At 43.4% G+C, this 67,302-nt stretch overlaps 1 protein-coding gene and 1 pseudogene across 1 annotated transcript; both read left to right on the forward strand.

The window, feature by feature from the left end:
* The first annotated feature begins 4,586 nt into the window (after positions 1-4,586).
* Positions 4,587-25,011, forward strand: LOC126642143 (myosin-1B-like; annotated as a pseudogene).
* Positions 25,012-34,955: 9,944 nt separating this feature from the next.
* LOC126642140 (myosin-1B) lies at positions 34,956-54,120 on the forward strand. Its single transcript, XM_050319523.1, has 38 exons — positions 34,956-35,159; positions 35,252-35,395; positions 35,487-35,643; positions 35,964-35,991; positions 36,090-36,204; positions 36,287-36,379; positions 36,478-36,541; positions 36,625-36,723; positions 36,812-36,915; positions 37,000-37,138; positions 38,344-38,462; positions 38,557-38,706; positions 39,485-39,655; positions 40,594-40,903; positions 41,517-41,593; positions 41,889-41,976; positions 42,063-42,180; positions 42,981-43,104; positions 43,189-43,325; positions 43,767-44,022; positions 45,086-45,328; positions 45,434-45,610; positions 45,695-45,840; positions 45,928-46,018; positions 46,107-46,496; positions 47,246-47,372; positions 49,017-49,135; positions 49,456-49,652; positions 50,018-50,201; positions 50,287-50,452; positions 50,616-50,740; positions 50,929-51,237; positions 51,333-51,536; positions 52,432-52,557; positions 52,646-52,816; positions 52,904-53,008; positions 53,274-53,369; positions 53,830-54,120. Exons 1-38 carry the CDS (start codon positions 34,956-34,958, stop codon positions 53,980-53,982), a joined length of 5,826 nt encoding a protein of 1,941 aa, XP_050175480.1. The 3' UTR covers positions 53,983-54,120.
* The last annotated feature ends 13,182 nt before the right edge of the window (positions 54,121-67,302 follow it).

Raw genomic sequence — 67,302 nt, forward strand, 5'->3', positions numbered from 1 at the left:
GGTGGGTTATGCTAATTGCGGGACAGATTATGCTAAGTAGAGGATTACACAATTTTGGGCTAAGGTGAAGCAAGGTGGTTAATATGTTTCCTTAGTGAGGAACCCTACATGGAACCTACATGGGGGGAAGGAACAAAAGGATTCTTGCACCATCTTTCAACATCATTACAAAACCTTTCCATATCTTGTTAAGGGAGACAGGACAATCAAACATAGCTAATTGGTAACAGGTAGAGTCTTGTGATATCTTTCATGGTGTGGCTTTAGGCTCTCAAAGCAAAGAGCTTCCCCCAACTCCCACTGTCCATGGCTTTCTGCTTAATCCTGTCAGCTCTCCTTCTGCTGATAGCCAAGTTTTGGATTACAACAAGATGTAGTAAGGATTTTGACATTGTATCCTACAGCAATCTTATTCAGAAGAATGTATTAGATTAGATTTGTTAAAAATTGAGTTCAAGGGATAGTGACAAATGGCTTGATGTTCAGTTAAATGTCAATAAGTGATTCAACTGTGTGCTCCATATTGTTCAACACCTTTATCAGCACCTTGAACAACGATGATTCTTTGATTTGATGAGTGTATTCTTGGTGTTTTCAGATGACAAATGCAAACACAACCCAGAGGTGCACTCTTATCATGAAGGAAACAAAGAACATACTAGGCTATACTAGGAAGAGTGTCACCATCAGACTGAACGAAGTTATTATTTCCCCTTTATTCAAGAATGATGTGTGGAAACTGGAAAGTGCAGTGGTAGATTACCAAGGTGGTCAGCACATAAAGCCTACAAGGGGTTTAGTGTGGGAAAGAGCCTGACGAGTGGTACAGCAGCCTGTACCTGACAGACCATCAGAAAACAAGGAAGGCAAACTCTTGGTAGTGTTACATGATAAAACACAAAGAGCAGCTTGGAAGCTTCAACCTCACATTTTTCTCAGTAAGTGGACAGTGCACTGTGGCAACAAATTTTTGAGAGAGGTGGGATGATTTTGTGACTTGAAAACATGTGTAGGGACCCCTAGAGGTCCTTTATCACTGACATTTCTGTGGTCCTATGGGGTTATTATTCTTTTTTCTACAGCAGACTGGTGAATTTGGGGAGTAAAAACCCACAAAGCATCAGGTAGAAGCTGGCAAAGGAGAAAGGTGAGTTGAAGATTGAGGCCAATGACTTGTCCAGCAGCATGAAGTCCACCTCCATAACCAATCACAGGACAAGCAGAACCATCACGTCTTTGTATTTATGAATCTTTTTTCCATCCAAAAATGAAAAAATTTTATGCAATCTTTCCAAAATTTGAAAACTGAAGAAAGTGGTTTAAATACAAGTTAACACTATCCCATCCCCATTTACAAATTCTGTAAAAAGTCTGGAGATTAATGGGCTCATGAGTTGCCATGAAGATGAAAAAATATTCAGAAAATTCACAGAACATGAAGAGGCAAGGCAAAACAAGAACTCAGAGCCCTAGAATGGCTTTGGGACCTGATAGTGTACTCACTGTGGGAAGAATATGCATGAGGTGCTATTTCCTGAACTAGGCAGACAAAACCCAAGCTTTGTCAAGCTTCTAGCACAGGAAGAAACAGAAAGACACATTATCAGTTATTACTTCTTGAATCTATTGCCTTCCCAGTTGATTCCCATTACTCTAGGAGGTGAAATAAAATACAAGATGCCAAACTGACAGAGAGAATGATGAACTGTAAGTGTGATCTTTGAACTAGTGTACTGGCATCCATGTCATGCTCTTTAATTAACAAGTGCTGAGGTCCCAGGAGGGAAACTGAAATGTAAAGAATTATTTTGCAGCTGCAATTAGACCCATAAACACAGCAATAACAGTGAAAGTGGATATTGGATGGGAAATTTCTTTCAGCTATGTTGATTTCAGCTGCTTAGCTTTCAGTTCCCACACAACTTAAAAGATGTTATGTCAACAGTCATGTTTATCAAAAAATTGCAGATCCATCTTGGAGTTAATTTCATGTGACATATAAATAACAACCAAGTCTATTCTTTGTTAAGCCTTTATATAATGCAGTAGAAGAGGAAAGAGGAAAGGAAAATCTCTCCTTTCTTTCTCTCCCTTTATCCTGTTTGGCATGCTAAAGGATGACGTTTTCTTCAACAAAAAATCTACAAACATACAATATTACCTTTCAAACAGAAATTATAAAATCTCTACATTTATTTTTCAGAAGGACATTGGCAACCTCAAAAGAATTCTTGATCTCAGATATCTCAGTGTTGGAAGCACACAAAAGTATTATAGAGCAACGAGTTGAGAGGACCGGTCACTCTCTCTGACTCTTCTTACAGTGCTTCAACTCCCTGATGTTTGAGGGAAAACAGGAGACTTCAGAATATGGTGCAGAATCACAGCACCTCATCCAAGCTCCATGGAAGAACTCAGAATAGCAAATCCTATGTACCTCTTTGCAAAGGAAATTAAAATCCTCCCAGGAGTTCTCTACATTTCTGTGGAGTTTGTGTTTGTGCTTGGGAAGGCTGGAGAAGGTGTGTTTGTGATCTAAATCCCATTCTTCCTTTTGGTAACTACAGCCACAGTCCAAGGTGTCTACAATAGCAGCAGATTGGTAAGAGTTAAAGCTGCCAATAAACCTAAAAGATAAGGATGTAAAATGCATCCTTAGGAATTCCTGCTAATGTGACACTACTGAAATTTCTGCTGGACATACATTTAAGCAAACCAGCACAGCCAAGTATGGAGAACAGTAAAATAATACCTTTAAAATTGAATTTCAAATCAGAATCAACAGGCAATACTTCAGAAGAATGTAAACAGTGTAATTAAATGTATGAAGCAAGGGGGATAATCTGATCTTTTGAAAGTACCCAGCAAAAAGTAAGGAGTTGTAAATAGATGCAGTAACAAACAAGCATGATATGGTTGTCCAGTCTTAGAATTAGACTATACTGGATTGTTCCTATTCCTTCTTTCCAGAGTGTTTCTGAAGAGAATCTCTCCAAAGCTCTTGCAATAATAATCCTTCTCACTGCTGCTGAGTCCTGAGACACACAAATCTTATATGTCAAACAGCAATTCACAGTCAGGAGAAGAGAAGCCAACAATTCCAAGACCCAGTCCTGCTGTCCTATTTGCTGGACAGCATTTCCTCCTTCCAGATTCCTAGTCAAAATATTTATAGGAGTTTTATTCACATAGCTAGGAACACTTCAGATATTTCTAAATATATCCTCGAGCCCGAATGGGAATCATGCACTCAGTCTACTTTGCCAAACAATGCTTTGCCAAAAATTTTTTGACCTACGAAAGAGGAGGAGGGAGTTGAATGATCAAACCAGAACCTATAAAAGTGCTCGCAGGACAAGTCTGTTCTGTCTCTGTGGAAAGATTAAAGGTAAGAGTATGGAGGACTGGGTGCTGGCAGAATCTCACTGCATTCCTACTGCTTGTAGAACTGCTTTCCTTAAAGAACTGTCTGTATCAATAGATATTAGGATTCTGCATTCAAGTCACCAGCATATTTTCCCCCTATAACTTATCCTTGGGAGTCTGTGCAAAGATAAGAAGGAAGTTGCATTTCTCTTTTTCAGTATTGACCATTTTCCTGCCTGAGAGTCAGCTGGTGTCACAAGAGGTAAGACTGATTTGCCTACCCCCTAGGAATAGACTCCAAGTTGGTTTTTTTAATGCACCTCTAAGGCCACTTTCCACACCCCTTTACATCTATGAACACTAATGCAGTACAATTCTATCTGAGCTGGGCTGTCAAAAAGAGCAAATTTCCTTTCATAACTGCATTGGACACATTTGTTTGGTACCTGCTGGGAAATAATTGACCTCTTACACACAGAACTCTTAAAAACAGATTTCCTGTAAACAGAAATCCAGGAAAGAGAAGGTGAATCACCACCACATGTATAGTTAAGATTTTGTCAAATCCCTCTGAATGTTTCTTATTAATTTTTTTTTATTTTATTTTCCTCTTTTGCTACAAGTTAATCTTAAAGGTATAGCTTGAACTGAAAAAGACAGAACAACTGGAGGAGACAAAATCTGATTTACAACTAGGGAAAAATGTTTGCATGGACAACTCATACCTCTGCTTCTGCTTACTCCACATCTTTTTCCTTATGTTGCTCCATCTCTATAGTCAATATAAATTACATGGTCTAAAATGGGCAAGAGAGAAAGAATGCAAGTAGACTTTCATAATTTTGATAAGATGACTTCTCTTGGTACTTCTGCTTCTGCTTAGTATCTTTGCTGCATCTTTGATTAGTTTTGACTGTGCCAATCAATCCAACTTTTCCATACAGCTTAATGAAACACTATGAGATCTGAACTGAACATGTAAACTGCAATAAGGGAGAAAAAATTAACCTTAATCAAAGAAACATATCTTCTTTAAAACTAAGTAAATTAAAAGACATCTAGGGTGAAAAGCAGGTAAGACAGAGAGGCAGACCATAAGAATACGCAGAGCAGAACACTAGCAAGACTTGGGTCTCAGGTACAAAGGACTTTCTTCCCTCCCCTCAGCACTCTGCCACCACTCCAGCGCCGTGCCTTGCTGCATGTTATAAACCACAGCCATGTCGACAGACGCCGAGATGGCCATTTTTGGGGAGGCGGCTCCTTACCTCCGAAAATCGGAGAAGGAGAGAATTGCAGCCCAGAACAAGCCTTTCGATGCCAAGACATCCGTCTTTGTGGTACACGCAAAGGAATCCTATGTGAAAAGCACAATCCAGAGCAGGGAATCAGGGAAGGTCACTGTCAAGACTGAAGGGGGAGAGGTGAGTAAAATACAAGATTTACAAACAGCATTTCCTTCCCACTGTGGATTCTTAACTGACACCCATTCATGTCCCTTCCTTCCCTCTGACAGACCCTGACCGTGAAGGAAGATCAAATCTTCTCCATGAACCCTCCCAAGTACGACAAAATCGAGGACATGGCCATGATGACCCACCTCCACGAACCCGCTGTGCTGTACAACCTCAAAGAGCGTTACGCAGCCTGGATGATCTACGTAAGTGGCAGCAGCAGCTTCCTTTGGGCAGCTGCAGGAACTGCTCTGCCAGGCCCAGGGGAAGCCAACGTGCTGTGTCCCTTCCTGGCAGACCTACTCGGGTCTCTTCTGCGTCACTGTCAACCCCTACAAGTGGCTGCCCGTGTACAACCCGGAGGTGGTGTTGGCCTACCGAGGCAAGAAGCGCCAGGAGGCCCCTCCACACATCTTCTCCATCTCTGACAACGCCTATCAGTTCATGCTGACTGGTGAGTGGCTCTGCCTCAGGGTGATTTCATCAAAAAGACATTTTAAAAATGTTCACAGAGTTTCCCTGATAAATCTGATGATAATATCTAAACATGTCATTAAGGTTTATTTCAACCATACCATTATTAACTTCTAATTTAAACAGGATTTTTTTTCACAGCAGTATTTCTAAAAGAGATGTATAGGACCCCTGATACTGTGTCAGGAAAAACAGTAAGTCAAATGGACTAGGTGGAGCAAGGAATATAATTGGGTCTGTCTACTTCATTATTCTGTCTTATGATATGAAGTTAATTCATCAAAGGGCCATAGGAAACATCAATAGTAGAACTGTTCAGATTTGTCTTGACAAAACCATGTAATGAAAAATGAAATAAGGTTTTTTATTTCTGCTAGTTTTGTTTCCACCTTTTCATGTCTTTCCCTGTGCTATTGAGTTCAGAAATACTACCCATCATCAGGATTCCTTTGACATAGGTCCTTACTCTCCCCTTCTCTACTGCTCTAAAACCAGTCTGTGCAGCATAAAATTAAAACAATTTACTCTGTGCAGAGGGGAAAAAGACCATAGAGAGGTACAGAGAAGCAACACGTGGCTCTTCAAGGGTCTTCAGTGTCCATGGAAAAAGCATTATAAAATTACAGAATGGTCTGTGCTGGAAGGGATCTTTAAAAATCACATAGTCCTTCCTTATGACATTTGTAGGGACATCTTCCACTAGATTACATTGCTCAAAGCTCTGTCCACCATGTCCCAGAGCACTTCCAATGACAGGATATCCACAACATCTTTGGGCAACCTGTTACTGTGGCTCACATTCATCATCATAAAATCTACTCTCTTTGAGTCTAAAACTGTTGCCCCTTGTTCTGTCACTACAACTTTGGTAAAAAGTTGTTATCTTTCTTATAAGCCCTCTTTATGGACTGAAAGGCTGCAATAAGATGTCCCTGGAGCCTTCTCTACCCAGGCTGAACAATCCCAACTCTCTCAACCTGTCTCCGTAAGACAGATGTTCCAGATCACAGATCATTTTCATGGAGTCCTCTGGACCCACTCTAACAGGTCTGTGTCTGTATTGTACTGGAGACCCCAGACCTGGACAGATTATTCCACGTGAGGTCTCACAAGAGTGGAGGAGAGAGGCAGAATCACCTACCTTGCCCTGCTGGCCACTGTTCTTTTCATGCAGCCCAGGATCGGATTGGCTTTCTGACTTTAAGTGCCCATTACCAGTTCGTGCCTGATTTTTCATCCTTCAGTATCCCCAAACCTTCTTTGTCGAGCTTCTCTCAAGGTAGTCACCCCTCAGACTGGGCTGATAATGGAGACTGCTCCAACCCCGGTGCATCACCTTACACTTGGCTTTGTTGAACTTCATGATCTTCACGTGGGCCCACTCCACAATCCTATCAAGGTCCATCTGGATGGTATCCTTTACCACTGGTCTGTCAATTAAACCACTCAGCTTGGTGTTGTCAGCAAACTTGCTGAGGGTGTACTCAGTCCCACTGTGTAGGCACACTGGTCCCAGGGCAAATCCTTGGGGGACACCACTCATTAAACTTTTGGATGTGAAACCCTTGACTGTAACCCTCTGGAAACAGCCTTTGAGCCAGTTCCTTATGGATCTCAAAGCTCACCCATCAAATCCATACCTCTCTAATTTCAGATCATGAATGCTGAGAATATGTTCAGAGGTAAGAAAGCAATGCAAATAACTTTGCAAGGAATTGAAATTGGAAAAAAATCGTTAAGAGTAAATAAAGAAAAAAAAAAAGGCAGCTTCTTTTTTCTTATCATTGTAATTTTCAGTATTTTTGTGTTCTTTGTTTATAAAGTCTATTTTTTCCTGCCTCTTCCACAGATCGGGAGAACCAGTCAATCCTGATCACGTACGTACACCCCCTGCTCGGGTCCCTGTGGGGCTGCCCAGGGCCAGGGCCCCTCCTGCCTGACCACACGCTCTCTGCTTCTTCCCTTGCTCTGCCAGCGGAGAATCCGGGGCCGGGAAGACTGTGAACACAAAGCGTGTCATCCAGTACTTTGCAACAATTGCAGCCAGCGGGGAGAAGAAAAAGGAGGAGCAGACGTCAGGCAAAATGCAGGTGAGTCAGGAAGAACAGACTGGACACTTGGCCTGTCATTGCCCTGTCAACTCAACACAGCCAGTGAATAATTTCCCCCCTGCAGGGAACGCTTGAGGATCAAATCATCAGCGCCAACCCACTGCTGGAGGCCTTTGGAAACGCCAAGACCGTGAGGAACGACAACTCCTCACGCTTTGTGAGTTACTAACTGGGACAACAGTTGACACCAACTCAAATATTCTTACAGCGGGAGTTGGTAAAATACATCTCAATTGACTTTGCTGCTGCTTTCAGGGCAAATTCATCAGAATCCATTTTGGGGCCACAGGCAAACTGGCTTCTGCTGACATTGAAACTTGTAAGAGACTCTCCTGGCCTGATCCCTTTCCTTCCAGCCTTCCTCAGTTCTTGTGCTTAACTCTGTCCTGCCATCCTTGTCAGATCTGCTGGAGAAGTCCAGAGTCACTTTCCAGCTCAAGGCGGAAAGAAGCTACCACATCTTCTATCAGATCATGTCCAACAAGAAGCCAGAGCTAATTGGTAGGAACAATCACTAGCTCCTCCAGGCAAAGGTCACTACATTTAACTCTTTTATGTTGCATTTGACCTGTGTCTGTTCTATTTTCAGAGATGTTACTGATCACCACCAACCCATATGACTACCAGTATGTGAGTCAAGGTGAGATCACTGTTCCCAGCATTAACGACCAGGAAGAGCTGATGGCCACGGACGTAAGTTCAGAAGTTTTCTAGGTGAAGCTTTATTTCTCTGACCTTTAACACCTGGGTTACTTACTCTAGTGACTCTTTTTTTAGAGTGCCATTGACATCCTGGGCTTTACTCCTGATGAGAAAACAGCCATCTACAAGCTGACAGGGGCAGTCATGCACTATGGGAACCTGAAGTTCAAGCAGAAACAACGAGAGGAGCAGGCAGAGCCTGATGGCACTGAAGGTACCAGCAAACATATACCAAAGCACTGTAGATACCAAACACTGACAATAATATAGGCAGCAATTCAGGGTCAGAATCACTGACTCAGCTTGTGCATTTCCCCAGTGACAGTATTGTAGAATAGAAGTATGTCCTAACTAGACACACTGTCCTCTGGAGGAAGACAGCTCAGTGGAAGCTGCAGATTAGTTTGAACAATGCAAAATATTAAGTCCAGTGACTCCTAAAGAATATTTCCATGAATATGTTTTTTGTCTTTACTAACATTTTGATCTTTACTACAATTTCTTTTGATAATTTTTTTTAAAGGAACTAATGTCTACTTTTACGTTAACAACTGACTTTTTGGGCTTTAGTTGCTGACAAGGCTGCTTACCTGATGGGTCTGAACTCAGCAGACCTGCTCAAGGCCCTCTGCTACCCCCGAGTCAAGGTGGGGAATGAATATGTGACCAAGGGCCAAACAGTGCAGCAGGTAACAAAAGTCCCTGTTTTTTGTCAAATCCTCTAGACTTTCTTTTCTGCCCTGTATGATGTCTACAAGCCTTCTGTTTTACATTTGAGGTGTACAATTCAGTGGGTGCCCTGGCAAAGGCTGTGTTTGAGAAGATGTTCCTGTGGATGGTTGTTCGCATCAACCAACAGCTGGACACAAAGCAGCCCAGGCAGTACTTCATTGGTGTGCTGGACATTGCTGGCTTTGAGATCTTTGATGTAAGGAACAGAGGTTTATCACTGTGATTTTTGAAGTGCCCTATTATGTGCCCAAGGACTTACTTTTTATTTTTTCATAAATGGTTTGATCCTTTCATAATTTATCTAAGGCATCATGATTCCAACAGGTTTTTAATTGGGAATAGATTTTTGTATTGTACATATGCCAGTGGAAATCTCTAAGTGCAGTTTTTCAACTGATTACAAGCAGTAGACTAAGATGGCATTTGGTTCCTAATAAGGAGAAATCAGTTTCACAGAAAAAATTTGTGCTTAAAAAGGCTTAGGGCATACTTTGAAATAATTTGAAAATGTTGGATACACTTCTTTGCTGTGGATGATCCTGTAACTGAATTAACCCAGTCTAGTAGAAATCACGACTCACAAATTTTAATCATTGAAATGACCTAAGCTTCTAGGGTCATAAATATACAGAGAAAGTTTAGCTTGAGCAAAGAGGCACACTGGCAGAAGTTCCAAACTCCTGGATCAGTAAAGAAGGAACACTTGCAGATCCTCCAGTGTTTGGTACAAAAAGCTAGGACTGTTCTTTATTATTCCATTTACAATATTAGTAATCTTTATTTGCAATTGTACAGTTCAACAGCCTGGAGCAGTTGTGCATTAACTTCACCAATGAGAAACTGCAACAGTTCTTCAACCACCACATGTTCGTGCTGGAGCAGGAGGAGTACAAGAAGGAGGGAATTGAGTGGGAGTTCATTGACTTTGGGATGGACCTGGCTGCCTGCATTGAGCTCATTGAGAAGGTATTTCTGTAATTCACAATGTCAAGTATTTTCAGAAATGCATTAATTTTATATATATTTATAGATGTTGATGGAAAGGGTAAACGTGATATTGTGAACACATAAGTTTAGATTATTTTACAATTTGCTGAGTGGAAGAACAATCCTTGAGAGCAGTAATATTGGCCCAGTCAGGAATTTATTTCATCTATCAGTCGTTCTGTCTTTTCACTTCTTCCTCCTTACTTGTGCTTCCCCCAGCCCATGGGTATCTTCTCCATCCTGGAAGAGGAGTGCATGTTCCCCAAGGCAACTGACACCTCTTTCAAGAACAAGCTCTATGACCAGCACCTGGGCAAGTCCAACAACTTCCAGAAGCCCAAGCCTGGCAAAGGCAAGGCTGAGGCCCACTTCTCCCTGGTGCACTACGCTGGCACAGTGGACTACAACATCACTGGGTGGCTTGACAAGAACAAAGACCCTCTGAATGAAACGGTGGTGGGGCTGTACCAGAAATCATCCCTGAAGACCCTGGCCTTACTCTTCGCTTCTGCTGGAGGAGAGGCAGGTCAGTTCTCTGAAGTTCGTATTTTCGTATATATTTAATGACTCTACCAGAGCCATGAAGATCAGCTGGTGTTCTAAAGAAACTGCATGTTGTGCAGAGCCTGCCATGGCTTGAATTTATTAGTAAAAGAGAAGATCAAATGTATTTCAGGCCTTCCACTCAGCCATAATAGTCCCTTGGATTATCACATACCTTTGGTCCTGTGTTCCTTTAGATTGAGTGTTAACTCTATTGCTTTCTAGGTTCCACTTTTATCATGACTGGTACATATGAACAAACTTGGTCTATAAAAGCTGTAAAACCATCTTTTTTTTTTTTTTTTTGTGTTCTTCAGAGGCTAGTGGTGGTGGTGGTGGTGGCGGCAAGAAGGGAGGCAAGAAGAAGGGCTCTTCTTTCCAGACAGTGTCAGCTCTATTCAGGGTGAGTACAGAAGTCATTCTCTCTACTTTTTCTTGAGTTTTTTTGTTTGGTTGGGTTTGTTTTTTCAGCAACAAAGCCATTTCAGTGCACCTGTTAAAATTTTTCTTCATCAAGAATATCTCTGGTTATTCATAAAAGAGCTGACAGGAAGTCAGCTGAGGCCAGCTGAGAAAGATGCATCTTGATCTTGCCTTTCTTCAAATGCTGGGAAAAGTACTTAATTCAGGTTACAGTTTTATTTATTTACAAGTACACTGGTTGACAGGATCAGGCTCTTCACCCTCTCCCTTTGCCATGTGAGGACAATGGTGGATCTGGGTACCTGCCTCAGGGAATCTTAAGTCTGGATCGGCACATAGAAACGTATGTGCATTTGCACATGATAACATGTAAGACATAATACTTAACACATTGCTTTCACATGGTTCTACATATGAAGACAAGGCAGTAGAGAAATGCCAAAGCCAGTTACCTTTCCACCAGTGAACAGAGCTTAAGGCAGACTGAAACCATCTTGTTTCTGCACTTGTGATATGTACCTAATACCTGGCACCCTGAATAGGTTCTAACACTGTGAAAGAGGTGTTTGAACAGCTTTGCCCCTCACTCCAAACCAGAGCTAAACTGAGATGTGTTAGGATCTAGCTAGTAAAAGTGACAGCTGAAGTCAGATACAGTTCCAGGATTTGCTTTTAAAAGCACTTCTACAAAGAGGTGCTGCAGGGCCTGCCAGTCATACTTTTGTTCTGTGATTTCTGACCCCCATTCTCACTGAACGGGGAGTCTTTCCTGTCTTGTCCTGCTCAATCTTTGTCAAATGTATCTTATCAAGTAGCACCTAAGGCCATTAAAATTCCCTTTCCCAGCCTTCTCTGCAAACGTGGTCCTTATGCCTCTACTTTTTTTGGTTTTGTTTCTGATCACATCAATAGTGTCTTCCACAGAGTCAGGATCTGGAGATTACAAAAAATCATCTTTTACTCAAAATTATGCTTTTTGCTATGAACAACAAGTCACCATTCTCCATAGATGTCTTGGTTCAGTGGATGTATCCCTCCGTCTCATAAAAACACACGACTGTCTCTCATGCTCAAGAGTGAAAGGCAGAAGAAAAATTCAGATGGCTTTAGTTGGGAATTACAAATCCATTAACACTTTCCAAGACTTTCCTCACATCTGAAAGTACAAGTAAGGAAGTAAGTACCATTTCTAAATGAAAAATCTTTGCTCATAAACCCACAGGAGAACCTGAACAAGCTGATGACCAATCTGCGGAGCACTCACCCCCATTTTGTGCGCTGCATCATCCCCAATGAATCTAAAACACCTGGTAAGAACCCCAAGTTCAGGGTAAAAATAGTCTAATAAAGCCATTATTCTCTATGCTTTATCATGAAGTATCAAATGATTGTCTTATTTGCTCAGGTGCCATGGAGCACGAGCTGGTGCTACACCAGCTGCGCTGTAACGGCGTGCTGGAAGGGATCAGGATTTGCAGGAAAGGGTTCCCCAGCAGAATCCTCTACGCCGACTTCAAACAGAGGTCAGTCTCCTTTCTGCTTTCCATTCTGTCTTCATTGAAGAAGGTTTACATCTTAACCACTTCTGGATATTTTTTAATGCAAACTCCAATTATGACTGAAAGAAAGGGAGATGTTGGAATGCATAACCAAAGGCAACATGCATGGTTAGCAAAAGAGAAATTGTTGAGAAATGAAGAGTGTCGTGTGTCCTCACCGACCGCTGTCCGTCACACAGCTGAGCTTTGCAGAGTCTCAGAGTACAGAGGCACAGTAGAGCCACACAAGGTCACTGATTACAAGATTAATAACAGCGGTTATGTGGTTGTAACATGTTCTCATGTAAGAATTACAAACTCTCAGAGTTCTCTGGTCATTGTATCAGCCGTAAGTTTCAGGGGACAAGGCTTTCCTCCTATACACGTAGTGGCAATGTTCCTCTGCAGCAATTTTCTACAGAATAGTTTAAGTAAAAAAAGATATGGATTGAAGTGACTGGAGATCAGTGTCCTCTTTTCATCTGTGACTGGAAAAGTTTCCTTGATTTTGTTACCAGGTAAGAACTTCATGATAAGGGTGTCTCTAAACAAAGGGATGAAATTCCAACTTCCTGATTCTGCTGATGTTGGTTTTAATAAACAGTATAACCTTGTGAATTGGCATTGCCTTCTTTCATATTTCCTCTAATTCCACAGATATAAGGTGCTTAATGCCAGTGCCATCCCAGAGGGACAGTTCATCGACAGCAAGAAGGCTTCTGAGAAGCTCCTTGGGTCAATCGATGTGGACCACACCCAGTACAAATTTGGACACACCAAGGTACAAACCCCCCATTCCCTCACTCACTCTGGGCCAGTGCTTTGCCCTGCCTGACAGTGGCGTGCTGCAACATTCCCTCTCCAAGGTGTTCTTCAAAGCTGGGCTGCTGGGGCTCCTGGAGGAGATGAGGGATGAGAAGCTGGCACAGCTCATCACCCGCACACAGGCCGTGTGCAGGGGTTACCTGATGAGGGTGGAGTACCGGAGAATGGTGGAGAGAAGGTACACATTCCTCATCCTCCGTTAAAGCCACTGTGCTTGGGGGAGACTGAAAATATTCATTGTACATTTGAATTGTGCTCCAGAGAGTCCATCTTCTGCATCCAGTACAACATTCGTTCCTTCATGAATGTCAAACACTGGCCCTGGATGAAGCTGTTCTTCAAGATCAAGCCCTTGCTGAAGAGTGCAGAGTCTGAGAAGGAGATGGCCAACATGAAGGAGGAGTTTGAGAAAACCAAGGAAGAGCTTGCGAAGTCTGAGGCAAAGCGGAAGGAACTAGAGGAGAAAATGGCTTCTCTAATGCAAGAAAAAAATGATCTGCAGCTACAAGTGCAATCTGTAAGTATTACTTGTGTTTCTTCCAGGTGTTCTCACAGTATGTAACTCTCATGCTACACGATAAATTTTCTTAGAAAATATTTTAATATGAATCACTAAAGGTAAAATTCAGATCGCTCAGTGTCAACATTATAATATGATGTTCCAGCCTGGGAAGGACTTTTGAAGCATGGTATGCCTGTAAGTCTGTTTCTCCATGCAAGCTCGCAATATAAGGCCCAACTGTAATCAGTGCAGAGTTAGTATATGCAGTTAACAGAGTCTGTAGAGCAATTCTTTGACAAATTTGGTTTCAATTAGTTGCCCAAATAAAAGAGCTTTATGTCATTTCTTATGGTACATGTAATGTCGCCTGTCTGAAACCACTGTTCAAGGAAGACACAACCCCCCCGGCATTCTGGCATGCCTATGTGTTCCTCCAGTTTCCACTGGAAGATCAAATGGTGTGACTCTTGGGGATAGTCCTGTGCAGGGCTAGAGGTTTGACTTGATGGTCCTCGTGGGTCCCTTCCAACTCGGCTCTTTCTGTGATTCCGTCAAAAGATCGGGCAATATTTAAACATTACTCTTGTGTCTTGACAGATTCTAAAAAAAAAGTCAGGTTCAAACTGAAACTATGAATTGCATCTAGAAAATACATCAATTTATTTGGCACAAAAAAAATTATTCAAAGTCAGTATTGCCAAAAAAGGATTTTAAGGAAATAAACCAAAAAAAAAAAGAAAAAGAAAAAAACCCAAACCAAATCTGGAGACAATTATATTCAGTTCCTAACTTTCAGAGAAAGTAAGCAAATCTCTTAGATACAAAGTAACACTGGATATTATCTTAACTTTCAGAACAGCAAGAAGGAATAATTAATGAGAGCAAAAAAAAAATAAATAGAATAAAAACATACTCTGATGCTGTGCAAAAAAAAAGATAAATTCAAAGTTTCTTTTCCTATGTTGGAAATAGCATTTTTCTATTCAGCTTTTGCAAATCCTTGAGATTAGTAAATGAAACTATGTTTCCCTAATAGGAAGCTGATGCTCTGGCTGATGCTGAGGAAAGGTGTGACCAGCTCATCAAAACAAAAATCCAGCTGGAAGCCAAAATTAAGGAAGTGACTGAAAGGGCTGAGGATGAAGAGGAAATCAATGCTGAGCTGACAGCCAAGAAAAGAAAACTGGAGGATGAATGTTCAGAGCTGAAGAAAGATATTGATGACCTTGAGCTGACACTGGCCAAGGTGGAGAAGGAAAAACACGCCACGGAAAACAAGGTATGAGGCAGAAAATCTCACTCACACTCCGGAAAAGAGCCCTCTGCTGTTCCAGGACTTCTGTATCTACCTCCTTTATTTACACTTGCTCCCTTCTTCCCCAAGGTGAAAAACCTCACCGAGGAGATGGCAGCCCTGGACGAGACCATCGCCAAGCTGACAAAAGAGAAGAAAGCCCTCCAAGAGGCCCATCAGCAGACCCTGGATGACCTGCAGGCAGAAGAGGACAAAGTCAATACACTGACCAAAGCCAAGACCAAGCTGGAGCAGCAAGTGGACGATGTAAGCACAGGCAGACACAGCAGGAAGAGACAGGTATGGAGCTGGACGTGGCTGGTGGAGCACTGATGGCCTTGTTGTGTGCAGCTGGAAGGGTCCCTGGAGCAAGAGAAGAAACTGCGCATGGACCTGGAGAGAGCCAAGAGGAAACTGGAAGGAGACCTGAAGCTGGCCCAGGACAGCATCATGGATCTGGAGAATGATAAGCAGCAGCTGGATGAGAAACTGAAGAAGTAAGTGTGGCCCTGGGGCACCTCAGTGCTGGGCTGGAGCTCTTGGCTTTTTGCTTTCAGCTGTAACACCCTTTGCTTTGCCCAAAGGAAAGACTTTGAAATCAGCCAGATCCAGAGCAAAACTGAAGATGAACAAGCCCTGGGCATGCAACTGCAGAAGAAAATCAAGGAGCTGCAGGCAAGTGTCTGCTCCTTGCCCTGCCTGCCCCAGGCTCAGCTCAGGCAGGAGGAGGGCACGGGTGAGAAGGGTCCCTGGTGTTCTGCAGGCCCGCATTGAGGAGCTGGAGGAGGAAATTGAGGCCGAGCGAACCTCTCGCGCTAAAGCAGAGAAGCATCGGGCTGACCTGTCGAGGGAGCTGGAGGAGATCAGCGAGCGCCTGGAAGAAGCAGGAGGGCGACGGCAGCTCAGGTGGAGATGAACAAGAAGCGGGAGGCAGAATTCCAGAAGATGCGCCGCGACCTCGAAGAGGCCACGCTGCAGCACGAAGCCACGGCTGCCGCCCTGCGCAAGAAGCACGCGGACAGCACAGCTGAGCTCGGGGAGCAGATCGACAACCTGCAACGCGTCAAGCAGAAGCTGGAGAAGGAGAAGAGTGAGCTCAAGATGGAGATTGATGACCTGGCCAGTAACATGGAGTCTGTCTCCAAAGCCAAGGTATTGAAAACTCTACTGAAAACCACATGAAAATCAATTACACTCAAATTGGTCGTTTCCATTTGTGGCCTGCTTACCATCTAACTCCCTGCCTCTGTATGGAACTGTGTTTCTTACCTTTTAACTCCAAGGAACCGTCCACAGTTTTCAAGTCTAGTCGTGTTTTTCTGTTTAGAGTCCTGGTCTTCAGAAGAAGCAGGTGACTAGATCCTAATCTTCTCTCACTCTCTGTGACCTCCCCAGGCAAATCTGGAGAAGATGTGCCGCACCCTGGAAGACCAGCTGAGTGAGATTAAGACAAAGGAAGAAGAGCATCAGCGCATGATCAATGACCTCAATGCTCAAAGAGCTCGTCTGCAGACAGAGTCAGGTGAGAAATACACATCTAGATTTGCAGACTAATAATCTCAAAGTTATTGCAAAAATGACTCTTCTGAGCACGTGGTCTACCCAACATTCTTTGTCTCCCCTCTCATGAGAAACGATTGAAATGGGCTTATAAGTTTCAGCAAGGACTTAATTAACTGTTTGGTTTTACAGCCCCAAACGTCCACAGTATCATCATCAATGGCAATAAACTTTTTGTGTATCTGCAACCATTCCCAGGTGAATATTCACGCCAGGTGGAGGAGAAGGATGCTTTGGTTTCTCAGCTGTCAAGAGGCAAGCAGGCTTTCACCCAACAGATTGAGGAACTCAAGAGACACTTAGAGGAAGAGATAAAGGTGAGAACGCTTTCCATATCTGTTTTACGTATTAGATCCCTCCTGTCTAACAGGTGCTTCAGATACTTATGTGACTACTGAGCTCTCGTGTTGAGACAGGGAAAAAAACCATTTAGGTAATTTAGTGCTTGTCTTCTCATGTTAGCTTCTCCCTAGAATTTATCCATTATTTTCTTTGTCAGTTCCAGCTTCTTTCCCCATTGTCATTTCGCATAGAAGAATGATACAGTGTCCAATTAATATTCAGTCAGATTTCCCAGGATATTTCTGTTCCATGACTCAATACTCTTGTTGCTGCAGGCCAAAAACGCCCTGGCCCATGCCCTGCAGTCCGCTCGCCACGACTGTGACTTGCTGCGGGAACAATATGAGGAGGAGCAGGAAGCCAAGGGGGAGCTGCAGCGCGCCCTGTCCAAGGCCAACAGCGAAGTGGCCCAGTGGAGAACCAAATACGAGACGGACGCGATTCAGCGCACGGAGGAGCTCGAGGAGGCCAAGTACGTGGGGAGGGTGGGGAAGGCTGGCAGGGAAAAAGAATGGAAATTTGAAGAAACTACTGAGATATTCAGGAAGAAGTCAGTGTTCTGCTTTTTTTTGGGGTGCCTCAAAGAGACAAAGTATAACCGAGAGCAACTGGGAAAAGCAGAAGCAGCAAAACTCTTCATATGCAAAACCACAGACAGGTTCCAATGTGAACAGCAGAGTAAATAGCAGAGAGGGAAATGCTGCAGCCCAGGATTCAGACATGGAAATAGAGTGGCTGTGTGGGAGAAGTCTTACACCTCCCTGTGAATGGTGCTCACAAACTACCAAATCGCTAAGTTTGCTCTCATGACAGACATACTGGTTCCACAGACAGCCGGGCATTTGCTTACCTATGCTTCCCTCCTGCCAGGAAGAAGCTGGCCCAGCGCCTGCAGGATGCAGAGGAACATGTGGAAGCTGTCAATTCCAAATGTGCCTCCCTGGAAAAGACAAAGCAGAGGCTGCAGAATGAAGTGGAGGACCTGATGATTGACGTGGAGCGATCCAATGCCGCCTGCGCTGCTCTGGACAAGAAGCAGAAGAACTTTGACAAGGTCTTTTGGGCTCCAGCCCTGGCACTCCTGGGCAGAACATCCCCCGGCATGGCCACATCCCTCCTCACGCCCCCTTTCTCTTCAGATCCTGGCAGAATGGAAGCAGAAGTATGAGGAAACGCAGGCTGAGCTGGAGGCCTCCCAGAAGGAGTCTCGCTCGCTCAGCACGGAGCTGTTCAAGATGAAGAATGCCTATGAGGAGTCCTTGGACCACCTGGAAACAATGAAGCGGGAGAACAAGAACTTGCAGCGTAAGTCCCTGGCCCTCTGCTCCGGGAGGGGCTTTCTCCCAAGCTGAGCATTGCTCAGGGGCTGTGCCTGCAGGGCTGCAAAGGTGCCTGTCCCCTGGTGGGACAGGGCCCTTCCCATTCTGCTCTGGGGCTGAGCAAGCCATTGGTCTTTGTTCCCACAGAGGAGATTTCCGACCTCACCGAGCAGATTGCGGAGGGAGGAAAGGCAATTCATGAGCTGGAGAAGGTCAAGAAGCAAGTTGAGCAGGAGAAATCTGAACTGCAAGCCTCCTGGAGGAAGCTGAGGTACACAGCATTATTTATTGCTCTCTTACGTGTCTTGGATTTCTATGTCATTTCTCTCATTCCAGACAAAAGAGGAAAAGAGGTTGTATAAAAGCAGAGATATTATCTAATCACAGCACTATTTTTTACTCAAAACCTCAGGTTCAACATTTGTCACAAGAAAAGTATTCAGATTTATTTTTGTCCAGGCCTCCCTGGAACATGAAGAGGGGAAGATCCTGCGCCTGCAGCTTGAGGCTCAACCAGGTGAAGTCTGAGATTGACAGGAAGATAGCAGAGAAAGATGAGGAGATCGACCAGATGAAGAGAAACCACCTCCGAGTCGTGGAGTCCATGCAAAGCACTCTGGATGCTGAGATCAGGAGTAGGAATGAAGCCCTGAGGCTGAAGAAGAAGATGGAGGGAGACCTGAATGAAATGGAGATCCAGCTCAGCCATGCCAACCGCCAGGCTGCCGAGGCACAAAAGAACCTGAGAAACACCCAGGCTGTGCTCAAGGTCTGTTCAGCAAAGTTACTGAGAGAGAAATCCCTGATATTTTTGGCCCTTAAACACACACTGATGCCTTGTAACTCCTCTTGTCTCTCTTACAGGACACCCAGCTGCACTTGGATGATGCTATCAGGACCCAGGATGACCTGAAGGAGCAGGTGGCCATGGTGGAGGCGCAGAGCAAACCTGCTGCAGGCTGAAGTGGAGGAGCTACGGGCAGCCCTGGAGCAGACAGAACGGTCGAGGAAAGTGGCTGAGCAGGAGCTCCTGGATGCAAGTGAGAGAGTTCAGCTCCTCCACAGCCAGGCCAGTATATAAATACATTTAGTATTTATACTTTTGTTCCATACATAATAATTACATATTCAGCCACTGAAGACTGGCTGAACTGTAACAGTATTTCATAAAATGCAGTAATTTTACAGTATTTCAGAAATAATTGGTAACAGACAATACTGTCTTTTCAGACATAGGTATAATATGAATTTCAGTAGACTACAGTGTAGATACATTAAAAGTAATAATTTCAGAGATATATGTGACGTTCTTACTCTATTACATACTTGAGTTCAACACCTTTCACATTTTCATTTGAGAGTTTAAAAGCAAACATTGGCCGACCATTAACAAACCAGAGATACACCACCACTTGTCATTAAGTTTAACAATATCATTCTAAGTATTCTATAAAACCATTTAAAAGTTTTATGGTCACTAGATTGAAAATGGTAAGGAAAGATCATGTTCTTTTTTAACTTTTCAGTCTCTGTTGCCTAAGAAACTGTTAGGAAAGACTTTATGAAGGATGTTCATGAATTACTGAAGCACATCATACCTAAAAAACTGATAGCTACCACTGCAGCTCCATTAGAATAGAATGTGACCTTATGGCAAAATCTGTCTTAAAAAACAAAAAGTTATGCAAATTGCTTGATATGATACTGCAAGGTAAAACAACCAAAATTGTGACGTTCCATGCCCTTCAACAGAACACCAGCTGGAGAAGATGTGCCGCACCCTGGAAGACCAGCTGAGTGAGATTAAGACAAAGGAAGAAGAGCATCAGCGCCATGATCAATGACCTCAATGCTCAAAGAGCTCGTCTGCAGACAGAGTCAGGTGAGAAATACACATCTAGATTTGCAGACTAATAATCTCAAAGTTATTGCAAAAATGACTCTTCTGAGCACGTGGTCTACCCAACATTCTTTGTCTCCCCTCTCATGAGAAAGCGATTGAAATGGGCTTATAAGTTTCAGCAAGGACTTAATTAACTGTTTGGTTTTACAGCCCCAAACGTCCACAGTATCATCATCAATGGCAATAAACTTTTTGTGTATCTGCAACCATTCCCAGGTGAATATTCACGCCAGGTGGAGGAGAAGGATGCTTTGGTTTCTCAGCTGTCAAGAGGCAAGCAGGCTTTCACCCAACAGATTGAGGAACTCAAGAGACACTTAGAGGAAGAGATAAAGGTGAGAACGCTTTCCATATCTGTTTTACGTATTAGATCCCTCCTGTCTAACAGGTGCTTCAGATACTTATGTGACTACTGAGCTCTCGTGTTGAGACAGGGAAAAAAACCATTTAGGTAATTTAGTGCTTGTCTTCTCATGTTAGCTTCTCCCTAGAATTTATCCATTATTTTCTTTGTCAGTTCCAGCTTCTTTCCCCATTGTCATTTCGCATAGAAGAATGATACAGTGTCCAATTAATATTCAGTCAGATTTCCCAGGATATTTCTGTTCCATGACTCAATACTCTTGTTGCTGCAGGCCAAAACGCCCTGGCCCATGCCCTGCAGTCCGCTCGCCACGACTGTGACTTGCTGCGGGAACAATATGAGGAGGAGCAGGAAGCCAAGGGGGAGCTGCAGCGCGCCCTGTCCAAGGCCAACAGCGAAGTGGCCCAGTGGAGAACCAAATACGAGACGGACCGCGATTCAGCGCACGGAGGAGCTCGAGGAGGCCAAGTACGTGGGGAGGGTGGGGAAGGCTGGCAGGGAAAAAGAATGGAAATTTGAAGAAACTACTGAGATATTCAGGAAGAAGTCAGTGTTCTGCTTTTTTTTGGGGTGCCTCAAAGAGACAAAGTATAACCGAGAGCAACTGGGAAAAGCAGAAGCAGCAAAACTCTTCATATGCAAAACCACAGACAGGTTCCAATGTGAACAGCAGAGTAAATAGCAGAGAGGGAAATGCTGCAGCCCAGGATTCAGACATGGAAATAGAGTGGCTGTGTGGGAGAAGTCTTACACCTCCCTGTGAATGGTGCTCACAAACTACCAAATCGCTAAGTTTGCTCTCATGACAGACATACTGGTTCCACAGACAGCCGGGCATTTGCTTACCTATGCTTCCCTCCTGCCAGGAAGAAGCTGGCCCAGCGCCTGCAGGATGCAGAGGAACATGTGGAAGCTGTCAATTCCAAATGTGCCTCCCTGGAAAAGACAAAGCAGAGGCTGCAGAATGAAGTGGAGGACCTGATGATTGACGTGGAGCGATCCAATGCCGCCTGCGCTGCTCTGGACAAGAAGCAGAAGAACTTTGACAAGGTCTTTTGGGCTCCAGCCCCGGCACTCCTGGGCAGAGCATCCCCCGGCATGGCCACATCCCTCCTCATGCCCCCTTTCTCTTCAGATCCTGGCAGAATGGAAGCAGAAGTATGAGGAAACGCAGGCTGAGCTGGAGGCCTCCCAGAAGGAGTCTCGCTCGCTCAGCACTGGAGCTGTTCAAGATGAAGAATGCCTATGAGGAGTCCTTGGACCACCTGGAAACAATGAAGCGGGAGAACAAGAACTTGCAGCGTAAGTCCCTGGCCCTCTGCTCCGGGAGGGCTTTCTCCCAAGCTGAGCATTGCTCAGGGGCTGTGCCTGCAGGGCTGCAAAGGTGCCTGTCCCCTGGTGGGACAGGGCCCTTCCCATTCTGCTCTGGGGCTGAGCAAGCCATTGGTCTTTGTTCCCACAGAGGAGATTTCCGACCTCACCGAGCAGATTGCGGAGGGAGGAAAGGCAATTCATGAGCTGGAGAAGGTCAAGAAGCAAGTTGAGCAGGAGAAATCTGAACTGCAAGCCTCCCTGGAGGAAGCTGAGGTACACAGCATTATTTATTGCTCTCTTACGTGTCTTGGATTTCTATGTCATTTCTCTCATTCCAGACAAAAGAGGAAAAGAGGTTGTATAAAAGCAGAGATATTATCTAATCACAGCACTATTTTTTACTCAAAACCTCAGGTTCAACATTTGTCACAAGAAAAGTATTCAGATTTATTTTTGTCCAGGCCTCCCTGGAACATGAAGAGGGGAAGATCCTGCGCCTGCAGCTTGAGCTCAACCAGGTGAAGTCTGAGATTGACAGGAAGATAGCAGAGAAAGATGAGGAGATCGACCAGATGAAGAGAAACCACCTCCGAGTCGTGGAGTCCATGCAAAGCACTCTGGATGCTGAGATCAGGAGTAGGAATGAAGCCCTGAGGCTGAAGAAGAAGATGGAGGGAGACCTGAATGAAATGGAGATCCAGCTCAGCCATGCCAACCGCCAGGCTGCCGAGGCACAAAAGAACCTGAGAAACACCCAGGCTGTGCTCAAGGTCTGTTCAGCAAAGTTACTGAGAGAGAAATCCCTGATATTTTTGGCCCTCAAACACACACTGATGCCTTGTAACTCCTCTTGTCTCTCTTACAGGACACCCAGCTGCACTTGGATGATGCTATCAGGACCCAGGATGACCTGAAGGAGCAGGTGGCCATGGTGGAGCGCAGAGCAAACCTGCTGCAGGCTGAAGTGGAGGAGCTACGGGCAGCCCTGGAGCAGACAGAACGGTCGAGGAAAGTGGCTGAGCAGGAGCTCCTGGATGCAAGTGAGAGAGTTCAGCTCCTCCACAGCCAGGCCAGTATATAAATACATTTAGTATTTATACTTTTGTTCCATACATAATAATTACATATTCAGCCACTGAAGACTGGCTGAACTGTAACAGTATTTCATAAAATGCAGTAATTTTACAGTATTTCAGAAATAATTGGTAACAGACAATACTGTCTTTTCAGACATAGGTATAATATGAATTTCAGTAGACTACAGTGTAGATACATTAAAAGTAATAATTTCAGAGATATATGTGACGTTCTTACTCTATTACATACTTGAGTTCAACACCTTTCACATTTTCATTTGAGAGTTTAAAAGCAAACATTGGCCGACCATTAACAAACCAGAGATACACCACCACTTGTCATTAAGTTTAACAATATCATTCTAAGTATTCTATAAAACCATTTAAAAGTTTTATGGTCACTAGATTGAAAATGGTAAGGAAAGATCATGTTCTTTTTTAACTTTTCAGTCTCTGTTGCCTAAGAAACTGTTAGGAAAGACTTTATGAAGGATGTTCATGAATTACTGAAGCACATCATACCTAAAAAACTGATAGCTACCACTGCAGCTCCATTAGAATAGAATGTGACCTTATGGCAAAATCTGTCTTAAAAAACAAAAGTTATGCAAATTGCTTGATATGATACTGCAAGGTAAAACAACCAAAATTGTGACGTTCATGCCCTTCAACAGAACACCAGCTTGATCAACACCAAGAAGAAGCTGGAGACGGACATTTCTCAGATTCAGAGCGAAATGGAGGATACGATCCAGGAAGCCCGCAATGCTGAAGAGAAGGCCAAGAAGGCCATCACAGATGTGAGTCGGGACTCCTTCCATTGCTGATGGTCAGTGTATTCTCCCCAAAATGTCTCCAGCCCCACAACTCACCTGTTGCTCTGCTCAGGCGGCCATGATGGCAGAAGAGCTGAAGAAGGAGCAGGACACCAGTGCCCACCTGGAGAGGATGAAGAAGAACCTGGACCAGACGGTGAAGGACCTGCAGCACCGTCTGGAAGAGGCCGAGCAGTTGGCCCTGAAGGGAGGCAAGAAGCAAATCCAGAAGCTGGAGGCCAGGGTGAGCAGGGCTGTGCTGGTGCATGAGTGACCCTGTCCCTTGGAGAGACACCCCAGGGAAGCTGCAGGGATGGGCTTCTCATTGCAGGTGCGGGAGCTGGAAGCAGAGGTTGATGCTGAGCAGAAGCGCAGCGCTGAAGCCGTGAAGGGTGTGCGCAAGTACGAGAGGAGGGTGAAGGAACTCACCTACCAGGTAAGGCTGGAGGCTTCTTTGCGTTGGCTTGCTGACAGAACAGTGTTTCAAAACATTGGAACATTGCCTTTCAGAGGGATTTCTTTCTATACCTCAGACAGTGACAGGAGTTAACTGGATTGACTTCTGTCGTTCTGCATTGCAGTGTTTCATAAACTATATTATTCCTTTTGTTTCACATTTATGAAATTTAGAGAATGATGTAAACAAGTTTTTCTGTTACTTGCCATTCCGTAGTCTGAGGAAGACAGGAAGAATGTTCTCAGGCTGCAGGATCTGGTGGACAAGCTGCAAATGAAAGTGAAGTCCTACAAGAGACAGGCTGAGGAGGCTGTAAGTACTAATTTGACCAAATCTGACTTCCTTGTCGAATTCTGTGTTGATATTTTCTTCTGTTCATCTTTTTGAAACCTTGACTGCTGTGATGCAACATGATGACGTTTTGATACAACAGGGAATATGAGAGTAAGACTTGCTTGGTTTGGGAGGAACTATCCTTCTCCAACTCTGTTTTGCTCTTCACCTCGTTTCCCACTCTATTTCTTCCTTCACTCCCTAACCTGGGTGTCAGAAGCAGCTGCCAGTCTGCCTGTTGAGGACTCTGACATGAGCTCTGCCTAGATGATGCTGTGTGTATTGTGGCCATGGCATTTTTGACATTCCAATATTCTTTTCTCTTCCAACATTTGTGGCATTTGAATTTTTCTTTGCCCAGTTTTCAGATATTATATGTCCACATGCTGTCTGTTGTTTCCATCAACTCCCTCTCCCCACACAGGAGGAGCTCTCCAATGTCAACCTCTCCAAGTTCCGCAAGATCCAGCACGAGCTGGAGGAAGCCGAGGAACGGGCTGACATTGCAGAGTCCCAGGTCAACAAGCTCCGAGTGAAGAGCCGGGAGTTTCATAAGAAGGTAGCAGAGGAGGAATGAGGTTCCCAAAGCTGAACAGTGACCTGAGGCATGCATAAAATGTAAAGCTCTCTGTTGCTTTCTTCTGTAATTATCATTTCTGTGTAGGTAATAAATACAGTAGAGACCTTTGCAAATGAACAGTGACTAGCATGTTTTTTTTATTCTAGCATTCATTACATTTAAAAGTATGTCAAACAGCATTACATTTTTACATTTGCATTTTAAAAATGCATGAAAAATAGTAACATAGATTTATTCCTCTTGCAGTGAGAAGTATACATTTCTTTGACGGACTAAGACTACATTCTTTCAAGTTATTTTGATCAATACTTTTGGAAAAAAAAGGAAAAAATATTCCTGAAGCATTTCACATACACACACACATATATATACATATATTAAAAATATGTCTATACATATATTTATAATTTTTATTAATTGAAAAACTTATTTGGTTAGGCTTAATGGTATGGGAAACTCAAGTTTCACTGTAAGCATTGACAAGGAGTCCAAACAATGTGGTGAGATAATGGCATGAACAGATATCTTCACTCACTTTCTCTGAAGTTATTTTGTGTCATGCATACCAGAAATCGTATCCATTCACATATGGGATAAGTAATGAGCATCTACACTTAAAAGACTATGGAAGAAAGACTTGGAAAAGCCGCAGATTCAGTTTATAATTTGAGTCAAGCCCTCCCTTGCCTTTCTAGGCTTACCCCTTCCACTCTGTCCACAACCTGACTCTTCTGCCTGTTTATGGCCATTTTCAACACACTTGGCCTGTTCATTTTCCTAAGAACAGCCTACAATACAATATTTTGTATTAAGCTGAAATATTCATTCAACAATTACACATTGATTGAAAATGTAACATAAGGTAAAGTACAACCCTGGTTAGGTAATGTGCCTAACTACTGATCATGCTTTACTGTAAATTAGATGGTTTGGGAATACATTCAATGTGTTGAAGTGCCTGGTAAATTAGAAGTGAAGCTGAATAGGGACTCCTGTTACTGATAAATTTGTTTTTGCCAAGACACAGTGTGAGACTAACTTGGTTGGTATTTTTGGCATATGGTCAAGCTTTAGCAGCTCCCTCAAACTTGCTGTTTATTTAAAGCATGTGCTAAACATCTTTGACCATCCCACCAGAATTGTCAATCCCTAGCTGACCTTTATGTGTCCCTTTTGGATATCTTTTCTAATCCTTCGAGTTCTGTAAAACCATTGCTTTAAAATGCTAAGGGTTCTTAATAAAACATGTAAATAATATTTGAGCAGCAGAAGACAGCTGAAGATAGGAAGGGACACTAGTCCACCCATTTTAGAAACCACAGTTCAGGATCCACCATAGCTGAGCATCTCTGAGGCTTCTGGTGCTCCCTTGAACCCTCTGGGTTATTTGTACGAGCAACACCCATCTTCCCTGTGACTGATAACACTAAACACAACCCCACTTCATGACCCACCGCAGGATGTGTCACTGTACTACCATGTGCCCTGCTATTCCAAGGGCTTATCAGAGACCTGCAGGAACACGTCACAGTTTTTGGTACCAGCCACATTTCAGAAAGGAGGCAGGGTGAACAAGGGAACTGAACTGAGCTGAGCAGGAAAAGCCTCTTTTCTGCTCTTATAGCACATTTCATCTCCCTGCCATCCATGGGTTTTGCACTGAGCCAGAACCTCTGTGGGGACAGATCTTAGCTGGAGATGGGGCACCACAACACTCCTGCCCACCACACAGGCCATAATCCAGGGGGAAATGCACCTGGAGCCAGCTTCAGGAGCTGCAGTAACCACAGGGATCCTCTGCCGACAAGGCAGAAGAGGGAGAACTTGGTTCTGCTAATGCACTTACCCGTTTGGCTCTGCATCATGAGACAGATCATTTTTATTTCCCCATGTAGCTGCTCACCTCCATCCAGCTCCTCCACCGCAAAAGCAAGGCGTGGGAGGGGAGCAGCGGGGGCCCGGAGGGAGCAGCGGGGGGGCCGGGAGGGAGCAGAGGGGGCCGGCAGTACAGCTGTCGAGCACAGCGGGAGGGACGGGAGGGTCCCGCAGTGCCCGTGCAGCGATGGGCACGCCTGGCCCGGGACAGGGGCCCAGGACAGGGGCCCTGGCGGGGACAGAGCTGGAAGGCACGCGAGTGAACGCCAGCCGTGAGCCGGTTTAAAAAGCTCCTTCGGTGGCCCGTCCCTGCCTCTGGGAATTTCAAAGTTCCCTTTTTATTTTCACTGTGTTTCAGTCTCGGTCACCCTTTGCTTCGCCCCGACACCTTCCTGAGCTCTGGCCGGGTCTCCTCGCCCACAGCACAGCTGTTGCGGGCCTGGGCTGAGGGCCCCGCCGGTGCCGGGGCTGTCCCTGTGCCGGGGCTGTCCCTGTGCCGGGGCTGTCCCTGTGCCGGGGCTGACCCTCTACCGGGGCTGTCCCTGTGCCGGGGCTGTCCCTGTGCCGGGGCTGACCCTGTGCCGGGGCTGATCCTGTGCCGGGGCTGACCCTCTACCGGGGCTGTCCCTGTGCCGGGGCTGACCCTCTGCCGTGGCTGTCCCTGTGCCGGGGCTGTCCCTGTGCCGGGGCTGACCCTCTACCGGGGCTGTACTTGTGGCTGTGCAGCACTGCCAGTCACACCGCTGGGACACGCAGATCCCCTGCCCCCCGAGGTTCTCCGCTGACGGGGTGCCCATCCAGACCGGCTGCACCCTCCGTGTCAGGGCAGCACAAGGAGGGAGGGGAACATGGGGTGAGCCTGGCAGAGGTGGTGGATGCAGAACGATACAGTGGCATGATGCTTGTTTAATCCTTCCTTCTGCCAGTGAGAAATGGCATTGCCTATGTAGCACTGGTGATGGTAGATAGGTGATCAGTGAATCAGTAGAGACCCAGACAACTTCTAGAATACACCTAAAATGTGAAATAATTTATTTTGTTTTCCATATACTTTTTTTCCTTTTTTTTTTTTTTTTTTTTTCTTTTCAGGAATTGTGTCATTAGTTAGTTTTTATGTCCTTTCAGTTTACAGTAGTTTATTTAGTGAACGTCCACAGCAATCAGTTGCAATTGCTTTCCAGCTGGTGTTTATCAACAATTTATCATTGTTGACTTCTTGGAAAGCTGCATTTTTAGCCCAAAGTGAACACACTATTTATAATACAAAGGAGAAAATTTTACTGGCACAGTTTTTGCCATTATGTTCAATCAGCAAAGTTTGTCTTTTCCAGGTGCCTTAAACATTGTCCTTTTGAAGAAGCCATCACCTTTCTAAGAGGTCTAAGGTCTAAGAGATGACTGAAGAGGCTGCTCAAGTTGCCACTTCACTACAGCAGCTCTAGAAGGATTTATAGGTTCCTCTGTGCTCAGACAACTGCTGCCTCCTCTTTCTCAAGCAGAAGTGCACCAATTTTAGCTTCAGTAACTGTTACCAGTGTGGACACCCTCAGAATGATGGAAGAGGCAAAATCAGCAGGAATTGGGCAGATGGAGAGAGGAATTTCTGTGATGGATAGAGGTTCAGTACTAGGTTTGGGCTTGTTACATGTGTGGGTGAGATTCTATTCCAAGCTCAAATATCTACTTTAGTCATTAGTCATCTTCATGGCCAAATCTGTAGGTAAGTGAGCTGAATGTTTAAGCTCCTGATAGACAATAATATTAGAATCAATCACGTGTGTCGCGTCACTCTAAGGTAGACAACCACATTAGGACAACTGGGTCATTCTCCAGTTGTTATTAACTTGAGCTCTGATGCCAGCAGAATCTCCAGCACCTGGATCGCAGGTAGGAACATCTGCACATGGTGCGTGTGAAGGGCTGTTGATGATGGAAGACTTGAGCAAATTGGGGATGCACATATAGAGCAGGAAGGCTACACTTGAGCAGGTCATAGGGAGGGAGTTGCACTGGATTTGGTAGAGAAGAGCAGACCCTGAGGGAATATTAAAGCTGTCAAAAAAGGTGTTAAAAATGCCTTTTGTGAAGGACTCTGGAAAGTTATGGCAGCTTTCATTCTTCTTGATTGAAACAAAATTGTTGTATTAAAGCAAAGGATTTCCTGACATTTTTGAGGAGAAAAATACTGCAGTTTTAAGAGCTATCCCAATTTACCTAGTTTATTTTCACTTTTTTCTTTTACTAGCAAAAGTAATAAAATTAATTATGCACAAAACTTAATCCCCCAGATTCACATGGGGACACACACACATTTTTTTTGACTTTCAGCTTTTACATATCTGCAGTTTGTCCAAGTTTGTCTAATCCAGAAAGTTACAGCTTCAATTTTTCTTTGTCAGCTACAAAGTTTTTTCCAAATTAAGAAAGCTTTCCTCTTAAAATGACAAAAAAGAAAAAGCAAAAGTAAGAATACATACAGATAGAAAAAAAATAGTCACTTTGTATTCTGTTATATTGACTGGGAATATAAAGGCAAATAAAGAAAGGGGAAAATATATGTGAACACAGATCAAGCAATGTTACAGATTGTGGAAGTTTTCAATTCCATGTAATTTTGAAAAATCCTTTGAAAAACTATTTTCTTTTGAGCCTTCAAACCCTTATGGATTATTCTTTTTCTATTTGGAAAAATCTTTCAAATCAAGGCTTTTAGGCAGTCATCAGCTTTATGTCAGTATTACATATGACTGTGGGAAAACCATGAGGTTTTCCTTTTTTTTTTTTTTTTTTCTTCTTTGTAGCCAATTTTAATCCAGGTCAAAAACTGCATGCACCAGCAAAATGCGACAACATACAGCATCATTGAAATACCTGAAATTCACACTGAATTCCAGTTCTCAGACAACATAACTGCATTAAACACATGAAAGAAATGCTGCTTTATACTCAGGGGAGGATTTAATTGTTAGGGTTAAACCATAGGACTCAGTCGTACTCTTCAGTGGGAATTCACTCCAAATGTGAAGCCAATGTCTCTTAATCTTCTCCCCACCCCCAGGATTACAGTGCCATCACAGAGGCACTGTCAGCTGAGAGAAGAGGAGGAAGGAATTTCCTCACTTTCTTATCCAGACCTCTGAGCAGCAGATGCTGAGAGAGGAGCACAACTGGTACTGTTAACTGGGGAGGCAGAACACTGTAGGACCAGGTGAAGCTGCTGAGATGTGATTCACTTCAGACTTCTTTGTTTGTGATAGGAACTGTAATTTGGAAGGTGAAGACCAATACATGGAAAAAAAAAAAAACCAAAAGAAAACAAAAGAAAAACAAAGAAAACCCCAAACAAACAAACAAACAAACCCAACAAATCAAGATCTGTTGCATGGAGATGTAATTGTTTTTCAATAAAGCAAAGGGTTTCACTGCTCTCTTCACCACTCTGATCTTGTGAATATAGCAGATGTGTAACACCCTCATTAATCTGCTTGGGCAACAACTAAGGATCAGCATAGTACATTGGCTTTTTACACAAAATAGAAGGGGGTTCCGTCCATCTGGTACACTTATCCAGAAAAAGCAGTGCTGAATGACTACCCTATGTTGAGACAGCACCTATCTCTCCTGATTCCAGTGGGATATATGTCTTAAGTTCAATAGAACGGTTCCATAGTCCTGTTCATATGATATTTTAAACTCTTCAGCTCCAAAAGTCAGAATTACATTTCTGTGTCTTTCCTCTTGCATCTAGTTCAGTGACTTCAGTCTTTGAATCTTTTATCTTTAATTCGAGGTAAACTTTTTCTGCTCTCTTATTTTTCCTTGTGTACATGGTAACTTGCTGTTATTCCACAGGAATCAAACCCCTATTTACTTTCTCTTCCTTATTCACATATCCTTATCACTACTTTCAGACTCATTTTCCCCCCTTCCCTTGTTTTGGCTTTGATCCATTTTACTCTTTGGTCATTCTTATCCACTGATTCTCATTCCTGTGACTTCTGTTCCTTTTCAGATGCTTCCTCCCACGTTGGGATTTTCTTCCTCCAGTAATGACTCTGCCTCTCAGTAGGACCCCTTATGCTTTTCCCCACTGAGAACTCTGAGCATTTGCAGCAGATGGGAGCCTGTGCCTTCATGTCTCCATCCCTACATATTTCCTACTAGAACACACTGTCTCTTACTCTTCACTTTCTTTGCTTGAGTCAGCATCTGATGGATTACAGAACCAATGTAGCCCCTTTCATCTCTTTTAGCACACCCTCCCACTTCCCCCCCTTCTCAGGCTCTCTTGTCGAATTATTTATAGGACATTGAGTCACAGACCTGTTATGTCTAATTATATCCATTCACTTCTAATATGAATGGCAATTTTGCTAGGAGTTAAGATTGCCAAAAATGTTTTGACCTAAGAAAGAAGAGGTGGTGGCTACATATGCAGATCAGATCCTATAAAAGTAGTCTGGGATCAGTGTGTCGTGTCCTTCCTCAGAAATCTCTAAGGTAAGAGTTTCAGGGGCTTGGGACTGGGGAAGTGGGGGATGAAGGAAAACTGGCCCTGCATTCCACAAGCACTAGTGCATTCCTATAGATACTCACATTTATTCAATGGGGGTCTGCCAGTGTCAGCTGGGATTTTCAGTCTGCTTTCAAGGCATCCATATGTTTTTAGTCTATAAATGCCTGGGCTGCAGCAGAAAGAAGGAAGTTACTAATTCTCTTTTTGAATACTGACCAGCTTCCAATCTACAACACCTTCAGCTTGTCTCACAAAAGGTAAGTTCTTGATTTATTCACTCTATAGGGACAGGCAGAGTTGCTCTAAGGCAAGGATTGTGTGCAGGTGTAATCCCTGTATTCAGTATGCTTATGTCCACTGTATAAATACAGTACGAGAACTGGGCTGGATTGTTGATATCTTTGTCACAAGATTCTTAAAGACAGTGATATTAAAAGTACTGATCCCTGCTGCACTGCCTACATTCTCCCCACCAATCTCCAATAGAGACCAGTTTCCTGGAGAAACTGCCCTAAGAAGAAAAACCCCATCAGAAAGTAGTTTCCAATTACTTGGTGGGTTTTTTTGCATTTACCTCAAACATCAAGGGTAACTGGCACTGGCTGTGAAGCAACAGGAAAAAAACATACATATTTAAATAAAGTTAATATTTTCTTTTTTCACATGGAAGCTTGAGGGACAGGGTTAGAGTTTTGCATATCAAAACACTAAAGTGATTAAAGCAAGCATTTCAGCCTGGGCTTCCTTATAGGCTTGTTTCTGCCTATGAATAAATTGCATAATTGTGACATAATTATATAAGCAAATATTTGTAATCACAGAGAACTGAAGAAAGGATGATACCTACTGGGTTAACTGCAAAAAGAGAGATGGGATAGCAACTAAATTCAGAGTTTTAAATATTTACACCCCGAAAATAAACTGCTCACATTTATTTTTTGTGTTAATTTATATTAATTTTGTCAAGTATTGTCACTAGAATGTATCCCTCAAAATTATAAAATGCCAGCAAGCAATTGTGTTAGGAATATAACCAGCATGCTTTGAATAAGTGGAGGAGAGTTACCATAGCACTGATTTCAGGAAAACTCACAACAGTCAAAAGAAAATAATTTAATTTTTTTAGAAGTCAATATACTCACGGGTTGCATACATATATTATATGCTAACATAATGTATACTGACCTAGTATATATTATAGTTTTAATAATACCATAAGGATATATTGTGATAAAAGCTTACAGTGTCTAGAAAAAACCACAATATACAATATATATGCAATGTGCTTAATATAAACTAATATACTACAATATATAACATAATATATATTGGCATAGTATATACTAATATCTGTAATATGTTAATGTTATTCATCTTAGGAATAGTTATATGATTCCTGTTAGGAATCTTGTAAGAAAATGGCAATGTTAAAATTGCTGTTAAAAAACTGGGACCATTTTTCATCCATATGTAATTATTTTGTGAAATGATTTCATTTGGGTCATAACACATTAATTAAGTGAAAAAACGTAGTTAGAAACAAAACCATCAGGGAATTGTACCCATTCATTTGAATTGATAGCACCTATTTGTGTCATGAAGTCTCTGCTGTCAGAGAAGGCAAAGTAATTTTTTTTACATGTAAGCAGGGGAAAATTCGGTAGAATGAATTTTATAGTGTACAAAAATACTGTGATCATTGTTAAGCTATTATTTCTGTTAGGCTAGCCATACTGCAATAATGAGGTCACTAAATAGTAAAGGGTTCAGAAAAAAGTTTAAAAAATACTCTAAGTCCATAATATCCTTTCTGCAATCAAAGTGAAAATGTTTCTCAAGGAAAAGGTAACCAATCACTTGATTTTCACCTAGACATCTGCAATAGGTGAAACTATTGATAAAAAAGTTAACTTCTTGATTTATTCAGAAAAGCTATTCAAAATCCAAACTGTAGGTGATGAACATACATAACATTAGGCTAAAAATACCCCAGATCATTTGGGCCAGAATCATAGAGTGTTTTGGGTTGAAGGGACCTTAAAGACCATCTAGTTCCAACCCTCTGCTGTGGGCAGGAACACCTTCCACTAGACCAGGTTACTCAGAGTCCCATCCAACCTGGCCTTGAACACTTCCAAAGGTGGGCAGGGACAGCTTTTTTGGGCAGGCTGTGCCAGGGCCTCACCATCCTTGTTGTAAAGAATACTCTTCCTTATATCTAATCTGAATGCATCCTATTTCAGTTGGAAGCCATTCTCCCTTGTCCTGTCACTCCAGGCCCTTGGCCAAAGTCCCTCTCCAGCTCTTCTGGAGGTTTAGACCCTGCAAGGGGCTCTCAGTTCTCCTTGGAGCCTTCTCATCTCCAGCTGAACACCCCCAGCTCTCCCAGCCTGGCTCCGGAGCAGAGGGGCTCCAGCCCTTGGAGCATCTCCCTCACTTCCTCTGGACTCACTCCAGTAGGTCCATGTCCTTCTGATGTTGTTGTGGACCCCAGAGCTGGAAGTGGCACTGCAGGTGTGGTGGGGTAGAGAGGCAGAGTCCCCCACTCCTCTGCTGCCCACGCTGTGGGATCAGCCCAGCACATGGTTGGTTTCTGGGTCCCCCCACACACAGCTGGGACATGTCCAGCCTCTCACCCATGAGCACCCCCAAGTCCTTCTCTCCAGGGCTGCTTCTATCTGGTCGTCTCCGAGCCTGGATTGGTACCAGGGGTTGCCCTGGCCCAGGTTCAGGACCTTGTACTTGGCCTTGTTGAACTTCATGATGTTTGTACAGGCCCACCTGTCCAGCATGTCAAACTCCCTCTGGATGGCCTCTCTTCCCTCCAGCACACTGACTGCTGCAAACCCAGATTCCAGCTTCACAATTGCATGAGAGTCAAGACAATTATTGTTCAATAACAAACAGATTATGATTTGCTGAGTTTTTTAAAGTAGTGAATGAACTGAAGCTTTTCTATTACAAAATAGAATAATCAGTTTTGTTTGCTGGATGTGTGAAATAATTGAAATATTTTACAGCTTGGGCTATTTTATCTGAAAGGAATGTCTTTAATAAGAAGTGCTAATAATACTCCCTCTGTACATATTCGCTGTACTGTGCCTCTTACAGTGTTTTATTGTAAACAAATCACATTCTCTGAAAGGTGCTAAACAAAAATTATATGAGAAGGCTTTCAAAATTCCAAAATTGGGAGTATCTATTGAGTGCAGGGTTTAGAACCTTGGGAATGATCTGTTTATCCTGTTAATACAACAAATGGAAAAAAAAATCACAAACCAAAATCAAATACAAAACACATAAAGCATTCCTCTGTAAATGCAATTGTCCAGTAGGCTTAAAGATCTGACTACACAAAAAAAGAAATAAAGTAAATAAAATTTCTTAGCAGAATCATGAAGCAGCAGAAAAAAAAAAGAGTGGCAATTCAGTCAATACCTAAAGCAGAGGAATCCATTGTGCTCTAGGAGTGTTTCTTCTGTGAGGCACTATTGTAATGTGTTCTCTACCCTCACGGGCAGTGCTGCATTGGCCATAATAAACCACAGCCATGTCGACAGACGCTGAGATGGCCATTTTTGGGGAGGCGGCTCCTTACCTCCGAAAGTCAGAGAAGGAGAGAATTGCGGCCCAGAACAAGCCTTTCGATGCCAAGTCATCCGTCTTTGTGGTACACGCAAAGGAATCCTATGTGAAAAGCACGATCCAGAGCAGGGAATCAGGGAAGGTCACTGTCAAGACTGAAGGGGGAGAGGTGAGTAAAATACAAGATTTACAAACAGCATTTCCTTCCCACTGTGGATTCTTAACTGACACCCATTCATGTCCCTTCCTTCCCTCTGACAGACCCTGACCGTGAAGGAAGATCAAATCTTCTCCATGAACCCTCCCAAGTACGACAAAATCGAGGACATGGCCATGATGACCCACCTCCACGAACCCGCTGTGCTGTACAACCTCAAAGAGCGTTACGCAGCCTGGATGATCTACGTAAGTGGCAGCAGCAGCTTCCTTTGGGCAGCTGCAGGAACTGCTCTGCCAGGCCCAGGGGAAGCCAACGTGCTGTGTCCCTTCCTGGCAGACCTACTCGGGTCTCTTCTGCGTCACTGTCAACCCCTACAAGTGGCTGCCCGTGTACAACCCGGAGGTGGTGTTGGCCTACCGAGGCAAGAAGCGCCAGGAGGCCCCTCCACACATCTTCTCCATCTCTGACAACGCCTATCAGTTCATGCTGACTGGTGAGTGGCTCTGTCTGTCTCAGAGGGATTGGACCATTAAATTCTCTGACGGGATACTCTGTCTCAGCAATATGAAGGGACTTTTTCAAGGCTTTCATGGTTCTAAACCACAGTTACTTTTGTGGAGTTTACAATCTATATAACATTGTTTCTACTCTTTTAATGGAAGGACATCTCTGCACACAGTGATGTGTTTTGGATGTTCATTTCTTTGTTTAAGTCAATCTGACTTGAGACAAAACATTTAACTTACCTGACTATGTTTCATTCTTTCTGTTGTTCATTGAGTTTTAAGTACTGTATTTCTGCCTCTTCCGCAGATCGGGAGAACCAGTCGATCCTGATCACGTACGTACACCCCCTGCTCGGGTCCCTGTGGGGCTGCCCAGGGCCAGGGCCCCTCCTGCCTGACCACACGCTCTCTGCTTCTTCCCTTGCTCTGCCAGCGGAGAATCTGGGGCCGGGAAGACTGTGAACACAAAGCGTGTCATCCAGTACTTTGCAACAATTGCAGCCAGTGGGGAGAAGAAAAAGGAGGAGCAGTCGTCAGGCAAAATGCAGGTGAGGTCCCTGCAGGGGTAGGAACCTGAAACTATCAAATTTATTCAGAAGCTGAATCATGACAAGAAGATTTCTGTTTTAGGGGACACTTGAGGATCAAATCATCAGTGCCAACCCACTGCTGGAGGCCTTTGGAAACGCCAAGACCGTGAGGAACGACAACTCCTCACGCTTTGTGAGTTACTAACTGGGACAACAGTTGACACCAACTCAAATATTCTTACAGCGGGAGTTGGTAAAATACATCTCAATTGACTTTGCTGCTGCTTTCAGGGCAAATTCATCAGAATCCATTTTGGGGCCACAGGCAAACTGGCTTCTGCTGACATTGAAACTTGTAAGAGACTCTCCTGGCCTGATCCCTTTCCTTCCAGCCTTCCTCAGTTCTTGTGCTTAACTCTGTCCTGCCATCCTTGTCAGATCTGCTGGAGAAGTCCAGAGTCACTTTCCAGCTCAAGGCGGAAAGAAGCTACCACATCTTCTATCAGATCATGTCCAACAAGAAGCCAGAGCTAATTGGTAGGAACAATCACTAGCTCCTCCAGGCAAAGGTCACTACATTTAACTCTTTTATGTTGCATTTGACCTGTGTCTGTTCTATTTTCAGAGATGTTACTGATCACCACCAACCCATATGACTACCAGTATGTGAGTCAAGGTGAGATCACTGTTCCCAGCATTAACGACCAGGAAGAGCTGATGGCCACGGACGTAAGTTCAGAAGTTTTCTAGGTGAAGCTTTATTTCTCTGACCTTTAACACCTGGGTTACTTACTCTAGTGACTCTTTTTTTAGAGTGCCATTGACATCTTGGGCTTCAGTGCTGATGAGAAAACAGCCATCTACAAGCTGACAGGGGCAGTCATGCACTACGGGAACCTGAAGTTCAAGCAGAAACAACGAGAGGAGCAGGCAGAGCCTGATGGCACTGAAGGTACCAGCAAACATATACCAAAGCACTGTAGATACCAAACACTGACAAAAATACAGGTAGCAATTCAGGGTCAGAATCACTGACTCAGCTTATGGTTTTCCCCAGTGACAGTATTGAAGAATAGAAGTGTGTCCTAACCAGACACATTGTCCTCTGGAGGAAGACAGCTCAGTGGAAGCTGCAGATTAGTTTGAACAATGCAAAATATTAAGTCCAGTGACTATTAAAGCATGGTTTGACTGAGTGACAGAGTAGGAACCAGGTAGAAATAAACAAGCTTTGCTGCTATCTTGAATGGCAGTTTCCCAGAGCAGCTCTGAACTACTAGTGAATAGTTACAGAAGAATAGGCTACAAATTATTACTTGAATATAATCACAGTAAAGAGTTATATATATATATATGCACACACATAAAAGAATTGGTCTACAAAAGTGAAGTAAAACATTTGTTCCAGTTTTGTTCTTATTTCATACCTTAGTCTTTCTATTGAAAAATGTACTTTAAATTGTTGCAAATAACACATAAAATTAAATAAAAGGAGCTACAAATTATCATCTGTGTCTCTATCTTACATAATGAGGTTTGGTTTTCTCACGTTGAAGAACCCTGTAAATAGTACTAGTGCTCACTGTCACCTTCACTGTGAGACGGGACAGTCAGCAAATAGGAAAGTGGTGACAGAGAATATGCAGTGCTGTGGTGCTTGTATTTAGTCCAACTGCAGATCTAGTCCAACTGCAGATAAAATGAGAACTGGCAAAGACTTACATGTGTGATATTTATCTGTAGGGACAATATGGTCCCACTGTGGAAGTAGTATAAGATTCATACTTTTGGCATAATAGCTAAGTAATCTATCTCTCTTCCTCCAATGACAGTGGAATTTCACTGACTACAGTTTTCAGTACAGTGCATTTCAATACCAACCACTTTCCTATTCTGTTTATTCATCAATTGTGACTTGATCTGCCATTTTCTTGGCCCTCGGCCCTTTTGTCTGTCTCGCCACTTGTTTCAAAATTTGCGTTTTCAGTGTAAAGGTATTGGAATAATCTTTGCTTTTATGAATAATATAGATTAAATGGGAAGAATAAGCAAACATGACAATGTATATGTAGCTTCTGCAGAAATGATTCTGAATTACTGAAAAATACATCCACTGGAGAACTAATATCTAATTCTGCTTTACGCTTGTTTCCTCAGTTGCTGACAAGGCTGCCTACCTGATGGGTCTGAACTCAGCAGACCTGCTCAAGGCCCTCTGCTACCCCCGAGTCAAGGTGGGGAATGAATATGTGACCAAGGGCCAAACGGTGCAGCAGGTAAGAGACAAGTGATGATAGAAAATAAATGAATTAAAAACTGTGAACTTTCTCTTTTGCCATGGATGGTAACTTTCCTTTAATAATTTCTTAGGTGTACAATTCAGTGGGTGCCCTGGCAAAGTCTGTGTTTGAGAAGATGTTCCTGTGGATGGTTGTTCGCATCAACCAACAGCTGGACACGAAGCAGCCCAGGCAGTACTTCATTGGTGTGCTGGACATTGCTGGCTTCGAGATCTTTGATGTAAGAGGAGGAAACTTTCCTGGAAGGGGCATTAAGAAATTGGAATATTTTGGAAATTAGAGTTGTGCTTTTTTTAAATTATGGGTTATTTTTATTTATTGGTTAATCCTGCTATTCCTGTAGGAATGGCATCCTTCTGGTTTTCCATAGTATTTAGTGTCCCACAGGGCTGCAGATTTTTGTAGATGGCTGTTGTTGCATGCAGAAGTGAAAATTACATTGAAAAATGATATGAAAATTTTGAACAACTGGTAATTAATAGCAGAGACAGATTTTGTGGAAGTTAAATCTTTCCTCTCTTCAATAGAGATATTTTTAATGCTAGATTCCCTCTAAATGCTTGGAAATATTCCCTCTAAATGCTTGGTGGTGTACAAAAATTCAAACAAAAGAAACAAAAGAAAAGTTGGACTTGGATTAAAATATGTTCTGATGGTGCAAGGGCCTGAAAGGTAGATATATTAGAGCAGCACTGGAAATTCAAGATCCCAGTCATGGAGACCTTAATGGGTGTCATGGTTTTGCTGGTTCTTGGAAACTAGGCAGGAATGTTTTTCTTCCCCCTGCCCACTGTATGCAGGAATGTTAAGTGGGTACTTAAGGGGCACAAAAGAAGCTACCTTCAAGTTAATTGCTCAGAATCTCCTCTCCTGGGAAATGGGGAGTGAGGAGCTCCTCAAGATCCCAATCATGAAGACCTTAATGGGTTAAAATTAAAACCTATTGGAATTTGGAAGGTGTTCCTGGAGATTCACAAGTAAATCTTTGCATTCTGCAGTTCAACAGCCTGGAGCAGCTGTGTATCAACTTCACCAATGAGAAACTGCAACAGTTCTTCAACCACCACATGTTCGTGCTGGAGCAGGAGGAGTACAAGAAGGAGGGAATTGAGTGGGAGTTCATTGACTTTGGGATGGACCTGGCTGCCTGCATTGAGCTCATTGAGAAGGTTACTGGCCCCCAGATACTTAATAGTTTTCCAGATACTTAATAGTTTTCCAGATATGAAAGGTAACAAGAATCTTCTGTGCTCCAATTAGACCACACTCACATTTAATGCAGCACAAAGCAGGATTTTTTCTGAACTCCAAGTGTTTCATATACATTTTCATTTGTCTCTTCACTGCCTGTGGGATTCTGTTGTGTTTATATTTTGAATTTTGTCGTGTGCATTTTTTGAATGCATGCTGCGTGAGTAAGTTCCCTGAGCAAGCTCTATTTTCTGTCTTGTTTCAAAGAAAAATCATTTAGGAAGTGTAAGGTTTTCCTTACATCTGAATGCTACTACTTTCATTCATTTTGTTTTCCATTTTCACCTAATATGTACATAATAAATCTCTACATGGTAATAATGGCCAGTCTTCGCAAGCGAAGATCCGGGGAAGGTCTTTACACCTTCCAGCCTGCGCATTGGATTTTTTAGGTGAGACACAGTGTGCGCGGAACTGAGCCCACCCTTTAATCCTAAGGTTCATCTGCCGGGGCCAAGCAAGCTTGGACGGTGGCAGCGAGGTCCTTAGGACGTAGGTGGGTTGCCTCTTTAAGGGCTAACGAGCCCCACCTGCCCGGGAGTGGCCCTGACCGGGAATCGAACCCGGGTCTCGGCGGTGATAGCGCCGTGCCTTTACCACTAGACCACCAGGGGCTTCAAATCTCTACATGGTAGATCTTTATCAAATCACAACCCCCATCCTTATGGGGGAGCTTAGGGTTTTTTGTATAACTGATGGCATATCTGCTAGCAAAATGCCCTTTCTGGAGAAACATAAGATTACACATTTTGAGTAAGGGGTTTTTGTATCATTTTTATCTTCCTTTCCTCTCTCTTACATACATTGCCTCTGTTTCTTCCTTCCATGCCTTCTTCACATGTTGCTGTTTCCCCAGCCCATGGGCATCTTCTCCATCCTGGAAGAGGAGTGCATGTTCCCCAAGGCAACTGACACCTCTTTCAAGAACAAGCTCTATGACCAGCACCTGGGCAAGTCCAACAACTTCCAGAAGCCCAAGCCTGGCAAAGGCAAGGCTGAGGCCCACTTCTCCCTGGTGCACTACGCTGGCACAGTGGACTACAACATCACTGGGTGGCTGGAGAAGAACAAGGACCCCCTGAATGAAACAGTGGTGGGGCTGTATCAGAAATCATCCCTGAAGACACTGGCCTTACTCTTTGCCTCTGTTGGTGGGGCAGAAGCAGGTGATTTCTTTAAAATCAGTTTTCCTATAATTTATAGGAAAAAAAGGAATCTTGTAATAATATTTTACAATAATACTTACATTTCTAAAATTGAAAACCCAAAACCTCACCTGCATTTTGGAAATCAGCAAAACAAAGGATATTACAGTTCCCAAGAGACTTTAATTGATCTGTACCACTACGACATTACCCAGACTAGCTAAGAAACCAGATTTGTGCAGTATGGGCCATTCCCAAATACTTCAGGGAATACAATCAAATATATCACCATGCAGATACATATATGCATACCCTTAGCTGTAAAGTTACATAAGTAATGCATTTGGTGTATTCACTAGCTATTAATTTAATTCCTTAAATATCTTTCTATGCAAAATATTAGATGTTATTTCCTGATTGCATTTTCTGAACTTCAGAATGAAGTCACTGGTTTTCATTCTTCTGCCATCTGAAAAAAATTTTCTCCTGTTGTAACTTTAACCATTGTATTCATTTGCAAATTTTGATCATATTGTTATATTTACTAGATTTTTTAAGATGAACACACAAGGATTTTTCAGATTCTTTGCACTTTTGTTGTTCATTTCTTTCTAAAAAATACATTATTTTTTAGAGAGTGGTGGTAGTGGCAGCAAGAAGGGTGGCAAGAAGAAGGGTTCTTCTTTCCAGACCGTCTCAGCTCTTTTCCGGGTACTGTAGAATAATCATTCTAAATTTACCACATTGTGAAAAAAATACAGAACATTTAGTTTAAAAAAGCTTTAGATTGATCTAACATACAAAATCTTTATGTTCAGAAATTATAAACACATGTGCTTCTAATAAAGGATTCTCACTGAATCCTTAAAACTATTCTTTCATAACTGCCTAAAAGCTCTATAAAAAATATGCTTATCATGGTTTTATTGCAGTGTTTTTACTCCGTCTAATATTGAGATTGTCTAAGTGACATTTTTAAACCCATGGCTTTGTTCTTGCTCCAAAGGAAAATTTAAACAAGCTGATGAGCAATTTGCGAAGCACACATCCCCATTTTGTGCGATGCCTTATTCCTAATGAAACAAAAACACCTGGTAAGTTGTTAAAGTTCAAAGTTGTGATATATCTGTTCTTCTATGTGCAGTAAAATGAAATACAAATTCATCCTGTGATTTATTAGGTGCCATGGAACATGAGCTGGTGCTGCACCAGCTGCGCTGTAACGGCGTGTTGGAAGGGATCAGGATTTGCAGGAAAGGATTCCCCAGCAGAATACTCTATGCTGACTTCAAACAGAGGTCAGACAAAGTGTCATCCACCTTCCACCATATCCCCAAATGCTGAGTAATGTGCATTTCCTAATTGTTCTAAGTGCTGTGAGGATTATGGGAGAGGTTCATTATACTACCTTTAGGTATACAAAAGTTAATTGTCCAAGTTAGTCATTCAGTTTCTTTCTATAGCTAATGAGAAAAGCAGATATTTTCAAAGGACAATTATTTGTTCTTGTCCTTTATTCATATTCTGGTATGAGATAAAGTATTTTTTAACTAACTATCCAGAAATGAAGTTGACTATCTTAGACTTAGGCACCTGAAGAGCAAAGTAAGATGACTTTCAGCCATCAGCACAGAAATGTGAATAAAGACACTATGAGTCATTCTAGACTAACTAGTTGGAAAACCAAAGAAAATGAAAGTATCTTGCTTCTTGTTCTATACCAGCTGGAAAATACTAAGATAGTATGTGTTAGGACTGAGATTTGCTTCACCTCTCCACGTATTTTGTTCTTGCGCATAAAGTTCTCATTTAGAGATGAGGCATTAGATAACATGAGAAATATGTCAGCAGTTACCCACAGAAATCAGTATCCATTCTGTGTCAAAAAATCTCTCAACTAAGGGAAGTGAAGAATTTTTTCTAAAAACAAATTTAGCCATGCAAGTGTGATTTCTAGAAAACTGAAATGTTCAGATTTATTCACCTCTATTCCACTCTTGAACCCCCTTCAGAGAATTTGAACAATGGCATTGGTTGGTAAAAGTTCGATTGAGCTTTCAGGAATCTGACCTTCTCCATATTCAATTTTCTGCGATAGGTACAAGGTGCTTAATGCCAGTGCCATCCCAGAGGGACAGTTCATCGACAGCAAGAAGGCTTCTGAGAAGCTCCTTGGGTCAATCGATGTGGACCACACCCAGTACAAATTTGGACACACCAAGGTACAAACCCCCATTCCCTCACTCACTCTGGGCCAGTGCTTTGCCCTGCCTGACAGTGGCGTGCTGCAACATTCCCTCTCCAAGGTGTTCTTCAAAGCTGGGCTGCTGGGGCTCCTGGAGGAGATGAGGGATGAGAAGCTGGCACAGCTCATCACCCGCACACAGGCCATGTGCAGGGGTTACCTGATGAGGGTGGAGTTCAAAAAAATGATGGAGAGGAGGTACATACTTACTTAGCCTTCTGGGACAATCCTTATCAGATACTAATAGCATGTACAAAATTGAAAATTAGCTTCTTCACAGTAAATCTTATTTATTTCTCTTTAATTCAGTTTACCAATACAGGTGTATATCCTGAAAACAGATGAAACAGTGTAAAATCCCAATTTAGGGAAAAAAATTTTTTTCAACACTTTGTACTAATTTTTGATGAATTTGGAGATATATATATATTATATATAAAATGTGCGCTAAATATTACTAAGAAATATATATTTAATATTACATGATAAATATTTTATGCATATAGAGGATATATACAGGCCTATAACTATAAAGTATTATATGTAGAACTTCATGTTATCCATATCAATATAGAAAATTAAATATGTTTTATAGATTTTAAAATATGTACCATAATATATTTTGTTATTGCCTTTCAGAGAGTCCATCTTCTGCATCCAGTACAACATTCGTTCCTTCATGAACGTCAAACACTGGCCCTGGATGAAGCTGTTCTTCAAGATCAAGCCCTTGCTGAAGAGTGCAGAGTCTGAGAAGGAGATGGCCAACATGAAGGAGGAGTTTGAGAAAACCAAGGAAGAGCTTGCGAAGTCTGAGGCAAAGCGGAAGGAGCTGGAGGAGAAAATGGCTTCTCTAATGCAGGAGAAAAATGACCTGCAGCTCCAAGTGCAGGCTGTGAGCATTGCCCTTGTTTTTCTCTTGTAGTGACTTATGCAAAATCATCCCAAATGTCTCAGTAACAGACACAGTATTTATGTGGAAACATACATGCATTTTATAAAATAGGAAGGAAAACCACACAGAAAATCTGCAAAATAATAATAAATTTGCAGCTGTTTCCTTACACTTTTAAATCAAGAGAGAAATAATCAATTTCCAATCAGAAAATAGCACAATTTACAGGATGTCACTTTAAATTGTAACTGGTAACTTACAAAAGCAATTATCACATCTTTATAGAACTTTATATATTACTCAATTTTATTATGTTATCACCTGACCAATAAAGGTAGTCTGGAGGTCCTGTTAACACCTTATATTTGGAGAATCACAAGTGGATTCAGGTGGAGTAGGAGGGGCTGAAAATGTCAGGGATTTCCTTGGCATTTATGGTCTTTGGCTCCTCAGGAAAAAAAATTATGAAAGTGGACTGCTTCCTTTTTTTCTCTAGAAATAAAAAGGTAGCAGCAATAATTCCCTTAAAACTTATTTACAAGCTAGGATTTGGATTCATCTGATGACATTTTCATGTCTACAGCCTAAAAGAACATCTTTACCAGTACTTTCAGGTGCTCTTCATCTTCAACAACAAGAAACTCATTCTTTTAGAGTATGGTACAATTAATAACATTCAGTTTTTATACACTGTAATCTAAAAAATGTGCCTATATGGTTCTCTTCAGTGGAGCTCTTGGGCAGTTTCCAGTTCACCAAAATGCAACAGGAGTATAATGATGCAAAGACACCATGGACATACTGCCATATCTGATTTTCAGGTCTATCTTCAAATTATTGGTAGCACTGAATGAGCAGTTAAAGGCTTTAAAAATGTGTGATAATATATCCCTTCATTTTAGGGGATGGAGGCAGTCTAAAACAAATACATACTCTCAGAGTCTTCAGTTTTACCAACAAAATAGATTGTAAAGCTGCTTTGAGAATATTGTGTCACTGTTTGAAAATCAGTAAAAAAAAAAAAAAATATTTGAAAACTGTTGCATTTCAATGAATCGTGTAGGAAGCTGACGGTTTGGCTGATGCTGAGGAAAGGTGTGACCAGCTCATCAAAACCAAAATCCAGTTGGAAGCCAAAATTAAGGAGCTGACAGAGAGAGCAGAAGATGAAGAAGAGATTAATGCTGAGCTGACAGCCAAGAAAAGAAAACTGGAGGATGAATGTTCAGAGCTGAAGAAAGATATTGATGACCTTGAGCTGACACTGGCCAAGGTGGAGAAGGAAAAACACGCCACAGAAAACAAGGTATGAGGCAGAAAATCTCACTCACACTCCGGAAAAGAGCCCTCTGCTGTTCCAGGACTTCTGTATCTACCTCCTTTATTTACACTTGCTCCCTTCTTCCCCAAGGTGAAAAACCTCACCGAGGAGATGGCAGCCCTGGACGAGACCATCGCCAAGCTGACAAAAGAGAAGAAAGCCCTCCAAGAGGCCCATCAGCAGACCCTGGATGACCTGCAGGCAGAAGAGGACAAAGTCAATACACTGACCAAAGCCAAGACCAAGCTGGAGCAGCAAGTGGACGATGTAAGCACAGGCAGACACAGCAGGAAGAGACAGGTATGGAGCTGGACGTGGCTGGTGGAGCACTGATGGCCTTGTTGTGTGCAGCTGGAAGGGTCCCTGGAGCAAGAGAAGAAACTGCGCATGGACCTGGAGAGAGCCAAGAGGAAACTGGAAGGAGACCTGAAGCTGGCCCAGGACAGCATCATGGATCTGGAGAATGATAAGCAGCAGCTGGATGAGAAACTGAAGAAGTAAGTGTGGCCCTGGGGCACCTCAGTGCTGGGCTGGAGCTCTTGGCTTTTTGCTTTCAGCTGTAACACCCTTTGCTTTGCCCAAAGGAAAGACTTTGAAATCAGCCAGATCCAGAGCAAAATCGAGGATGAACAAGCCCTGGGCATGCAACTGCAGAAGAAAATCAAGGAGCTGCAGGCAAGTGTCTGCTCCTTGCCCTGCCTGCCCCAGGCTCAGCTCAGGCAGGAGGAGGGCACGGGTGAGAAGGGTCCCTGGTGTTCTGCAGGCCCGCATTGAGGAGCTGGAGGAGGAAATCGAGGCCGAGCGAACCTCTCGCGCTAAGGCAGAGAAGCATCGGGCTGACCTGTCGAGGGAGCTGGAGGAGATCAGCGAGCGCCTGGAAGAAGCAGGAGGGGCGACGGCAGCTCAGGTGGAGATGAACAAGAAGCGGGAGGCAGAATTCCAGAAGATGCGCCGCGACCTCGAAGAGGCCACGCTGCAGCACGAAGCCACGGCTGCCGCCCTGCGCAAGAAGCACGCGGACAGCACAGCTGAGCTCGGGGAGCAGATCGACAACCTGCAACGTGTCAAGCAGAAGCTGGAGAAGGAGAAGAGTGAGCTCAAGATGGAGATTGATGACCTGGCCAGTAACATGGAGTCTGTCTCCAAAGCCAAGGTACACAACTATTTCTTCTAATCAATTCAAATGTAATCAAGTACTTATATTTTAGCATAGAAATTGAAGTAATACTTTAGAATAAATAACTGCACTTTGCAGCTTAATTTTTTTTTTATACTTTTCTGTATTTTTATAATAATTTTTTAATTCTTTGTGTGAGGTCTAAAAAACTGTAACACCTAACCTAAGGATCTGTGGAGTGTCATTTCTTGGTTCAGAATATTATGACAGAAATGAAAGACACTGACCTTACTGCTTTTTAATTTCTCCCAAAATAGAAGTTGCTCCTAGAGTAGTAAATTACCCTCTCCTTTTTAGTCCTATGTTTCTTTTCCTCCTTTAAATACTTCAGTGACATAATTTTTGAACAACATATAGAATTTTAAATTCGCTCCTCATTTTACAGTGTCCCATCATCCTTTTTATCTGTTGACAATAGATTAGTGTATAATACTAATACAGTAATAATTATTAATAAAAATTTGTGTCTGCATTAAGTATAGAATCATAGAATCACAGAATGGTTTGGGTTGGAAAGGACCTTACTTATGTCTTCCCCTCTGCAATAGGCAGGGCATACACAAAAGTTTGAATCAGAGACGCAAATTTCATAGAAATATCTGTAATTTACTTGAGATATTTTAACTTCTAAATAATTGACTTTTTTTTCCTTTGTAAGATTTGAGATTCTGACTAAGCTGAGTTGAACCACCAATCATCTTTCCTTCTGTTCTTCACGCAAATAGGCAAACCTGGAGAAGATGTGTCGCTCCCTAGAAGATCAACTCAGTGAGATTAAGACAAAGGAGGAGGAACAGCAGCGCACAATTAATGACATTAGTGCTCAGAGAGCTCGGTTACAAACTGAATCTGGTAATATATTTGTCTTTCTAAGAGAATATTTGTGTTATGTGACCTGGGTCCTTTAAAAAAAAGAGTCAAAATCTCAATGATTTGAACATGAGATAGAAAAGCATTTGAACATGAGATAGAAAAGCATTTTTGTTATGCAGATGGCCAACAGAACCCTGAGAGAATCCTGAGCTGCATTAGGAGAAGTGTTGCCAGCAGGTTAACAGAGGGTGATCTTTCCCTCTACTCAGCACAGATGAGGCCATGCCTGGATTGCTGTGCTGAGTATTAGGCTCCTCAGAACCAGAGAGATACAGTCAGCCTGGAGCAGGAGCAATAATATGTTTAAGGGACTGGAACAACTAGTCGCTGGAATAACTCCCCAGGGGCTTGGTAGAGTGATCACTAGGGGGTTTCAAGACATGACCAAGCGGGACGCTGGATAACCTCATCTAGACTCCCTTTCCCATGAAAGGTTGCACCAGATGACCTTTCAAGGTCCCTTTCAACCTGGACTATTTTATGATTATATGACTGGTGTTTCAAAGAATTCATCCATCTCATAACCTAGGTGTCATCCTTCTGCTTCCCAGGAGACATTCAGAAGAGGATAGTGATATACCTGAGCACATATACCATGTTGTACAATCATCAAATAGTTTAGGTAGAAAGGTCATGTAGTCCAACCCCCCTGCAGTGAGCAGGGACAACTTCAACTATATCAGGTTGCTCAGCGCCCCATCTAACCCGGCCTTGAATGTTTAAATGATGGGGCATCCACCACATCCCTGAACAACCTGTGCCACCCCTCTCATTTGAAAAATCTTATTTCTTATATCTAATCTAAATTGAACCTCCTTCAACTTAAAACGTATTCTCTTGTGTTATTGCAACAGGCCCTGATAAAAAGTTTGTCCCCATCATTCTTATAAACCCTGTCAAGTATTGAACAATTGCAATAAGGTCTCCTCAGAGCCTTCTTTTCTCCAGGTTGAACAATCGTAATTTTCTCAGCCTTTCCTCATAGCAGAGGCACTCCATCCCACTAATCATCTTCATGGCCACATCTGGACTCACTTCCAAGACGTCGATGTCTTTCCTGTGGTGGATACCCCAGAGCTGGATGCAGTAGTCCCGGTGGGGTTTCACAAGAGCGGAGTAGAGGGGTAGAATCACCCACCTCCCCTGCAAACCCTGTGGGATGAGGCCAGGACACGTTTGTTTCTGAGCTCCCAGCACATACAGCCAGGACAGCACTGCTCTCGATCTGTTCATCCCTCAGCCTGGACTGATACCAGGGGTTATCACAACCCAGGTGCAGAACTTTGCACTTGGCCCTGCTAAACCTCATGTGATTCCTGTGGGCCATAAGCCTTCTGGATGGCACTGTAGTACTCAATCTGTAAGCTTAACGCTTGAGGGGAGCAAAGGGCTTAGAGCAAACAAAGAGTAAGACTGTCTGGATTTTACACCGAAGGTCAGATCTTGCCTTTAAGTAAATACTGTGGATTGTAAGAGAAGTGGATAGGTATCAGTGATTATGAATACATGAAAGAAATAAAATTTTGATTTACTCAAAATATTTTATATGTGCATTTAATTATCAAGGTTAACATTTCTATGTAAGTTGTAACAAGGTTGTTTTACTCACCTGAACTCTCTCAGGTGAATATTCCCGACAGGTGGAGGAGAAAGATGCTCTGATTTCTCAGCTGTCAAGAGGCAAACAGGCTTTCACCCAACAGATTGAGGAACTCAAAAGGCATCTAGAGGAAGAGATAAAGGTGAGAAGGATTTCCAAATTCTGAGTTATCCATTGGATTCCTTCTGTCTAGGAGGAGCTTCAGATGCATATGAAATTATAGAATCAAAAGATGAGAGGAAGGAAAAAAACATTTGCATAATTCAGCCCAAGTCCTCCCATAGTAGTTTTGCTCCCCCTTCCCTGTAGCCTATCCATTAATTTTTTTACAGATTCCCAGATCTTCCATTTTCATTCAGTGGTTTGTCATAACTCACAACAGAACCAATGTCCATCAACATTTCACTCAGGAGATTTTCCAGGATATTGCCATTCCTGGACCCAATCCCACTCTCTCCCAAGGCCAAGAACGCCCTGGCCCATGCCCTGCAGTCCGCTCGCCACGACTGTGACTTGCTGCGGGAACAATATGAGGAGGAGCAGGAAGCCAAGGGGGAGCTGCAGCGCGCCCTGTCCAAGGCCAACAGCGAAGTGGCCCAGTGGAGAACCAAATACGAGACAGACGCGATTCAGCGCACGGAGGAGCTCGAGGAGGCCAAGTACGTGGGCAGTGGGAGGAGAAATGACTGCAGAACACTGAGACTGGGCAAGGGGAAGGGGAGCCTCTGAGTGGGGGGAGACAGGGCTGGGATGAAGGCAGGGATATACTGTCTGTGTGACAAAGGGGAGAGAAGGGAGGAGAAAGTAAGTGTCTATTGGAAGGGAAAGCATAGGCTTTAGGGCTAGAAGTGCTAAGACTGGCCTAATCCTTCCTAGGTGGTAGGACACAGAAAGGATGGATCCTTTAGGATGTGAGAAAAGTGCTCATCTCCAAAGCCCCAAAGTGGCCAACTGCCCTCTCCTGGCAGGGCAGAACTGAGTCCCTTCTAAGCTCTAAGCTGGCCCTGTGCTTCCCTTCTGCCAGGAAGAAGCTGGCCCAGCGCCTGCAAGATGCAGAGGAACACGTGGAAGCTGTCAATGCCAAATGTGCCTCCCTGGAAAAGACAAAGCAGAGGCTGCAGAATGAAGTGGAGGACCTGATGATTGACGTGGAGCGATCCAATGCCGCCTGCGCCGCTCTGGACAAGAAGCAGAAGAACTTTGACAAGGTCTTTTGGGCCCCAGCCCCGGCACTCCTGGGCAGAGCATCCCCCGGCATGGCCACATCCCTCCTCACGCCCCCTTTCTCTTCAGATCCTGGCAGAATGGAAGCAGAAGTATGAGGAAACACAGGCTGAGCTGGAGGCCTCCCAGAAGGAGTCTCGCTCGCTCAGCACGGAGCTGTTCAAGATGAAGAATGCCTATGAGGAGTCCTTGGACCACCTGGAAACAATGAAGCGGGAGAACAAGAACTTGCAGCGTAAGTCCCTGGCCCTCTGCTCCGGGAGGGGCTTTCTCCCAAGCTGAGCATTGCTCAGGGGGCTGTGCCTGCAGGGCTACAAAGGTGCCTGTCCCCCTGGTGGGACAGGGCCCTTCCCATTCTGCTCTGGGGCTGAGCAAGCCATTGGTCTTTGTTCCCACAGAGGAGATTTCCGACCTCACCGAGCAGATTGCGGAGGGAGGAAAGGCAATTCATGAGCTGGAGAAGGTCAAGAAGCAAGTTGAGCAGGAGAAATCTGAACTGCAAGCCTCCCTGGAGGAAGCTGAGGTACACAGCATTATTTATTGCTCTCTTACGTGTCTTGGATTTCTATGTCATTTCTCTCATTCCAGACAAAAGAGGAAAAGAGGTTGTATAAAAGCAGAGATATTATCTAATCACAGCACTATTTTTTACTCAAAACCTCAGGTTCAACATTTGTCACAAGAAAAGTATTCAGATTTATTTTTGTCCAGGCCTCCCTGGAACACGAAGAGGGGAAGATCCTGCGCCTGCAGCTTGAGCTCAACCAGGTGAAGTCTGAGATTGACAGGAAGATAGCAGAGAAAGATGAGGAGATCGACCAGATGAAGAGAAGCCACCTCCGAGTCGTGGAGTCCATGCAAAGCACCCTGGATGCCGAGATCAGGAGCAGGAATGAAGCCCTGAGGCTGAAGAAGAAGATGGAGGGAGACCTGAATGAAATGGAGATCCAGCTCAGCCATGCCAACCGCCAGGCTGCCGAGGCACAAAAGAACCTGAGAAACACCCAGGCTGTGCTCAAGGTCTGTTCAGCAAAGTTACTGAGAGAGAAATCCCTGATATTTTTGGCCCTCAAACACACACTGATGCCTTGTAACTCCTCTTGTCTCTCTTACAGGACACCCAGATCCATTTGGATGATGCTCTCAGGACCCAGGATGACCTGAAGGAGCAGGTGGCCATGGTGGAGCGCAGAGCAAACCTGCTGCAGGCTGAAGTGGAGGAGCTACGGGCAGCCCTGGAGCAGACAGAACGGTCGAGGAAAGTGGCTGAGCAGGAACTGATGGATGCCAGTGAACGTGTGCAGCTCCTCCATAGCCAGGTGAGGCCCTTTGGTGAGAAATGGCATTCTTGGTAAATGGGAGAACACTTCTGTGCTTTATTCCAGTTATCACTGGAGGCTCAACTTTGAGAAAGAGAGTCCTGTTTTCTGAAGTATTCATTAAGTTACTAAAAGAGATCTTGCTGGAAACGTGTGCACATTGGCTATTTTCCAAGCTGCATAAAATGCTACCCATGCTTCTACCTTACTTGCATGCTCAGATAATCTCCAGAGGAAAGACACTTTAGTCACAGGGACATGCCAAATGCTCCAGTCAGGAAACTCTGAGACCACAGCAACATTTATTCCTTGTCAGTTGAAATGTAGCACTGAGGAATCCTCATATTACATCCAAAATGTATTTTTTCGTTAGCAAGAAAGTGGGGATGAACTCCTGGCTCTAATGTAGCCCATATCAAGCAGGCTTTGACATGAGCTACATGTCATAACAGTCATCAAGTTGTCAAGTGCTGAAATCTATGGAAAGTGTCCGGTTTCAAGTGCTGAGATGATTCTGGAAGGGATCCAACCTATCTTCATTCCAAATTTTTCTCTTTTTAGTTGCTGAGGGTAGATTATGCTTCCCTAATGATAAGGAGAAGGCATTTCACTGACTTCTCTCAATCTGTTTTTGTTACTTTCCTGTGCTAGCCTCAGTAGCTGAGATGTGGCAAATATTATATTGCTAAGCACTTTTTTGAATTAATAAAATTAATTCTTGGAGGAAAAAAAAACCAAAACAACAAAACTCTTCTTCCCCAGTGATAAGAAATTTTAATAGAAAAATCTCTGATATCAATTTTTATCATAATTATATCTGGAATTATTCAAAATCCTGTAATACTCTTGATTTCAAATGAGCTAACAATAACAAATCTCTGATGCTGCTCAACAGAACACCAGCTTGATCAACACCAAGAAGAAGCTGGAGACGGACATTTCTCAGATTCAGAGCGAAATGGAGGATACGATCCAGGAAGCCCGCAATGCTGAAGAGAAGGCCAAGAAGGCCATCACAGATGTGAGTCAGGGCTCCTTTCATTGCTGATGGTCAGTGTATTGTCCCCAAAATGTCTCCAGCCCCACAACTCACCTGTTGCTCTGCTCAGGCGGCCATGATGGCAGAAGAGCTGAAGAAGGAGCAGGACACCAGTGCCCACCTGGAGAGGATGAAGAAGAACCTGGACCAGACGGTGAAGGACCTGCAGCACCGTCTGGATGAGGCCGAGCAGTTGGCCCTGAAGGGAGGCAAGAAGCAAATCCAGAAGCTGGAGGCCAGGGTGAGCAGGGCTGTGCTGGTGCATGAGTGACCCTGTCCCTTGGAGAGACACCCCAGGGAAGCTGCAGGGATGGGCTTCTCATTGCAGGTGCGGGAGCTGGAAGCAGAGGTTGATGCTGAGCAGAAGCGCAGCGCTGAAGCCGTGAAGGGTGTGCGCAAGTACGAGAGGAGGGTGAAGGAACTCACCTACCAGGTAAGGCTGGAGGCTTCTTTGTATTGACACACTCTTCTTCCAGGAAAGCTAAAATGTAGCCCTTAGGAATTTTCCTCCCTCCTGGATCACACACACAAAAAGGGGAAGACTGAAAGAAGAACTTATCTTTCAGGTTATGTTAGGAAGATCCAGCTAACCACTTCTTTCTTACTGGCCAGCAATGATCAGTTAGGAATGTTACTGTCTATTTTATGTAGAGAAGGGTCAAAGGGCTGCCTCTCTTTCTTGTCTATTGTCTCTCTAGTCTGAGGAAGACAGGAAGAATGTTCTCAGGCTGCAGGATCTGGTGGACAAGCTGCAAATGAAGGTGAAGGCCTACAAGAGACAGGCTGAAGAGGCTGTGAGTATTGATGTGTTTTCCCCTCTGTTTAAACCATGTTGAACATTGTGGGAGTAGGACTTTGCTTCCTTTCACTTTCTTTATTTCATATGTATGCCTAGCAGAGAAAAAAATCACCTTCAAAAATTGTAATATTTAATTTTGTAGCAGTAAATAACTGGAAAATTGTTTAATGGAAATAACTGCAATTATATATAATCATTCAAAAATTCCATAGTGCACTAGCACTTCATATTTAGAGCTAGGTTCTTGGTATGTCTTACTAACCACCTAAACATTTAGCACTTAAGCTATTCCCTTGGATTCCTCCTAGAACTATTAGAGAGAATTACATACTAACTCATAGTCTTAGGGGTATTTTTCATTATTAAAAAAGGAAATGCCACAGCATGTTAAGGGCAGTGTTACAGTAGGATTATAAACCGTTTTAAGCCCATTTTATGTTTCTTCATGTCTCCAGGAGGAGCTCTCCAATGTCAACCTCTCCAAGTTCCGCAAGATCCAGCACGAGCTGGAGGAAGCCGAGGAACGGGCTGACATTGCAGAGTCCCAGGTCAACAAGCTCCGAGTGAAGAGCCGGGAGATTGGCAAGAGGGCAGAAAGTGAAGAGTAAATGACTGCAGTGCTGTAAAGTGAGAGAATTGCAAAAATGTGACATTCTATCACTTTTATTTTGTAATCACTGCTTAGTCCTTCATCAATCTCTAGATAATTAATGCCTAGAAAATAAAAATTGTAGAGCTTTTCCCATATCAATAATGAGAAGTTGAATGTTATATTTTAATCATTATCCCTAATTCTTATTTTTTATTCTTATTCTGCCGGGGGGTGTCACTTGAGGGGGCAGAGGGGCAGAATCCCCCCCTGCCCTGCTGCCCACGCTGGGGGATCAGCCCAGGGCACAGGGGGTTTTCCAGCCTCACCCACCAGCACCCACAAGTTCTTCTCCCCAGGGCTGCTCTTGATTCATTCCCTACCCAGCCTGTATGTGTGCCCAGGATCACATACTGATGTATTTACTGAAGGCAATTCATGCATACGTACACATACACACACTCATCATTTCTGAAACTAATTTTCTGAGCACCAATCCAGTAACATGTACTGTTTCATTACCGATATAATCAAGGTCAAAAGCAGTGACTCTTCTTAGCATTCGATTTTGAGGCTTTGATAAGGACTTTACATCTGTACAGGACAGCTTGCCCTGAAGGAATCCTCTAGTTAAGCCTCATAATATCTTCAAACATGTTCCCAAAGTCACATGCCAGACACCTGAGAAAGGACATTTGTGGGATTGATTGTCACCTGTGAAAAGGATTGCTATCGAGTTCCTTTTGGAGAAAGAAAAGATGACAAATCGGAATGCAGCTTTTGTACCATGTGGTTAAGTCCTGGTTTAATGTACCCCATGGAAAGAAAAGCAGTGGGAAGCCTCCTTGCTCAGAAACCTTCTTATCTGCCAAGGAACCATTCAAGCCTTTGGGGTCTTTTTCATGATGGTTTTTTCCTGCCTGAGTCAAGCAAATAATTTTTTTCACCACACCTCCATCCCAGCCTGTCTCTGCCCCTGTGCACCACAGGCAAACTGACAGGGGCTACTGGCCAAGACTCCCTGGAGAGAACACTGCAGGACAGGCAGTACCTCACTGCAGGTAAGTCTCTGGTCTGGGCAAACATTTCCAACAACAAACATAATAATAATAATAAATAATGGCCAGTCTTCACGAGCGAAGATCCAGGGAAGGTCTTTACACCTTCCAGCCTGCGCATTGGATTTTTTAGGTGAGACACAGTGTGTGTGGAACTGAGCCCACCCTTAATCCTAAGGTTCATCTGCTGGGGCCAAGCGAGCTTGGACGGTGGCAGCGAGGTCCTTAGGACCTGAGATGGGTTGCCTTTAAGGGCTAACGAGCTCCATCTGCCCGGGAATCGAACCCGGGCCTCGGCGGTGACAGCCCCGCGCCCTTACCACTAGACCACCAGGGGCTCCCAACAACAAACATTAAATAGCTACAACCACTGCCCCGCAACCATCAGGCCTCAGCTAAGTCTGAAGGAAAGCAAAAGCAGTGAGTGGAAAAGGTTCAGTCCTACACATGCTTTTATAGAAAAAAAAAAGAAAATAAGGCTTCAATCTGCTTCAGCTGTGACATTTTCTGTGCCTGGCTGATTTGCTGAACCTCTGCAGACATGAGGCTGCAGTTAGGGTACATCCCCACTGGTATGATGGGCTGCAGAGACTGGGATTGACTGAGGAGCTGATCCCACCCCTGGAATAGCTTACACCATAGCATCATAGAATCATTTAAGTTGGAAAAGACCTCTAAGATCATTGAGTCCAACCATTAGCCTAACTCTGCCAGGTCCACCATCATGATGTACCTAAGTGCCACACCTACATGTTTTTTTAATGCTTCTGGGATGGTGACTCCACCACTTCCATGGGTAGCCCATTCCAGTGCCTTCTAATGACCACTCTTTCAGGGAAGAAATATTCCGTAATATCCTAATATCCAATCTGAACCTCACCTTGCACAACTTGAAGCTGCTTCCTCTTGTCACTCGTTTCTTGGAAGAAGAGCCCAACCCCCACCTGGCTCCACCCTCCTGGCAGGGAGCTGTAGAGAGTGAAAAGTTTCCCCCTGAGCCTCCTTTTCTCCAGGCAGAGCCTCCTCAGCTCCTTCAGGTGCTTCTTATCAGAGTTGTGCTCCAGACCCTTCCCCAGCAACTTCTTATAGCAGGACAGTCAGAGGAATGAATCCTGAAACATCATCAAAGATCTGTGTGTGCCTCCTGAGTTCTCTCTTCCACCTCCATGCCATGTTGTCCCCCAGAGGAATCCCAGTGAGCTTGGGGCAACATCTGGGTAACCTGTATTGGTTATGTGATAACAACTTGTCTGCACACGCACTAAGACAGAAAGACCCTGGTAAAAGGAGGAGCCCAAACAACACCCTGCCCAGCTACTCCCAGGCCCATCACAGGAGCCCATCAGCCCATCAAAGGCACTTCTCTAGTCCAGGGGAGCACAGAGTGCAGTGAGGGCTTCCAAGGATCAAGCACCCTGGGCGGGTCCCCAGGGCTCTCCTGACGCATCAGGGCCCAGGGTGGGGGTGTGGAAGCCTCTGCCATGAGCCCCAGGGAGCAGCTCTGACCTCTGAGCGAGGAGTGCTGCTGTCGAGGGGGCAGGGAGGAGTCACCGGGAGCACACAGAGATAATGATAGGATGTTTTAGGGATAAACCAAAGGTTTGAAGAGGAGGAGGTTAGGTGATCTGGGCAGGAACAAATGTAAAAAACTGGAGGAGTAAGGAAATAAAAAGGGCTGATGATGCGTGCCTTTGTGCCTGATCATTGCAGTCTGTCCTGCATTTATTCATATATGTATATATATCTTTTTACATAGATGTAATTATGTATGTAAATGCATATACAGGGCACATACATTTGCTCTGTATGTGTTTGTGCCTCCTGGGAGCACATCTTTGAACCTTGCTACAGTGAACATGAACCAGGGGGCACAGATCTGCAGGCATGGAGCTCCTGAAGCCTCAAACTGTTGGATCCAGCATGATGTATTTTCCTTTAACATCTGGCACAGCCAACAAGAGACAGCTGGGCTCTGAATGTTCCCAAAATAGCAGATCCAGTATTCCAAATATGGGGAGGCAGTGGATCCTTTTTCAAGTGTGTTCTATCTGTCAGAATTATTTGCCAAACCTTTGGAATATTGTGAGGGAAAATCCTGGATTAACCAGAATGATGGACTGAGAAATACATACACAATATTGTATATGTGAAGACTGATGTGGAAATTTGCTTTGCAATGAGTTGGTTCCTTTTGAAAAACAGGCCACCACAGTCCAAGTCCTTGACTAAAGAGCAGGTAGAGGTCAGAGTGCTGAGGCCAGATTCTCTGCAAACCCTGTGTTGGAAGCTGAGTTACAGAGGTACTAACAATTGCCTATACGTGTCCTCAACTTACAGAAGAGTTTCTTATTTTACAGAGTTAATAGATAGAGTAATAGAGCTTCAGTTCACATAGGGACACTATAGGAGGGACAGAAGGTGGAAATTTCATTACCTTCCTTATAAAGGATTTTGTGGGGTTTGCCCTTTTCACACCTCCCTTATATCTACACCCTACCTTTTAAATTCTTTCTTTACAGTTAAACTTGCAGTTGTAAGTACTGCAAATATGGGAATGGTGCCTGTGAACACTGTCAACAACATGCAGAGTGCAGCTTTGCAATCGCCTCATGGGGTGTATACATCTGCTTTGGGAAGACATCTGCAGCACCTGAGGCCATGGAGCTGCAGCAATCGTGTCACTCTCAGGTTAACTGAGAGTGATGTTATATTTTGCATGAGCATGTTATATCTTCCTCCAAAATCCTGAGCTTGCTGAATTGCTCTTACAAGAGTATCCAAAATTTCCTTCAAAATACTTCATCTGGGAAGACCAGGAAGGGATCTAAAAAGAGTTGGTGTAGGGTCTTCCCCATTAAATGTGAGGAAAAAAGGACATTATGGGTTTTTCTGTTTGTTTTGAAAACTAGAAAATACAGCACATTTCACAAATGCCACTCTTTCTGATACCCATCCTCCCAGATATTTTCATAGCAATGAGAATAGCAGTCCCAGGGGGAGCTGGATTCAGCCTGGCCCACAGAGATGCCTTGGAGAGCAGCTTTGGACTGGATGGCTGTCCAGGTAGTGCCAAGTGGCCATAAGAAGGGCAGGGCCTTGGTCTCAGCCCCGTGAGCTCAGCAGTTGTGCACTGGCTGCTGTCAGACTGCAGGGAAAGGTGAGGCAGGTGTGAGCAGTGGGAGAGCAACGGGGAGAAGCAAACCTGCTGTGTCAGAAGGTCACTTCTCTACACTGCCTTTACTGCCTACTTTGAGACAGCTCAAGCAAAGCAGAACACTGATGTCCCAGATGTAGAATATATTTTACAAAAAACAGAGGAGTCTTTAACACCAGGCAAGGTCCTTCTGACACCCTGGTAATCCTTACTCAGTACACAATGCTATCTGTTTTCAAAGCTCACTCGCAGGTCCTACAGAGACAGCAAGGGTATAGGGGACAGTACTTGGGAGGGCTGAGAGGTTAATTAAGGAGAGTGAGAACACCAAGCCCGTTGAGGGCAGTACAGGAGGGCTGTGCTGGACCCTAATGCAATATATGTATAAATAGAGCTGCTGGACTGAGCTTCCCCCAGAGCTGCTCATGGGATTTGCTTCAGATCAATCCACACTCGGGGATGATCCCCAGGGACACTGTCTGCAGCAGGATTATCAGCCTGTCCTTGTCCAGGATCACTGCTCGAAACTATCTTATATAACGACACAGACACAAACTTAGCTTCTTTAAGAAAGGTGATATACCTTCTCATATGGCAGTACCAGCTGGTTTTCCCACCTACCCACCTATTTGGATTCTCTACTAGGTTTATGGAATATAACTCCCCTTTACAAATGCTATTTTTCTCAGTATGTTATATTTATCACTGTGTCCTCAAATTCTACTCATCATTAGCTTATACTCTTTTTCCAGTACTGGCACCAGGTTTACTGGGCCACAATTCTCTAAAATACTTTTTAAAAATTAGCATTCCACTAGACCACTTCCAGATCTCCAAAAGCAAGGCAGCTTCAGTAAAAGCTCACACAGTGCAGTCAATAGCTCAGATGTTACATTCCCACACATTTTTTTTAAATCTTTTGTAAATGCCCTCTGGTCTTGGCCACTTGTAACTATTCATGTTGCCTATTTGGCAACAGGCAAAATGTACAATCCTCATCATTCAATTACCTGAAAAATTCTGGCATGCAAGTGCACCCATTTTTATCTCAGTATTGGTTGGGTTTTTTTCCTCCCAAATATGAAATATAATTTGCTCTTCTACAAGGAGACAGTACAGGTATGAGACCAGCTGTAAGTGGGAACAATCAATCTGTATTATTTCATTTGCTCCTGCCTCTGCTTCTGCTTTTGCTGCCAGAATGGCCTGGAGGAAAAAAAAAAAAAAAAACAAAAAAACCAAAACGTTTTCTTGACTTCGTTGTGGCAAGGTAGAAATGATGGCCTGGTAACTAATTGCTTTCTGGTTTGGTTGCCTCAGAAAGGGCATAAGGAAGTAGAAGGTCTGTCATTTAAGGGGAAATAGCCCCACAGTTCACAGGGCAATAAACAGTTCTTATCAAGAACTTGCATAGAATATAGATTGCTGCCAACTTTGCAACTGCTGAAACAACCTGAAGATATGAGATATGATCATGTTCCTGCTTTTGCTGGGGGGGCGAAGATAGAAAAATCAATTTAGGATAGAGGTTTCCTTTCTTCCCAAATATTAAAACATTGACCATTTTGCAGTAGTAGCTGAAAGGCATCTTTAATGTCCATGTTCCAGTATTACACGAGAAGCTTTCCTAGGCTGGGGGTAGGTGACAGCTGTGAAAAAACCTTGCAAATATATTTTTAGAAAGGAATGCCTCAAAGATTATCATTAATTTTATTTGACCTTGGTGCAGTGTCAAACTCATGTTCAGTGATGCAGAAAATCAGCAGGCGAACCAGACACTTTTGACAAGCTGTCTTAGTTTAACAAGATTACAACTTAGAAATCTAAGAAACTTTGGGTGGAAATGTTGAAAAGAACAGGTTTTTATTAACAAAATCTGAATAAACAACAAATGGTGCAATCAAAAACTTTCAGAAGAAACAAAACAAAGTCCCAATTCCGGTAAGGTGGGGGGGGGGGGGCAAGAAACCCACAGTAACCCAGAGCGGGGGGAGGGAGGGGAAGGAAGGACTGTCCCCGGCAGCTCAACAGCCACTCTCAGCTACCCCCATGGCATCACAGCCAGCCAGGAAGGAGTCCTTTCTCCCACAGGGAGTCCCCAAGTTTTGCATCTTGTGAATGGTGTCTCTTTTCTCCTTTTCTCCAGAACCAGTCCCCTACAACTTTGCAAACACATAATTTAAAGCACACGGCTTTATCCCATAATGAACATTAATAATGTGTATGATAGAGTATCTTTGTGGCTTTCAGAGAAATGCACAGTCTGTGGCTTAATAGTATCCCTGAAACTCATCATCTGCACCACCTCCAGTCCCTTGCTTCTCATGACCCCAGGTCCTCTGCCAAAAACTTGTGAATTCTGAGACATGCTGGAGGATTATCCTTATTGCTTCTCCTTCATTCCCTCAGTCCTTTGGGAAGCCATTCTCACTGACCCTTGCAGTCAGATGCGCTGTGCAGGTGCCATCCATTATGCCCTCTGGTACAACTTTCACCTGCTTTGAACCATCATCCTGCTTTCATTTGCCATTGCACAGCTCTTAAATAAAAGAGACACTGAATATGACTATGGCACTGCACTCAGGAGTTCTCAGATATTTCAGATATATTACTTTATCCACTGAATCTTTTTCAAAATGGAAAATCAAAGTGTACTTAGTCATTCCTCAGATGGAGCTTATTCCATACTAGCCATTTCCTTCTGCATGTCTCTTCTGAAGTAACTTGTTTCACAGCCTGGCAAGCAGACCCTGAATTGCAGAAGCATAACTGATAACAATTTTCAATAATCTTGAAATATTGGGAAAACCCCAGATAACAGCTAGCAATTTAAAATTCTATAAATAATATACATATTTGCAACACTTATAACAGTGTTGTAAATAATAGACTAATCATATTCATATTGATTTGAGGCAAACACTGGAATACTTGATATGACAAACTAAATCCAGTAATTTACTCTGTCTTTAAGGTAGCTTAAACTGTGTTGGTATTTATGAGTTTATATCCTTTCTTGTTAAAAGCATTAATAATAATAGTAGCACATAGATCTGCTACTGATTTTCATTTGTATGTATTTTGGTAAGCTGGAACATCACAAGACCAGATCAGCACACACTACACAGATTCAAATTTGCTGAACTGACAGGTGTCAAAATGATTCTGAATGTATAGGTCACCAGTGCCTTCATTACATACTGTTTTAGTGGTTTTTTACCCAGGAGAAAATGCAAAATCACTTTGATTACAAAAGAATTAGATGTCAAATATAAAAGACCAGATGGTCTCTGACAAAGAGTAATCATGGTTCCAGTATACTTATGCTTAAGCTAAAGATGCACATAATTAAAATGCAAATGTAAGTGCATGTAGCAAATAATGAAGAACACAATCTGTAATACAGATGTGGGGTACTAAAACCAGGTCTTGAGACTAAGTAAAAAGTGTCTGCAATTTTGGTGCTGCAACCGGCACAGCTAATTTGAATGTCTGATACCCAGTAATTGGTCAAAGAAAAATACAATAACAATATTTTCTCCACATCTGAGTGGCGTCATTGTCATTTCAGACAGTGTCTGTACTCACACTAAAGGTCAGGCTGTGAGAGACTGAAAACAACTCTGTTTTAAAAAGAAAAAGTAATAAAAGCATGGAAAAACACACTAAAAAAAAGACTCAAGAAGCAAGAGAAAAGGCCTAAATAGGATGAATCTCAACATTCCAGGAATCCATTTTCTATAGCAGAATCCAATATAGATGTCTTTGCTTCCTGTACAATGTAGCTAAATCATAGGCACCATGACCATTTCCAAAATAAACAGCCAGCAAGAACTGTGTAAACACACCAAGGACATTCCCCAGACCCAGCCAACACAAAGTGATGACAACAATGCCTATGACAATCTGTTCTCTTTCTGGGGAGGGACTGGGTCATTCCAGAAAGAGCTGGTTAGATTTCATGGCCTTCAAATAACTTCCTGACAAATGTTTCCTCTACCTTTAAAATAAAGAAAAGAAGAGGGAATGATGACAAATCTACTTTGCAGCCTCATCTCCTGTACAAAATAATCTAATGGTAGGAGTATTTTCCCAAGCTGTGAGTGACCTGAAATCAACTCTTAATGTTGCTTGAGGAATGCAGATCCCAGGTGCTCATTCCTGTAGCCATTGAGCTCTTATCCTCTGCGTGGGCCCAGGTGGGAACAGATCAACATTCTCAACATTCCTGCTGAAGTTCTAATCTCCAAGAGGGAAAAAAAAGAAAGTCTCCAGGACTGCTTAGGACACAGGATGACTGGAACCTTCTGTTCAGCTCTACATCCTAAACCTTATGTAAAGGTCTCTATGTATATTTTACAGCAAGCAGCTGCTGATTAAATATCAGAAATGGACCTCCTTGGTGGTGATCCTACAGAGCCATGGTTATCTCTGGCTTTCTCATATTTATTCTAACTCAGAACACTATGAAATCTTTTTCTTCAGTATCAATGCAACTTCAAGAGAAAATGAGGAGAGATTAATTCTTTGCTTTCCTCAATGTAACTATCTTTTAATTAAAGCTGCAGGTTAAATTAATAATAATAAACATGAAATTATGCCCATGAGAAAAAATTAATCCCACACAGATTTTACACACAGAAATGGAGTCTAAGTTGACTATCACTGGTCAGGAGAAATCACACAGATAAAATAGCTCTTCCTCTCAAAATAATAAGCCAAGTAGTGATTGTCTGGGGAGATTCCTCCATTCCTTACAATGGAATTTCCTCCTCAACACTTATGACTTGTCAGGCAGCACATCCTAATTCAAAAGCCATCACCATGTCTAACAAGTGCATTTCTGTGAATGAGGTCTCCACCTGAACACTCCTAACCCAGGAAGATGCTACATAGCTGGGCTCCAGTAAATGCTTGTCAAAAACGTGTTTCCCACACGTGCTCCCAAAACCATTGCACCTCTGTGATGGGGGATGCTAAGGGATGTTAGAACACACAGCCACATCCTCCAGCCACTCCAGCCCAGTAAACCTGCCTGGCCACTGGTGCCCATAGACCCAGGGATTCTGCCCAGGCTGAGGGACACAGCTGTCACTTTGGTGGGTTCAACCAGTAGCAAAGCTGAGCAAGTGCCCCAGAGGCACACACAGACACAGAGACACACACACAGGACACTGACACCAGTGGCCAAAGAGACTGTCACAGCCAGGTGCTGCCAACAGCAGCCTCTCAGGGTGCCATCAACAGCACCCACATCACACAAGCACAGACAAATCCCCTCCTCCTCAGGGACTGGCAGACATAGGAGTTACCAGTACAGTCAGACAGATCTACTCACCAGGTTCCCAAGCACATGCACATTTGCAGCTTCTTTGAGGGTCCAGCACAGCACCTCTGACCTGGCTCAGCCCTCAGCCCTCTAACCCATCTCCCAATTACCTGTTTGCCTGCTGATCCAGCCTGATGCTTACACACAGCACCCCCACTCATCCCACAGGCACCTCCTATTCACAGATCCCCCTGGACACACCAGCACAGGCTCCCCACCTGCCCGATAGCCCAGCCTGGGCCCAAGGCTCCCCTCCTGACCAGATGTTCCAGCTTAAGGTTTGCTGGTGAGTGCACACATACACACCACGACTCAGCAAGAACAGATGCTCACCACCCATGCCCAGCAGCCAGCACCAGGCACTTGAGGCTGTTAGCTCTGGTCCCACTCCAGCCACTGGCATTAAACTCCTCATTCACCTCAGTGTTCCCCCGTAAACTGGTTTAAGTAACACACCCACACAACTGCCTGGAGGCTAAAGACCCCCACTTGATCCAGTAGCTGATGCTGAGACTTCTCTGGCTCCAGCAGTTGACACCACATGCCATGGAGGTCCCCAGCCTGGCTCCAGCAGATAGCACTGGTTTTTACTCACACATACATCGAGGCCTCACCAGTAGCTGGCATTTAGTTGATGCATGCACATGCAGGACAGAGAGTGAGATCACACAGAGAGATAGTTAAGAAAAGATTTATTGATATGTAAGATGACAGGGCAAGGCATGGTGATCAGGTACAGTGCTCAGACAAGTACACTGACTGGCCCCTGTTTACACCCTTCCTGTTTACTCCTCTCTTCCTTCCTTTCTGCTCTTCATTGCCCTGCACATCCCCTCATGGGTTTGAACAGCTCTGTCAGTTCCTGTACCCTCACCAACCCTGTCTAGGATCTCCCCTCATTCACAGTTTATCTGGTGAAATCCAGTTGATCTTTCTGGAAGTGGCATCTGTATTTTCCTGATAGCCTATGCGTTAGTGTTACTGGTGAAGTTTGTTTCTTCTTGTTGTCTCCATATTTGTTTGGCCAAACCTATTCTGTCTTTATACTTTGTTTAGCACTTCCCCTTTTACCTTAGTTTCCCAACAGACAAGGTCCCTGATCTGATAAGCTTGCTGAAATAAACATTTTTACACTCCCACATGCCTTCATCCAACAGTGTGACTGACCAGGTTTGGTCCACATCATCCCCTGCCTTACCATTTGTGAGGCAGGTTTGTATTCCAGTATGTTCTCAGTTATGGCTTCCTCCCTTTCTTACTGTCCTTTGTGATGTCAAACACCAGTCCTTCACCAGACACTCTCCTTCCACATCCCCTTACAGAGCAAGTTAAATTACTGTGGTTTGATGTTCAGCCTGCTCCATGACACGCTCTGCAGGATGGTGGAGTGGCACAAAAGTCAGGCTCCTTCCTGAAGGCTGAGACCTTGAGCATGTCTGCAGACCCCAGATATTGCAAACCTACAGGCCAGAATTGCAAGTCTGTCTTGTGGTCCATAAGCTGGCAGTTGTCTCACTTTCTTCCAAATTCAAGGCTGGCTTCAGGCTTGTCAGTGGTATAAAAAATGTAATGAGAGAAAAAATTTCCCTCACTAAATCTTCCTCCTTCTCTATCAGTGTAGATAGACAGAGAGGATAGGATGGGATCCACTAAAATCATATCTGTAAAAAAATAACAGTGTACAATTAGAAAAAAACCCATCCTGCTGGCTAAACCTCTGTCACTGTGGAGCCAAGTGTTGCCTTATTTGGCATTATCAGAGCTGCCTTTGGTGCCTCCATCCTCCATCCTGGCGCAGAGCAATGTGAAAAGAACAGGTCATGCAGCTGACTCAATACAACCTAAAACCAATCCTGTCTCTGAGTAATTAGCAGAGAGATCAGAGCTTCAACACGTTTACAACTAAAGAGTAAATTATTATTGACCAAAAATAGAGTACTCTAATGCTGCGTGGGCAGGAGGTTACATATATAAAGAGCCACAGCTGAAAGCAACTTTATCATTTGTTACCTCAGCATCTCAGGGTAAGTCCCATCCACTTGCTTCCTACTCTGGCCATGACATCTCCACAGCTCCGCAAAGAGATGGAATATGTAGGGGTATTTTCTTCTCATTCTTCACCTTCAACATTCCAGGTCATGCTTTACATGCGATGTCAAGGTTATAAAACCCAAACCACTCCAGTGTGGCAGCACAAGCAGAAGAGCCATAGCGTGGCATTCCTTGGAAGGGCCTTCTAGACAAACTTTGCTACCTCCAAGTCCTATGAAAGGCACAGGAAAACTAAGTCTGAGGGCAGATGAAATTGCCTGGGATTATATATGTAAAGTACTTGATCTTTTCCTCAACATTAGATTTGGTTTTAGCAGCTTACAGTAATGTGGGGAGGAACACAAGGTTTTCTGTGGGATTTTGCTCTAGCTCAGGAGTTGAAGGTTCTGTGTGCAGTTCAGCTGTCTGGAGAGACTAACAGGGTGTAGAAATGTTTGACACAGAATATGCTTAAGACCATGGATTGGTTTTGATGTAACTCTGTCTGTCCTTTCTTTAACCACTCCACACAGGTACTTGAGGCACGTTTCCTCGTGGGCCCTGTGAAGGTAAGGATTTAACAAATAACACAGACCTTTGCTAATTGATCCTGAGCAATGAGTGAAGCTCACCCAGACGACGGCAAGGGCAGGTGCGAAAGACAGTGACATAGAACCAGGGTCACTGAAAAGATTACATGCTATTTTAATCAACATGAGCATATTCACAGTTCTAGGTAGGAATACTCCATTTTCTGGGAAAGAAAAGTTACAGATACTCAAGCTTAGCCAAGAGAGCATGGGAGACAGAGACAGAAATGTCTTTTTGCATTCTGGGATTTATAGATTATTAAAATTCATCCCCTGCCATCTACACAACAGCTGGAAGCCTGAAACTGGGGTTGTGCTCAATGGGGAGGCTCAAAGTACAATTCAAGTGTTAGTTTCCTCTGGGGTAAGGTCTAGAACCTTATTTACTGATTTTGACTTATCACACAGGCACCAAACCAGAACAAAGTTCAGAATTGTCTCATGCCTGATAGACAGATCTGTTTATGTCCAAAGAGCATCCTTTACAGGGAACTTAGTATGCCCATTCCTTCTAGGTTTTCTGGGGAAGATTAGTAACTTAGTGACTGGGAGAGTTCAGCAGAGCACAGAAGGAACCCTCCACACGTGTGCCTTTTATCCTAAAATCAAAAAGTGTTCTCTGAAATTGGAGCTGAAAAGGGTGGAGTATACATTATTCTCCCAGAGAATGCCACCTTCTCTGTTCAGGAGAAAGATTAAATTTGACACCATCTCCTGTCAAAGACATTCAGTAGTTTAACAGACTGTGCCCTGTGAGGAATTTTCTGATAATGTATTGGCATTTTTTGATGATCTGCTTCACCTTTTCGTGGACATTGTGAAACGACTTCTTTCTTTCTTTCATGTTGCTTCTCTTGAGCCCCTCAGACTCAGGCTCAAATAGGCAAAGACTCTGGGCCCTGTATACATAGAATAATACTTCCAAAGTAAGCTGACAGTTCTGGGTTTTGTGCTTTGAAATTCCTGCATGCTAAAAGCTCTTGTAAGAAGCAGTCCCTCAGAGTCATTGCAGGGTGTAGATCCATAGCAGATAGCTTTTGCTGAGAGAGATCAGCACTTCTACAACATGTCCAGAAGCAGCATTACAAATGCCTTTATATTCCTTTCATCATTTTCTTGCACATAAAACCACTCCATGTTGACAGATTCAGTACTGTAATGCCTTGGGTGTAGACAT

This window comes from Myiozetetes cayanensis, unplaced genomic scaffold, assembly GCF_022539395.1.
Source record: "Myiozetetes cayanensis isolate MyiCay16 unplaced genomic scaffold, myiCay2020 scf22, whole genome shotgun sequence".
Taxonomy (NCBI): Eukaryota; Metazoa; Chordata; class Aves; order Passeriformes; family Tyrannidae; genus Myiozetetes; species Myiozetetes cayanensis.

Coding starts and splice junctions, on each gene's coding strand:
- LOC126642140 (XM_050319523.1), top strand. CDS start 34,956: ATGTCGACAGACGCTGAGATGGCCATTTTTGGGGAGGCGGCTCCTTAC. Junction 51,537..52,431: donor TGCAGCTCCTCCATAGCCAG/GTGAGGCCCTTT, acceptor GCTGCTCAACAG/AACACCAGCTTGATCAACAC. Junction 53,009..53,273: donor TGAAGGAACTCACCTACCAG/GTAAGGCTGGAG, acceptor TTGTCTCTCTAG/TCTGAGGAAGACAGGAAGAA.